The sequence below is a fragment of the Falco rusticolus genome, chromosome W (assembly GCF_015220075.1).
Source record: "Falco rusticolus isolate bFalRus1 chromosome W, bFalRus1.pri, whole genome shotgun sequence".
In the NCBI taxonomy this organism is placed as follows: domain Eukaryota; kingdom Metazoa; phylum Chordata; class Aves; order Falconiformes; family Falconidae; genus Falco; species Falco rusticolus.
The window spans coordinates 11,228,362-11,300,450 of NC_051209.1; the positions used below are offsets into that span (position 1 = coordinate 11,228,362).

Genomic DNA, 72,089 nt, shown 5'->3' on the forward strand with positions numbered 1-72,089 from the left:
ACGTTTCGTTCTCCTCCTTTCCTTCTTCCTCCTCTGCTCTTTTCCTCTGGTGAGTCAGCTCCAGCCACCGTGCTTTGCACACTTGGGCTTCGTCGCCAGGGAAGCGCACCAGCGGTGTGCTGGCAGCCCGCAGCAGGCCCCCCTCCTGGCTAACCCACCGGCCATCGGCTGCCCCCGCTTTCCCCTGCGGTGGGCGACCGCAGTGCGACCAACCCTCGCCACGGCTGCCTGCCTCTCACGCGGGCGCAGCCCCTCACACCTCGGCCCAGGCACCTCGGCGGGGGCCCAGCCTCAGGCCGCGGCCCCTCAGGCGACGCCCACTGGGGCCGGGGGGGCTCTGCCTGTGTGTGTCAGGGAAGGCACACCGCGGGGAGGTGCGACAGTCAGTGGGCGGGTGCGAGCCCGAGCTCGCCGCTCCCTCAGGCGGGGGGAGAGCAGCGGGTCGGGTCGGGGCCTGGCGGGCGCGGTTCTGCGCCGCGCGGGGGCGCTGGCGGGCGGTAACCGCTCTGCGCGGCGCTCGGCTGCTCCGGCGGCGGCGGAGGGAGGAAGTGACGCCGCGCAGCGGAGTCCCGTGGCCTTCGGTGACATTCTCTCTGGCGGCGGGGGCGCGGAGCAGCGGCGGGGGGGCGGTGGCGAGGCTGAGACAAAGCTCCTTCCGGTTGCCTGTGCTCCAGCTCCTGCTCCTTGGGGGGGAGGGAGGCCAGGAGGGGCCCTGCGTTGCCCAGGTGAGTGGGGCCGAGGCTGGCCCGCTGCGGTAGGGCCGGCCCGGGCAGCCGCGGGGGCGGCGGGAGTGTTGCCGTTAGCCGCCGCTGTTCGCGGGAGGGAGGGGTACCGGCCTCACCGCCCTTCTACTGGTCGTGCTGGGAGCGGGCGGCCCGGTGCTGCCCCGGTGCGGGCGAGCCCGGCCCGGTGGGGGTCTGGTCTCACCAGGGCCGGTGTGTGTGTGTGGGCAGGCCTGCCTGCCCGCCCGCCCCCGGTGGCTGAGGGGAGCGTCGGGTGGCTGGTGGGTGGCTGAGCGCTGCCCGGCTCGGCGTGGCGGCAGTGACCTCTACCACGGCCAGACAAGGTGCTCGGCAGGCGGGAGCCGCCGTTGTGTGTCCCCCGTCCCGTCCGTCCCCGTACCACCCCCCCCCCCCCCCCCCCGCCCGGGATCGGCGGAGGAATGCCTTGTTACAGCTCCTGGGGGCAACCTCGGACCCTTTTGGTGTTTTCTAACACTCCTGCAACGTGCTGTGGGATCGTATTTGCTGTTGGGAGAAAACCCCTTTGAAAAACGAGGCGTGTAACTCCTCCGGGTTTATGCTTCTCGAGGTTTTTTTGCCCGTTTACCTTGGATGATGTGCTAATACGTATTTGATGTCGAAAAAAAGTTCAAGTTGTTCGCTGCTTATCTAGCCTGAGTTCCCCTTGAGCTCCTAAAGGCTTGCAGATGTGGCTTTGAGCAGCACAGCCATCCGAGGAGAATATAAAATTGAACTGCGCTACTTGTTCTTTTTAAAAAGAAAAAAGGCAGCCTGAGCAGACTTGTAATGTTTTAACTATTTCCCCAATTCCTGTATTGTAACTTTCTTTGCACTGAGGTTATTGGACAACTACTAAGAGGCCACGTTTTGAAAGGCTTGCGTTGTGGATTTTTGTAGGTTTAGGTTGTGTGGCTGGTAGGGAGAGCTTCCACCCTTGTTAAGCAGCATCTGATTGTATTTATGTCTTAGTTTGTTAATAGTGGAACAAGGCAACTTGTCTTAAAGTTTGTAGGTACCTTTGTGAAACTATAACAGCACTTAGTAGAACAAGGTATTGGTTGTAACTAGTTATGCACTTTAAACCAGCACAAAGTACCCAACAGCACTTCAAAAGCTGAAAAAAAAAATATCTGATGTGTAGAGATGGTATGGTATAAGTCAATCCTGTTTCTTTTTTTTTTTTCTTGGGCAAGTAAGTTTAGCTTATAAAAAATGAATGAGCAGTAAATCTTGGAACCCTTTAGCATCTCTTTAAAAATGTAAAATTTCTCTTAATCCCCCCCCCAATTTTTATTTGGTTTTAAATCTTGTCTGGTACTTGCCAAGTATAAGACCAAATAATAGTTTTACTTATAGGCAAGTGCTGGCCTATTTCCAGTTTTCAAGCTAAAACTTTAAGAACAAACGGTAATAGCTCTCCCCTTAAAACAGCAAACAAATTTAAAATGTTTCTCTTAAAGTCTCTTATGTTGCTCAAGACCTTGAGGTGGAAAACTGGATATAGTGTGCCCTTTTGAGGTCTTCATCTTGTGGTTCTCCTGCCCTAGTTAACACCTGTAATTGCTGTTTCTGTGATATAAGAGCTGAAAGTTGGGCAGTTACAACAGTGCAGCTTCCCCTGTTGCCCTGGAGGAGGGAAATATCGCCTTTGGAGAGCAAATAGGTTTGTAACAAGCTCTAAGGAGGACAGCAGGTTGCTTGTCTCGTGTTTGCTAAACTCAAACACTCCCCACTCCCCCGTTATACATGTATGATACAAAAGCAGTGAGATGAAGTACAGAGGACTCGGCTGTTCAACAGCAATCATTTATAAGCATCATTTTCTGAGTATTTCTCACATCTAGTGATGTAGAGCAGTCTGGTGCTGGCAAAAGAAGCTCCAAAGGGGGTGGTTATGTATTTAAATTTGTGGTTGCTCATTCCAACTTGTTAATGTTTCCTCTTCACCTGTCTGGTCAGCATGAATAGAGCCTGTACAGTATAGCAATTTCTCCACAGATATGACTGACTTTCTGGAGTTCAGGCACACATTGATTACTCATTCAGGACTGAAAATGATGTGGCTCACTCACTGAGGTGTTGCCATTACACTGTTGCAGATGCATTACTGAATGTGCAGGGAGGTCAAGTAACATCCCTGTGGTCACGTGATGAGTCAGCTTTAGATTCAGAATGATCCAACCTAATATCCCTTTTTATTTAAGAAGGCATTTAGGGTTTTATATCAATTAGACCATGTAGTCTGTCTCTTGAATGCTCAGAAATTGATTGTAATAGCAGAATAGTGTACAGGCTTCAGCTGTATCACACCTTGCGATACTGGTCTCCAAGAAGACAGTTTTAAAGCTGTTAGGACTCAGTCTGACAGCTTTTTAATCATAAGCAGAACAGGTAAATGTAAGTATTTAAGACTCTGTCAAGCTAACATTTTTGTTTCAGTGTACATGGATTTGCCTTTATAGTGAGACTTCTGCAGCATCCTGCACAGAGCTTTTCTGCTCTGATGCTTCAGAATTTCCTGGAAATGAGCAGGAAGAGCCAGGCCATGACTGGATAACTGCTTGTCTTGCTAAGTTTCTGCTGTAGTGTCTTGCTTTGTTGTGCTTGGTCATCAGCCTTTCAAGACTTAGTTTAGAGAAGGCAGATTTCACTTCCATTCTTCCAAAACAGGTAGAGACTAAGTGACTCAGAGTAGCAGAGCTGGGAGTAGCTAAGATCCAGACTTCATAATACCAGTTGTCTATGGGATGGTGCAGTTATTTCAGCAATTTGTTTTCCATTAAGAATATTACATTTGCCTGATACCAGTTTGAGGTTAGTGCTGTATGCTCCAATAGCATTGTCAAACTTTCTGAAGTAAAAGAAACAACATGCTAGCCAGGTATGGTTAAGACAGTACTGTTCTCTTGTACCGTGGCTTTCTTGTTAGCTGGTAATCTCCTGACTCCTGCGCTTTTTTTTTTTCCTCCCAATTCTTGCTAGAGAAACAGTTCTAAATAATCTGGCAAAAGAAAAATTTTAGGGAAAAGGTTGGTAAAGAGTAGGTCAGGAAGCTGTCTGCTAGTTCCCTGTGCTTGTGGTTGGAAATACCATGTAAGATAGGGGGGAGGTTTAGAGGCTGGCTGCTAATGAAGTTGGATGAAATGCTGGTAGCCTCAGGCCTCATTGTGTTTAATAAGATGTCTTTTGGAAATGAAATTGTCATTGTGGGGAAAAATGGGCTTGCGGGTAGCAGTGCCCATGAGCTGCATTACCAATAAATACCATTTCAGTTGTCAGTAGCTATGGTTCCTCCAGAGCTTATATTTACCTTTTGATCTGCACTACACTGAATCTGTGAGGAGTTATAAAAATAAACATTTCATTGAGTATTGTTTTTTAAAGAGCCTTTAAGGTGAAGTTTTATTTTCCATGGTTCCAGTTACTCATATTAATAAGTCACTTTAAAAGCAATTCACAGGCTTTGGATCCACTCACTGTAATAAAGAAAATCCAGAAATTGTTGAATAATGTAAAACTAAGCTAGGGAAATTTAGTGAGTATCTTGCCAGAGTTAGCCAATTATTGAGGGCTTCTGAAGTTATAGAACTCACCCCAATTTAAAGTTAGTTTGATAACAGCCACTTGATCTCCCTTTTTTGTTTTACAAGATCAATATGTTTTTTCTGCTTTTTAACACCTGTAGTGCATTTCACTGTATGGAACTCGGCAAGGTACAGCAGTAATAAGACTGTGTTGAATTAACAGAATGGGATTGAATTAATGCTCCAGACTTGATGCTCTTTTTTTCTTCTATCTCCTCTTTTGCTGGGAAGTTGTATATATTGTTTGTCTCCTGTTGCTAACCATTAGCTTTATTCTTCAAAAAGCTCTGTCAGTTGAGCTTCTTTTTCTTAAATCAAGAACAGTAATGCAACAAATCATTTTGGATTAAATGGTGCTTTTATTTAAAAGGTGGTTTTTTTGGTGTGTTTTTTTGTTTAATTCCTGTCAGGACTTACTTGCATGGTACTGATGAATACTACCTTTTAATTTTCTTTTGTTCCTTTTATAGCTGGTAACTTGGTATCTTCTTACATGCTGTTACTTAATTTCTGTAGTCAAATATATGCAAAGTCTCCTGTACATTGTGAGAAAGAAATGTGTTTCCTGGTCTGTCTGTTATCCTCTGAAAGTAGAGGTCAAATTTCTTCACCTCTGCCAACTGGGAGTAAATACTGTAGGAAGTATCCGATAGTAAAGCCCATGTTAGAGGCATTATTCATAGCGCAGATATAACTGGCTTTTGACCCAGTCAGTTCTGGTTTTTGAAATACCCAAAGTAGCTTTTACTCATTTGCAGAACCAACCTGTGCTTACTTCATACTGTTTTTTTCTTCTGTTCTTTGTCAAAAGTTTATTCTAAATTAACCCTCTCCTGCACTGTTCTTTTTCCTTACCACCCTTCATTCTCCTTCCATAACAGACCATGTCACAGTCCCTCTAATTCTGCCAGTGCCCACAGATGTTTGTCTATGGCTGGTGGCATCCTACAAGGATTTAACTTTTGTTGCATTAGTTTCTTGGGAAAGCTCAACTAAGGATTTGTAAAGATACAGACTCAGAGGTTAGCTGCCTTGAGTTAACTGTGCTCTTGAGTATGGTTCAGTGGCATGGGTGAGCTTTCTTGATGAGAGGGTAGTGGGCTGTTTCCAGTGAAGCTGTACCTGCTGCTTACTGAGTCCTAATTAGGTTATGACAGACCAGTGTCACGAGTGCTTTCTTCTTTAAGAGCACTTTGGACATGTGAAGACTATGGTATTGATTGTTAGCAATCTGGTGGATGCAGAAATCAATTGGTACCTCTTATTACTGGTCTAAAAACCATCAAGGGTTTGGTGTCAAGAACAGCACAAGAGCAGCTAGTATCCTACTGCTAGTAAAATTTCCATAATGTGAATGTGATGTGGCTTTGCCTTTAGTGTATTGATACAGTTTTTCAGGAATATACCTACTGCAAATTCATGTTGCAATATTTAGATTTTATACTACTAGCTTAATAATTAAAGAAACAAATGAATAATTTTAGTGGGTTGTGTATGAGAAAATGACTTGATCAGGGTTTGGTTGGCTTACAGCTTCTTTCCAGCCTTTCTGTAGAATTTGGGGATATAGCCTGATCTCTTTTCTTCACTTGGCCAGACCATAAAATGGGCATGTTACTGACCTATGCTGGGAAGATACTGACCTAAAACCAACTCTTCAAATGCCTTGACAGCAGTACTGCATCTTTGCTCTATTTCCTGTAGGAAAGATGTGTAAAAAGATCTGATCATAAAATACTTACAGACTGTAGAGACACTTAATATCTCTTGACTCATCTTTGTTAAATGGCTGTCATAAACCTGTACCACTTGTGGTGGTACGCTCAGTGTACCAGGAGGTACTCCACTCAGTGACTTGAGCTCTTCGATAGCTGTAAGAGATGGGGAGATGCTGGTGAGTTGCTGCGTGGGCTACCGAAGTACCCTCAAGAACAGCCCAGGCGGTTGTGGCATCGGTTAGGTAGGCAGCACTGTTACTGGAAAGGAATGTTACACAGAACTTGACAAAACAGCTCTTATATCTGCTGAGAGTATCTCTCCTCCTGATTTCAAAGGTTGTGCAATTTTGGAGTGGTGTTTTGCAAGATCGGATGAGTCGTCCAATGCTCTCCCTTGCTTCAGGCCTGTTGCTGCTGTCTGTTGTGTAAGATGCTCGCCTTGCTGTTATTCTGGACCCTGACTCTCATCTCATTCAGCTTAGTAGCCTGATGGTAAGGTGCACAGCTTTCCTCTGGGAAGTTAATTACAAAAGGACTTGATGGGTGCTATCTGGCCAAGCCAGTAGGCACTTCTGCCTCTTTACAATGGCAGTGGGTTGCGGGGTGGACTTCAGGGCTCCTGGAACTGTGACCCCTGTCCCATGGCACACACTGCTGCTTCAAGATTTCCAAAACATGACAATAGCAAGGTATGTTTGTGCCTGTCCATGCTGGACTGGCTCTGATTTTTGCAGGTGACGGCACAAGCCCTTCTCAAATTAATACTGCAGTGCTGAGATAACTTTACTACTTCAAAGCTATGTTGCAGTTGTCCTGATCTGCCAGTTCTAGCTATTAGCGAGTAACACAATGATTGATTACTTTCAGGATATTTCAGATAAATGGCCTTAATAGGAAGAAAATCAGTGCTCTGAAAATCATGATTAATTTGTTATGGTTATGCTCTAGCAATTTAAAGTGATGTGAGCATTACTTTATTGACCATGGTAGAACAACAGACCAATGCTGCTTGAGAAGAGGCTGTCTGTTTATATAGAATGGCATGAACCAGCAGAGGAAGCACAAAATAAAATTCCTTTGACTAACAGAAATAGATAGGTAAAGTGAGAAATTTTTTTAAACTCAAAATCTTAGAAAAAGATGGTACATCTGTGTGACTGCCCTCAGTAGGGTGATCTTCTGAAAGCTAATATATGGCAGAGAGAAAAAGAAATGAAGCATGGCTATCCTAGCATTGATTTCTGTCACTAGTTTTGTTGAAAGAATAATGAAAAATCTTAGAGCAAGTTCCTTTAATTTTTAGGAACAGATAGTAATAAAAATATGCCCCCTCTAATTTTTAGAGTAGAGAGCATTGTAGTCTTTAAATCACTGCATGCTTGAGAAAAATGGTTTCACTGTGAGAAAGAAATGAGAATTTTAGAAGGCTAAGTGCAGCCAACCCTGTGTGCCTTTATTTGTATGCTAATGATTTAAAGAATCAGTCACCAATATTTGAGTGAGCGGAGGTTATCTTTATTCAGAGGTTATCTTTATTTGGCAGCACTGGGTGCACGGGGGATCGCTCCACCAAAGTCATGCACACCAAGGGAACCTTTCAGCCCCCTCTTTATACAAGTCACTCGTGTCTATTCATTAACTTTCCGGGAACTTATTAACATATCTCGCACCTGGACAACTAGCACACTCCCATTCAAGGATTTAGTATATCTTCAAGTTAATAATAAGGGTCTCCTCAGATAAACATGAGCACACTGTTCTTTAAATCATATATGGCCCCTTATTCATTCCCCCCTTTTCTAACAACTATTGTAATTTTTTACAACTATAAAAAATCACTATGCCCTATGATCATTCTTTGACAGCACCAAACAAAACATTGAAGTAATGCACATATTAATACTCATTGTAATAGTTTTAGGAATACTATAACAAAAGCATGGTTTAACAGTTACAGGTTAGGTAACCACAAAGTTAATTTGTCCCATATAGCCTTAAAATTCCATGATAAATCATCTTTAGTAATTTCATGTAAAATCTGAAACCTGTTCCATATCTTCTGGAAATCTCTTTCAATTTGATTACTTTGGTCTACATATACATCCAGTAATCATTCCATCCATCAGATTGGGAACAAGTGTTTTGCCCTGGGTTGCCAGGACATGCTCCCCCTGTCTTGCTTCGAGCTTTCCAACGACAGTTATTATCACTTTTCGTAAATATTGTGGTGGTTAGGCTTAATATTTGTAAATCAAATCTGGAACCCAACTCATATGTTTTATTATCAAATAGGCAATATCCTCCACCATTGTCTGACTTGTTCCAAAAGTCTGGCCAGGTAGGCCATTTGTCATCAAGATATTTCCAGTTTTGAGAGGCCACACCATACAGGGGTGTTACCAAGCCTCCTTTAGGAAGAGAGGTACATATCCAGCATTCCTTAGCTTTCATAGCATTAACAATTATTTGCAATGTTTGAAGACTGGTATTGTCTACCCATGCTTCAGTTCCTAAAATCCTTACAACTGTTACAATCAAGATCAGAGTAACTTTACACAAATATCCCTTGATCCTTTTGACAGTCCATTGTGTCTCCAGAGATTTCTTTACCCGTCAATATCAGGTTCCTCCTTTATCTTAATTGGAGTAAAGATGACCAACAATACTCAATAGGGTCCATTCAACTTCTCTTGTAGAGGATCACCCTATTATAATTAGGGTCTAAAGAACTGTAGTCCCATGGGTCCTGCCAGGGTGATGGCCCATGATTTCTCAGGAGCCTTCTTTATCCTAGAGTAGTGAATCTAGGCTGGTTGTTCTCTTAACAGCAGTGAAGGTTGTCAGCAGCACCTGATAGGGTCCTTCCCACTTCTCTTTTAAAGGTTTCCCTGAAAAAGTCTTTATATATGCATAGTCACCAGATTTAAAGGAGTGGATTGGTTGATCTAATCCTCTGGCCCTTGTTCCCAATACTTGCTTATTTATAATTTTTAATTGTCCCTGGAGGGCCTTTGTCGCGACGGAGGGAAGACACAGTCGCTCAATATGAGTGATCAGCAGACTTCATTTATTGTCTCTTACAGTCACCTTTTATGCCTTCTTATAATTAGCTCATACATATTACAAAAGTTAAGCTCATTATTGGTTAGTTGCCTAAACACCAAGCCCGCCCCTTGTTTCTCTTCTGTAGTTATCTGTTCCCACCTGCAACATTCTTTTCCCACCAAAATCTTCCTGTTATTGTGTAACAAGGACAGCCAAAGACAGTGTATTTTGCTTTACTTCAGATAAGCTGAGAGCGATGTGTATTTTTGTCCAGCCAGCTGGACTATGTCTATGTGACCTTTTTCAGCTAGCCAGTTATCCACAATTCCCCTGTTTTTATTTTGGGCGACATAGGCCTGGTTGACCATTTTCAATAACAGCGTGTTAACACAGGAAAATACACAGCCAACTTATAAAATCTCAGTTCAGAAGTATAATTCCTGAAATACTTGAAAAATAAAGTTAGCTTGAAGCTTTAATTTAGATGCTCTTTCTGTTCCAGTGATATAAAAAGTTTAAAAAATTCAAAGGTAATTTTAAAGTTCTGAACATGGACTAATGCAAGCTCAAACCCGAAAAAGAAACCAAACTGATGTTTGACTAGGAATATTTGCAAATATTTTAGTGGAAAATCCCTGACCATTAACAATTTTCTGTCCAAATAACAACTGCCCTTATGCAACCAACCAGTCCATACATTTTCTGAAGAATACCTCATTGATATCAAAGAATTAACAAAGGGAAAAAATTAGTTCTAAGCTATATACATTCATAAGGGGATTTTTCAATAGTTACATACAGATTTACACACTAAGCCATGATGGCTTGTAGGTGATACACACAAGAAGAGTACGTTGCTTATCTGTCTGAATGTCTATGCTAAATTTGACAACTATGCCACAAGCCAAGCCTACATGGGTGCTGTGTGTTATGCACGTTCCTTAACAAACAGAAGTATAATAGACAAATTCCCAAGATCTAGTCCCCAACCTAATTATATTATTTTGTAGCCAATTAAGGAAAATAACACAAATGTGCATATCTACATGTGCACACACCTTTTAGTTCAGAACCAATCTGTGATAAAAGGCCTTAGCTTTATGGCATCATCGAATCTTAACGAGTACAGTAATTAAAAATGCAGTCTTACTGTAAGTGCGATTTATGCTGACATTCCCTCAAATGCTACACGTGAGTATTTCTCACTCAACTGCCTCAAGTTAAAATAGTAGTATTCGTTAATATGTATTAAAAAATCATTAATTCTCTACAATAGCAGTTGACTTCCATAACACTATGTAAGCAAAAGAGGCCTAAGATGGGTTTTCTGAATACTAACAATTTATTTTAGACTGTCTAAACTCAGGTCTTGAAAGATTTCACTCTGCCAGACATAGAAACACTGTTGCACTCCAGTTGTGATATCCCTTTCCCAAGTTGTCACATGCACATCTCGCTCAAGCAACATTATTGTTAAAGTTTCTCTCTGCTACATAAAAGCATGTTGCACTTGTAGATATAAAAGACAGCACCCTTACTTAGATTATTACCTTATTACCTCATAACTCTTAGTATACCTTGTATCTCTGATTTCATCACTTCAAAAATTCACCAGAAGCAGATAAAACCACAGCCTCAGATTAAACTACACCTTAACTGCTGATTCAAATAAAGGCATTCTCTTCCACATATGCCTAATGCTTACAAATAGTGTTGGCTGGTTTTGATCAAGAAACTATTATTACAATAACGATCAAAAATAATAATCCCGTTTGCAAAATGCCTTTAAGCCAGCCTCCTAGTCCCAACCAATTTCCACATTCAGAATACAGCATAAATACAGAATACAGAATAAATTATCTCCATCAAGGCAAAAAGGCTTCTCTTTAAGCACAGAGATGTTTGCTAGTTCAAGGCAGAAACCCATTTCTTGTAGGGGACATCTGAAGCACTTTTTTTTGGTGGGTTTGCACTCAATTCCGTATTTTTCCTTCAGAAGCTTAAGCTGTTCCTCTTGTTTCAGGAGTGTTTCCAACTCTGATTTGTCGAATAGGTCCGTATTTCCCAAAAATATCCTACATTTCCTCCGCTGTGATTTTATACGGCAGGTTCCGAATATAAAGGGTCCGATTGACCTCTGGGGGCAGCCAGATGTCAGCTCGCTTGGCCGCTTGCATCGCCATGGCGCCGATCGGAGCGGGGGGGGCGGGTGGAGGGGGGGGGGTGCAGCCTCGGAGAGAAACCGCGGCCGGGAAGGGGCCTGCCGGGCCGCGCCGCCGCTCGCCGCTGCCGCGGGGGTCCCGGATGCTATCCCATACGCTAATAACCCGGGTAATGCCTTGTTACAATCTATGTCCCGAACGCTCCGCTTTTCTAAAAAGCATATGAGCGAATCGTACGTCGCTTGTCTCTCCATACCTTCGTCAGCGCTGTTGCAGCCTTTGCGAGACTTCGGCGACGCGTGGCCGGCGGGACCCTCTGTAGGTGCTCCCGGGCGCGGGGACTGTGCCCTTCCGCCTCCTGCGCTGCTTTCAGGACCGGTACCCGAATCTCCGTCGAACCGTGGCTCGCAGGTTCAGCCCTCTCTAGGGTCCCTGTTCGGGCGCCATTTGTCGCGACGGAGGGAAGACACAGTCGCTCAATATGAGTGATCAGCAGACTTCGTTTATTGTCTCTTACAGTCACCTTTTATGCCTTCTTATAATTAGCTCATACATATTACAAAAGTTAAGCTCATTATTGGTTAGTTGCCTAAACACCAAGCCCGCCCCTTGTTTCTCTTCTGTAGTTATCTGTTCCCACCTGCAACATTCTTTTCCCACCAAAATCTTCCTGTTATTGTGTAACAAGGACAGCCAAAGACAGTGTATTTTGCTTTACTTCAGATAAGCTGAGAGCGATGTGTATTTTTGTCCAGCCAGCTGGACTATGTCTATGTGACCTTTTTCAGATAGCCAGTTATCCACAGGCCTTCACACATTCACACAAATATCCCTCCCCTAACTGCCTTAAATCTTCTCCAGCAAATTGTAACTGGTGCGGTCTCCTGTATAATATTTCAAAAGGGCTCAAATTCTCCTTTGTTCTCGGTTTAGTTTGTATTCTTAATAATGCCAAGGGAAGAGATTGGGCCAAGTTAGACTTGTCTCTTGTCCTATTTTTGCTATCTGTTGTTTAATTAAATGGTTCATTTTTTTCACTTGCCCACTTGCTTGAGGCCTATAAGGAGTGTGTAATTGCCAGTCTATTCCTAATACTGTACTCGCTTGTATTATTTTGGCACAAAAGTGTGAACCTCTATCAGAAGAGATTGTTGCCGGAACCCCAAAGCAGGGGATAATTTCATTTAACAATCCCTTCGTTACCTCTCTTGCTTTATTTGTTTGACAAGGGAAAGTTTCTGGCCAACCTGAAAATGTATCAGTCATAACTAATAAATATCGGTACACACACCACACCCCCCCCCTTTTCTTGGGATTTTGGAAAAATCAACTTGCCACTGTTGTCCTGGATAATTTCCTCTACTAATGTTCCCTAGTTTTATTCTATTTGCTACATTGGGATTATTACGCTGTTTTATTACAGTATATAAGTTTTGCCCTATCAATTTCTGATTTAGACTTTTATATAACTTATCAGCTCCCCATTGAGTCTTATTATGTTCTGTTAGGGCTGTGGTCCATATTAAATTGGATGGTACCACTATACGGCCATCTGCCAAATAAGCCCACTTATTTAATTTTATTTTACCATTCATGTCCTGAATTAGCTTTAGGTCTTCTTTAGAATAGTTTGGCTCCTGATCTGTACTTACAGTTTGGATTTTATCGTCTGGCATTAAGGATAATTCCTCCTTTCCTACCTCCTCTGCTACTCGTCTGGCCTCATGGTTGGCCAGGCGGTTTCCAATTTCCAAATCAGTGCCCCAGTGTGTCATCTTATGTTCTTCCTTCCTGGATGACCCTCTTATAACAGAGGGGCCATTCCTCACATCAAGGTCTGGCATGGCATTTGTTCCCACTGCTCAACGCCTACTGGGTTGCAGCCAACAGCTCAAGATTCTTCTTGGTGGCAAACACAGAGGCCAACCCAGTCTTGCCCTTGACTATGGTAGGAGGCACCTGACCAACCTTATTCCTTGTACTTCGTTGTCAATGCAGAGTTTCATCTGCACATCCCATAACAAGTCACTGTCATGGCAAAACACAGATTTACATTAGTAGATCTACTACAGAGTGTATTTTATTTCACTTTTTCTGCCAATATCCCCACAGCCTTGCTGACCAAGGGATATTGTTTTACCTGAACTAGGCAGGCCTCCCCCTTATCATTTTTACTGTAACAGGTAAAGCATTTTTCGCCTTTCCTGGAATTTATTCCCAGATATACCTGGTTAAAGATTTCTTCAGGGAGGTCCTCTTTTCCTCTTTTCTGTTTAATTAAATATAAGCTCAGTATTTCAATTAATTGATTATTTTTGACTTTTGGTTTCATTTCCCCTTCTTTAAACATCTAGGTGTTCTAATAAATCTCATGCCAACAAAGATTTTGGTGATCTTGGCATTCTTATTTGTTTTCTTAGTTTGTACTTTAAAGGTTTCAGGATGTTTTCCTGGTGGCCCGCAGCTCCCACAACTGTAACAAATTATTTTTTTTTTTACTGAAGTTTAACACCAAATAAGTTGGTTTTGTATTCACTAAAATTCCACCTCATTTTTCCTAGTCCCTAGTTCACCAGAACCCCTTGCTGGTTCTTTAGCTTAGGGCAATCTCGCTTCCAGTGCCCACTTCCCCTACAATATGCGCAGTGATCCGATCCCATAGGAGAGGGATTCACTCTTTCACTTCTGCCTGACATTCCTCCTGTCTCTGCCTCATCTCCTCTACCAGTTTAGCACGACCCAGCTCTTCTTCTCTTACCTTCTGTACACGTTCCCTGTTCCTTCTATCAACTTTTCTGTATCATGCTTACCTAGTAACTCGAACCTTTATCTAGTCCTATTAGATCATCCTGACAAGTCTTTCATAACCAACTTTCAAACATCTAAATTTCCCATCAAAGATTCACCTTTATTCTCCTCAGACCCATTGCCTGCCCTAAAGGGGCCGTTACCGGTCCTGTTGTACTGCAAATGCTGCAGCAATCGGGGTGACATTGTCAGGTCCTTCTGCTCAATTGTCAGCAACAGCAACCCCCTCCTCCTCCCCAGCAGAAGGGTTCGGGGCAGGAGATGCTCTTCCTGCTCTGCAGGTTACACAAGCCTGCCTCTGCAACAGCACTTCTGTTTTGACTCTTTCTTACCCTGAATGCAAATCTGCTCCTTGTTGCTTTAAGTCTGTGTTCTTACATATCATGCCTTTGCAGGCAAACAGCAAACACCCTGACATGTGTCCAGCATGACTCAGTTGCACCTTCGAGGGGGTACGGGGGTTTGTACAAACTCACCCCAATACTTTAACACTTTCACAAGGTCTTTGATTCTCCACCCCCACCCACCCCTGCCGCCTCAGGTTTTACATACATCAGTACAAATTTTTATCTTACGACGTGTTTCATTCTGGTTGCTCCACAGAAGGAACCACAACCTGAGCTTTTTAACACAAAAATTTCAACAAGATCATCCTTCTAGTTTAGGTCTCAGTTTTTTTTTCCCTATCCTTTTCTAGAGCCATAATCAAAGATCAGGTGATGTTAATCCCGCACTCTTTCTGCCACACAAACATATCTGCACACATGCACACATTATTTCATCCCACTTTTGTTTTCTATGAAGAAACAACATAAGCTGTAAAATTGTGTTGTAATATAAGACTTCCTTCAGGTGGCCATCTTTCACCATCACCTAATGTATACAAAGGCCACCAATTCTGACTATTTTAAAAATGTCGTCTTTGTTCAAATTTCCTCCGGGAATTCTGCCAAATTCTTTCCAATGCTTCAAAATACATCCCAGGGGTATTTTGGTATTTATTTCTTGGCTCGGTTTGCCCCCCATCTTCCTAATAAGTCTGATATATTTGCCTACAATGTATTAGTTATTTAGCCTTATTTCTTGGTCTCTTTTTTTTTTTTTTCTTTTGAAAGGAGATAATATATTTTAGACACTTGCCACCCTTTGTTCGAGTATACAGACAGCACCTATGACACTAAGGGCAGAGGTTAATTCGTGCTTTTTCCACATGATGTTAGCTCTAATGTTTTGCCCACAGCCTCCCGCTCTAATTCTAATTACGCATTCCAACACTTCATAAATTGATTTTTCAATCGCTCCGTCCCTCTCTGGCCGGCCCCTCGTGGGGAACACGGACACACAGATCGGGACTCCCCACTCGCTTCGCAGTGACACTCACACACTTCACACTCTCCGGGCAGCCCTCAGTCACACAGGCAGTATGTTACAAGGTACCGTGCGCTTACATACAGCTCTAGTAACGCTGACAGTTCGCGTTATCACACAAAGTATGCATTTCAATGAACAATTGCCAAAAAAACAGATTCTAATTTTTTTCTGGCCTTAAGCAGAGTGTTAAGTTTTCAGTTATTTGCCTAGAATTACCAGAATATTTTTTTTCAACATACATTTCATAACTCCAAGTTTGAACATGTAACAAGACAACACATAGAACAAACAAGACACAGAGCGCTATTTCAGTTGTTACATTCTAGGAATTCCCCAATTCGTAAGACAACCTAAAGGAAGTTTTTAGCTTTCCAGGTCTTTATGAAGTATTTAAGGTTTTGTTACTCCCATGGTTTCCTTTTTTTTTTTTTTTTTTTTTTTCCGACCTTTTGCTATGAGGTTCCTCTTAACTTGTTACTGTGAGATTCCGCCTTACTTCGCGCCCCCCCCCCCCGCTTTCCGTCACGAGGCCTCCGGGCTTTTAGGATCTGGCAGTAACCTCGGGTTTGCTCGATCTGCCCTCAAGATCGCTAGCGGCCACCCCTTGGTCAGCAAACCCCCTCCCAAGGCACCTTTCCTCCTGGGGACTACGCTGCGCGCCGGACGTCTACGTGCGTCTCACCAGCCGCCCCGTTTCTAAACACACCGTTTTATCCGTGGATCCAGGGGTTTCTCTTCTGCTCCCGGGTGAACAGCTGAGAAGAGGAGGCTCCTCCGAGGAAATCTCCCGGGGCGCGCCTAGGAGCGTCCGCTCCGCAGCTGGTCCCTCGGCCGAGCAGAAATCCTCCTGGCTGGCTCGCCAAACTGACGTACGGAATTAAACTCTATAACTCGAAAGTTATAAAGTAGGTATGTTTATTGCGCGCAGATGCACGGGGATCGCTCCTCCACAAGCCTGCATGCCCGAAGTGATGAACCATCTCACATTTGTACAATAAAACAAATGAATATTCAATTAATGCCTATACATATTCGTTACCTAAACCTGCTTACTCTCGCTTTGTATGTTAATTAGCTTATCAGTCCTTTGCCTGCAATGTGGTGGTCTTGCAGGTTTGTAGGTGATTCATGTCCTTGTGACCATCTGATCTTCTCCAGCAAGACTTAGCACTCCCTTCCTCTAGATAACACTGGAATGTCTCTCATCCTTTTCTCATCCTTTTTATAAATAGCCCCTTTGTTAGAGGAAGAAGGGTAGGTCTCCTCAAAGCTGTGTGCCTATGTGACCAGACACCACACCCATGACCAGTCACCATACCCACATTACTTGAGCAGACATATACAATCTCGATCGATGTCCATTGTCCCCATTTCACACTATTTCTCCATATCATAGGAACGCTGACAGTTCTCGTTATCACACAAAGTACGCATTTCAATGAACAATTGCCAAAAAACAGATTCTAATTTTTTTCTGGCCTTAAGCAGAGTGTTAAGTTTTCAGCTATTTGCCTAGAATTTCCAGAATATTTTTTTTTTTAACATACGTTTCATAACTCCAATTTTGAACGTGTAACAAGACAACACATAGAACAAACAAGACACAGAGCGCTATTTCAGTTGTTATATTCTAGGAATTCTTCAAATCTTAAGACAACCTAAAGGAAGTTTTTAGCTTCCTAAATCTTAAGACAATTATATAGGGCTATTACCCTTTTCAGAAGGTGTCACTTCTCAACCCTGCGAGACGGCATCCCGTCTTTCGTCTTATGGGGTAAAATCAAATCTTAAGACAATCAAATATTCAAAACAAAGAATAAATATAAATACCTTTTATGTTGTGCAGAAGTCCTTGTTCACCTGTGTGAGAAGCCAAGGGGTAGGGGAGTCTTGCCGACAGAAGATGCAGTTGGGGGCCCTGAGGGTCCCCAAGGCCCCTGGATTCTAGCACTGGTGGAGAGTTCTCCTGGCTGGCTTGCCAAATTGATGCCAAAACAGCACAGAGTAACTGCTCAGAGATTAATTTTGTTTTTAAGCAGCAACCCCCACCATATACTCAATAATTCTTTATACTATATGCACTTTAAAACATATAGAGGTTTACACTCACCCCTCGGATGCTCAAGACAGTACTCACACACCGACATTCACACCTTATACAGAAATGTTCTTATATTTACAACATAAAGTACAACAATTAATATTAGTCCTATAATTATCAATCCTATGTATATGGATTGACTCCAAATCACTGAATGTTTTTAGTCTCCAGACTGATATTACCTTAATATTGAAACAAATAGTAAAACAGAATCAGAGTTCCAATATTACCTTAATATCGAAACAAATACCAGAACAGAATCAAATATCAATCCTATGTATATGGATTGACTCCAAATTACCCGACGTTTTAGTCTTCAGACTAAAACATAAATTACCAGATCAAAATCAGCTGTATGCCTGCGGTGCTAGCTACCCAGCATATGCCATCCTGCATAAGCACACAGAAATCTTATGACTTACGGATAGCTTTACAGATGGACCGGTCCCCAGAACCAGAAATATCCAGAACAAAACAGTACTGTTCTAAATATAAATAAATATAATATTTTAAATTAATATAATATTTGAATAAAGATAGTACCTTTGCTCCGCAAGATGGAGTCCTTGTCTGCTCCTGCGGTGATCCAGATGAGACGAGGAGCCCCTCCAGGAAAATCCCCGGGGGTACCCTAGGGACTCCCCACTCTCAATGGGTCCTGCAGCGGAGCAGAGGAGCTCCCATCTGCGTCGCCAAATTGATTTAAAGAATCAGTCACCAATATTGGAGTGAGCGGAGGTTATCTTTATTCAGCAGCGCTGGGTGCATGGGGGATCACTCCACCAAAGTCATGCACACCAAGGGAACCTTTCAGCCCCCTCTTTATACAAGTCACTCATGTCTATTCATTAACTTTCCGGGAACTTATTAACATATCTCGCACCTGGACAACTAGCACACTCCCATTCAAGGATTTAGTATATCTTCAAGTTAACAACATTAACATATCTTGTGCCTGGACAATTAGCACACTCCCTATGTCACCCATTCAAATATTTAGTACATCCTCAAGTCAACAATAAGGGTCTCCTCAGGTAAACATGAGCACATGTTCTTTAAATGAATCATATATGGCCCATTATTCACTAACGAATTTATTTTTATGAGGACTCTGATTTATTTTTTTTTTTTTGTGGGATTCCAGTGGAGCTGGTGAATGTTTCTGGAAGCCTGTGTGCAGGCTTGTTAGCTAACCCGTAGCTGGTAGTTATTTTTCATTTGAAAGAGGTGGAATATGTGCATTAATCATTACAACGAAAAAAACTGTATTTAAATGTAAAGTCTTGTTTCTTAGCTATGGTGAAGAACCCTTGCTTTTAAGGGTTGTAAAGGATGCTCTGCAAACCTTTGTTTTAACACTTGTAATTTTTATTCAGTCTTTGATAATTTGTATATCCAGCCTGTTGAGCACTCAGTAGGAGCAGCCTGTTTTTAACCTTTGCTTGTTTATGCAAAACCAGTTGAAACACAGCATTAGTTTAATCCTTTCTTTTGTTTTGCACCGAAATTATCTTACCATGTTGGTTGTGAAGGGTCCTATTCTTTAGGATTGCTACATTGCTACCGGGCCTGATTTATGAATCATCTGATAAAGAGCCAGCTCCACTCCCAGAAACGTGCCTTAGGTAGAACTGTATGCCAGTAGAGTCAGCTTTAGGGCAGCGTTTTCAAAGGAACACTATATAAATTGCATGGTATCTGTGTGTGGGTGGCTTAGTGTTATGAAAAATCTGCTCTAGAGCATCGTGCACACACATCCACACAGAGCTGAGTCAACCATCTTGAGTTAAATTGAGTGCTGGCCACACTTCTGTTGTTCTAAGTGCATGGATGTGTGTGACACTTACAGGAAAATAAAAAAGAATGTATGGTGTCTTGGGGAGGTGATGAGTCCAAAAGACAGCAGTTGGAAAGCCCAGAAAGCATCAGTACTTCTGTATTTGTCTGGGTGCAGAATAATCTTTTCTGATAGAGGTCTAATTATTTGGGTTGATAAGTTTTTAAGTTACTTAGACATTTTGCTCTTGGGCATATCTGTAAGTGTTATTCGTACTAGAATGCCACTGGTGTGTTTGCTGAATTAACTGTGTTGGCTTTTAATGGAAAGGAAGGCAATTTGAGTAGAAAAAAAGTGCAACCAACACGCAGATACAGCTACAAAGGGTTTTGGTGAAGCTTCAGAAGTGGACAATCATTGAGACTTCACATGCTCAGAGGTATGTGGCGCTCCATCAGAAGAGGGCATAACTTTGGTCTTTGCCAAAAGTTTCTCCTGTATTATGAAGTGGACTTGTGCATTATTATCAACTCTTCAGTATCTAGTTCATGTGCTGCTTCTGTCCTTTCCCAACCCACCATCCTTAGACACATAGTCTATCAAGTGTTTGAATCAGTGTTCTTGATGAGCTTTGCCTGAGGGTTTACATTTTTTAAAAAAATCAGTAGTTTTACCTAATTTTATTAGCCTCTCACACCTCTTGATTTATTCCATCTGTGCTCAGTTATGTTAGTAAATGTGAGATAATTTAATCCACTGGTGATGGAAATAATTGTTTATGTAAGTATGAGCCACTATAGTCTTTAGTTCTGTATAAATACGAAAACATTCAGATTTAGATGAAAATACTGACTTCTGTGATGCTGGAGCAGTAAGGTAGTAGATGCTCTGGAAGGATCTTGGGAGTTAGCTGTGTATTCTGAACAGCTAACTGCTGTGCAGCAGTGCAGTTTGACTTAATCTTTTCATTTTCATAGTCACAAAAGCTTAAGGAATGTACTTGATATTATTTTCTGAAGAGGGTCCCTCGTGGAGAGTCGGCCAAGTCACGACAATCACACCAATATGGCTACATGCCATGCTCACTTTATTAAACAAACAGGTCATATTTATAACTTAAACCGACCGCTCACACGACTTTACACACAGGTGATTGGATAAAAGTCTCTGGCCACGTGGGCGTCCGTGTCGCTGATTGGTGAGCATGCTGCAGGCGCCTGATCAGAGTGTGCCGATGAGAGTGTGCTGATTTCGCAATTCTCAGGACTTGCTCTGCACCTGGCTTCTTGTTTGTGCATAGCTTGTCTTCCTTCTCCCACTGCTTGTTCCCAGGACAATTTGAAGTTGCTCTGCAGTTTCAACTAACAGGCCTGGGTTGTCCAACCCGGACAATGGTAACATATGTCCTCAGTTCTTTTAAAAATCCCTCTACAATTTTCTGCAAAAATGTAGGTGCCACTTCTCTCTCTTATTTTTTTTTTTTTTTTTTTAGTTACAGCTTGTGAATGAATGGCTAGTGATGTGTGGAAGTAGGTGGTTCAAAATTTTCTTTCAGCGCTAGCTAAAATGGCATTGTAAGTTCTGCTAGATAATTTTTTTCATTTAAACAGTTGCTAGAACTGGCATAAGAATGTGTTACAGTTGAAAGCAAGGAAAAAAGTGGTCTCTCGGACTCTGAATAAGAGGAAATGTGTCAGTAATAAACTAAAGTAACTTTTAACAGCAAGCTGCTGTGAAAAAGTTAGCACTTCTGAAGTAAGAATCTGTCATATCCACAGCTGCTGAAAAGAGCAACTGGTTTGCTTCATATAAGCTAGGCATTCTTTATCATTAATCAGTTCAATAACACCTAAAAGGACAACATACAATTAAGGTTAGGGTGTCATGGTGTTTATTAAGTAATTCAGGCCTTTTCATGTGTTTGGGTGAAACTCATTTCCTTCTGACGTTGCAAAATATATGGGTATAAAGAAGAACATCTACGGAGAACAAACCAAACAAAAATATTATGAAGGATGAGGTATGAGGGGCCAGTTATTGACTGATAAAGAGCATGCATGCCACTTTTGATATAACTCTGTGCAGTAGTATATTAGTAGCATATGTTCTATGATAGTTGTTCTCTAGGAAACTGTTAACGCCTCTGCATTTAATTTTTTTTAGTAACTTTTTTATCTTCAAAAGTTTCTTCTCAGAGCAAACAGTGCTGTCAAAAGAAACACTCTGTACCCTCTCCTGTGGCTAGTCAGAGCCTGTGAGTTCAGGGTGTGATAAGACCAAACAGCAGGTAGTTTTTAATCAGATTTGGTTTTTTTTCTAAAGAGATGGTTTGCGCTTGCCCTCCTTTTCCTCCTTCCTGCCAGCACTGGCAGAAAATTTTACTTTTTTTCTGGTTTTTTTTTCTGCTGGCTTAGTGAAGTAAATCTACCCAAGAAAGGATGAGCCAGTTTTGGTGCAAAGGAGGGAATATGATTGTGCACTCACCATTAGGTGGTAAAAAAGTAGGGGGTAAACCCCATTCCTGTTAGTGGCAGCAAACTCTTAGACTGGCTGGGCTGCCTATGCTAATCTGACCTTCAAAAGCCTTCTGGATTTCTTCACTAAAGCGTGGGTTTCATAGTGTGCAAATTCTGTGCCTTTACAAATGAGTCCACAATTTGAAAATATTTTCCAGGTAATGGTACAGTTAGATATTTAATAGCTTCTGCATACTGGTGTATTCTGTGTGTGACTGGAAAATAAAATAATTTCTGTTGAAAAAATCTAGCACAGAAGTTTTTACAGAACTTCCTTTTAAAATCATCAGTGCAGTATCTGTGCTTCAGAAAAAGGAGAATGATGTTTCTGAGCAATGTCTAATTAAGTATCCATCTGTGTCTTGTAAGCATCACAACTTATTTTTCAGTACCATGTTATCATTTAAGTAAAAAACTAGTCTTTCTATAGCATCACCTTGAGAGTGCCTTTTCTAGTATTGTTACTAGAAAAATGAGTGGCAAGAGAGGAATGGGAGTTTTTCAGCACAGTCTCTTCTTCCCTCTGATGTATACTATACATTTCTCAAGTAAAACTGAATAAGTAAATTTTTTCTTTCTTTGAGACAAGGCTTTCCTGATGTCGATATTTCCCCCTGAACTGTTTGTGTTCTTCCCTGCAGTGAAGTCTGAGTAACAATAAACTTTTTTTTCCACTGAGATAAATATGAAGTTTTTTTAATATACATACTAATACTGGAATTGTTGACATTTAAATAGCCAGTTCAAGGGACCTGGAGAGTACAAACCTTTCAGAGCAATTATTTTTTCCACACACGCAGAAACACATTTCAACGTTGACCAGATCACTTCTGTGAAGTTACTAGTCCCTGTGCTGCCTTCTCACTGCAAATACAATTCACTGATCACTGTGTGGGAGATCAAACCAGCATGGTTTGAGTAGTAAAAGTAAGATCCTACTTAATAATAAAAAAAATAATCTTAAGTCATTGTAATTAGACTGTTAGCAAGGTGGCAACATGTAGATGAAACATTTTTTTCTGGATGATAGACTAGGGCAGGGGTCCTCAAACTTTTTAACCAGGGGGCCGGCGCGCGGATGCAGTGGCAGGCAGTCATCTGCAGCTGCTTGGTTTCTCCCCCCAACCCCCGGCGGGGGGGGTCTGTAAATACCGGGGGCCAGATTGAGGACCCTGGGGGGCCGTATCCGGCCCGCGAGCTGTAGTTTGAGGACCCCTGGACTAGAGGGATGGAAAGGTAAAGTACAGGTGTTCTTAATCCCTTTGGAAGCTGTGAAGTAGATGATGTTCCCAAGTAGAATGTTTGTGGGAAAAAAAATAATAATCCCTAGTTCACTTTGGCAGCCCTTTAGCTTTGTTTTGAGCTGTGTTCTTTGTGTTCCCCAGGCTAAAATGATGAATAGTGCAGAAGCTGTTCTGCAGTTATTAGTGTGAATACTTAAATACATTTCTTCCGGCCCAGCTAATGTTCTTTTGGTATGTGAGCGGCCAAATATTTTCTTGCATGTACATTTCAAAACTCTTAGAAAATTTATTTTTCTTTTCAAAGTGCGTGACCCAAGTGAAGCTGGGAGCTGCATTAGCAGGTACAATACATATCCCACTGTGTAAAACTCTTGGCCAGTCATTCAGTAGTCAAAGCTGTGTTTTACTTACCTGTGTAATAGGAGAGTTATTTGATACTGTAAATTTGCAGATGAAATATGTAGAAATACTGATTTTATTACAGTATTGAGATGCATTTATGTCTCAGAACTTGTGTATTCATCTAGGTTTGATGCTGTGCTATGGCCTTGGAAAAAAATTGGTTCTTACATGTTATTTATTGCCTACATTAAATTGCCATCTCCAGAAATTCTTCTTTTAAGTTACTTTCAAGAGGGTTTTACCCAGTATTGGCAAACATTTTTCTTTATATGTTCCTGTATTTTTCAATATGTATCTTATTCTTTCTTTCTTTTTTTTTTTTTTTTGGAAGTAAAATACTAGGCTTATTGCTTTGGGGTTTGGGGTTTTGATTTGGTGTGGGGTTTTTTTTCATGTTTAGCAGACCTAGAGTTGTCATCTCAGTCTTTCTTGTGTTGTCTGGTACTAACTAAGCTTTTTTCCTTAACTGGTGTTTCTCTCCCATAAATATTTGTACCTTGTACCATACAGCATTTCATTCATTAGCCTGAAAGAAGCATGAACTCTATTTTAGTATTCTTTAAAAATGAAGTTTCAAAGTGGGTTAGGGCAGACAGAACAACACTGAGCCTTTCACAGCACTTTTTAGAAGGAGGGAGGTAACCTTCTGTGCTGTAGCTGGAGCTGGGGGAAGCAGCATATGATTACATATATATAATTACAGGCAGATTGGGGGTGGTTCAGGAGACTGAGGAAGGTTTATCAGAGTACAGAAAAATCTTTGAACCATCTTTGCTTTCTCGTGCTGCTCAAGTACTAATTGCCCTTGTCTGCAGAAATGCATTTTTTTAAACAGTAGATTAAATCTCACTACTGCTTCTTGTTTACGCTTTTTTTGAAGTGCCATAAATTTGTTTACAATACTTCTCAACCCATAAACTATTTGTTCCATATCATTCACCTATAAGCGACTGTGGTAATGAAAGATCTTTATTCTATGTGGAATTTGAGGTGAAAATTGAGATGGAAGGCAAAGTGTGAATAATGAAGATAAAATGATAAATATTGATCTCAAACAAAATTTCCCTGAAGTTCATTCTGGTAGTTCTGGGTTGATAACGTACAAGTTATCAATCAGATAAATAGCTTGGGTTTTGTATTTGCACTGAAGCAATGCAATTTATTAAATTATAACTTGAAGTAAAATGTAGGATACTGGTGTGGGTGGATACTGTTTCTTGCTTGCAGCCCATACTATTTGGTGCTGTTTTCCTGGCAGATTTGAGAGAAACTAGGTCAGCCTGTAGGTTCTCATGTAACCAGGACTTGTATGGGAGACACTCGGGGAGCACTTGAATGGTGAATTAGATGCTCCTAAAAAGACTTTACATGACTCACCAGCATAGTGGTTCTCTGCTGAGAACAAATCTGTGTTACATGTAGCTAATGCATCTAAAGACATTGCCCATAGATGTCGTAAACCCCCTCTCTACAACAATTTAGTATTGCTTCATGGCATTTCTTGTAAATACGTCTTTGGTACATAAAAGCTACTGGCAGAGGTGTTCCACTGGCAAAGGAAGGTATGTGTAGTCTTGCTCTATAATGTTCAGCAGCTGCTCGGTGTCTGCTCAAAGTGACTGTATTTCTCCTGTGTCATGTTGGTACTGTGAGTCTGCAAATACCATAAATCCATTGTAATTTTATAAGGTTGAGGTCCTGTTCAACTGAAAGTAGATTTCTCATAGATATGGAAACTGAACTATATTCTGGTCTGTTCAGGTGGATGACTACGAAGTCTGGGAATTTTCAGGCTGGCATTGTTCATGCAGACTACAATTCTCCATTAAAATAGGTTTTAAAGTTCTAGGTAAAGAAGTGTAGCGTATGTTGCTTAAATGTATTGATTTACATTTTATAAAGTAAGAGTTTAGAAAGATTTTTCTTATTTTCTGATCTGGTTTGATTATTCTAGTGAGGTGAACCATGTTTAACGTGATTCCAGTACTGTCTTTCATGGGTGTGTAAAAGGAAGAGTAGTTTGGTGTAACTGGATGAGTTCACCAGGAAAAAGTAAATGAAGAAAACCAGTATGATACTGAACCATACTGTCTGTAATTGAAAGCAGTGAGTTGTTTAGGTAATACTGTGAAGAACAGGATTGAGTTATCTGGGTAAATTATTCTTGCTGTTTTGTTCTCGTGCAGGCTGCTGTATTGTTGAAGTCCATATCTGTTTCACCCGGTCTTCCAGACCACGTGCTCCATGCTTTGAGACCAGGAGGACTTTAGTGTTCTGAAATGAAGATGGAGGCAGTGGGAAAAGCAGAAGAACTTGTTGATTCAGAAGTTCCACCAAAGACTTCTGAAAAGCAAGAGACTGCTCCTGATGAAGATGGACTTATAGAACTGGAGACGCAAACTCAGAAAGATAACGTGCCCACTGCAGCAGACTCTGCAGTGCTCTCTTCGATGCCTTGCTTACTGATGGAACTGAGGCGAGACTCCTCTGAGTCTCAGCTAGCATCTACGGAGAGTGATAAGCCACCGGGTGGTCGAGTTTACGAGAGTGACTCTTCTAATCATTGTATGCTTTCCCCTTCTTCCAGTGGGCATTTGGCTGACTCAGATACATTGTCTTCCACAGAAGACAATGAGCCCTGTCACGCTGAAGCTGCTGTAGAGGGAGACTCTTCTGCGGTGTCTGGGGCTGCAGCTGGGAGGAAATCCAGGCGATCCAGGTCCGAAAGTGAAACTTCAACAATGGCTGCCAAGAAAAACCGACAGTCTAGTGATAAGCAGAATGGTCGAGTTACCAAGGCAAAAGGTCATCGAAGCCAAAAGCACAAAGAAAGAATCCGGCTCTTAAGACAGAAACGGGAAGCAGCTGCTCGCAAGAAGTACAACCTGCTGCAGGACAGCAGTACCAGTGATAGTGACCTGACGTGTGACTCAAGCACGAGTTCCTCAGATGATGATGAAGAGGTTTCAGGGAGCAGCAAGACAATCACTGCAGAGATACCAGGTAGAGGATGTTTTTTAAACTGAACTGTAACGCATCTGACATCGTTTCTCAGCTGTCATGCTAAATTAGATGAGTGACGCTTGAGAAAAACCAGGAGAACTGCAGCTCTGTGTAAATTTGAAGACTGCAGTATATTAACAAGACATGGGCAAATTTAAAAATCAGTTCTGTGGTTTCAGTGCACTTTTGCACACCAACAAAACATAGAAATGGTAAATTGGAGGAAGGACCATCTTTGAATTCTGGAATTTTCAGATCTTTTCCTTTGTAAGCCTATATTAACTCCTATCAGTGCTGTCAAATCCCATTAGATGGTGATGATTCTTAAGATAAGTGGCCATCTTTGCTTTAATATATTAAGACCACAGCTTGGCAGCTGTGTTGGAAATAACGTGGCATACCTCTTGCCTGTGTTACAGTAAGGCCCTGTTCATTATTGCACTTCTGCTGTGCTTTCAGCTCTCTGTTTCAGTGCATGACAAACCTACTTAGCCTTATTGTAAATCCTTGCAGATTGCAGCTGGTTACCTATTTTAGGACATAAATATGAATTTGTTTACACAGGTGCCCTGGCTATATCCACGCCTAAATTTTCAGCATTTCAGACAAAGCTGTTACCATTTTCTTATGTCGTAAGGATCTATAATTTCTATATTTTTAATTTTCTGACACATCCATGTTAAGATTGGAGGCAGCAAATTATAGGGGTCTTGTCATGATTCTATTAGCAAAAGAAAGACGAATTCTTCAAGTTCTTTGTCTGCTGAGTCTTTGTTACTTTATCAGCCCAAGTGCCGCGGACAGGATTTTGTGTGAATTATTTTTGCAGCATATTATACCATAGAACCATCATCATATGGCAATCAAAAATAAACTCGCATCAAAATAAAGGTTTTGGCTTGCCAATTTTTACTGGGTTACATGCCTTTTTGCCTCCTGTGCTAGAAGTCTTTTTGAGGATTTTTTTTGATAAATCTCAGTTTACACAGGGCAAGAACATTTAAAGGAAAACTGCAATAATTAGTCTGAAGTTGCTGAACTAATGTTTGCTTGATGAATTATTTAAAATATTTGCAGCAGATTTTACAAATAACTGTTTTAACTGACTTGATTATGGTGAATGATTCTGTCACCATGAGAACTGGCTTTTTTCCCCCCACATATTGCCAGGAAGCAGGTTGCACAAAGGAAGTTTATGTTTATTATTGGAAGGTCTGGGAAAGGTATAGTTCTCCTATAATTATTGTGTATTAAACTTTTAATAGAGATCTAAAATTATTTTTACCCATTTTGTAGTTAGTCAAACTTCTAGCTTTCATAAATTTGTGCCTTTTTATTTACTATATTTACACTTTGCTGGGCAATTAAAGCCTGGTTTAGAGCCTGTCAAAGAAGGCTGTTTCATTGAGTTTTGGGACAGGTTCCTCCCCACCCCCCAAAAAAACCCAAAACACACATAATCAATCCCCCAGGTTATATTCTTTTTTTAAGTCATAAAAGTACCTTGTGACCCAGAAAGGCACCACAGGGTATTTTCAGATCTGCTTAGATTTCTGACTTCCATTGCAGAGACCTGAAACCGCTCTAGGGTACTTTTTCTGTGTCACTAGACTCTTCTGCATTTGAGCTCTCTGTCTTAACTGTGAGATGCCTGCAGTGAAAACATCCCATTGCAGTGCACAAAATAACTTGATTATTTAGTGATGATCACACCAAGGCCAAATTTTACCTGCAATGCAAGATATGGGAGTGCAAAAACCGTTCTGAGGAACAATGACTTTTATTCTTATTTCATAGCTCGTGTATCATCTGCTTGATACTAAATTACATTTAAGACATTAAAAATTCTTATCTGTCCTTTTGGAATTAGATGCAATGCGTACCTGCCACATTGCGGTTTTCCTTTAAATAGAAACAACTTGGTTTGTGGGAAATGGTCTTCAAGTACAAGAGAAAAATATTCTCTAGAGAGGTAAGGACGAGGTTGGCCAAAAATGTATCCTGTGCTACTTGTGGGTTAATGAAGAAGCATTGTGGTCTTAACAGATGCAGCGGATCTGTGAGTCTGAGCAGGACTCCCAGCTCTCCATCACAGCAGTAGGTTCACATGCCATCTGCAATCCCTCTTCTTGGAACTGGCAAAGTACTTAGTTTATTTTTTTGGACTAGAAAGCCATTTTAGTGCACTTAGCATTACACTGTGAATATCCTAAAAACTTAGGGAACATGTGGGTAGCAAGTAATACAGGGTATCAAAAAGCATTACTGGAAACTCAGGCTGTGAGTGTCCTCTGTGCACGGTTAAAAGCTAAGAGGCTTAACTTGAATGTGAACATCAAGAAACTACAGTGCATCTGTCAGGAAGACAAAAGCATGAAAAAAACCTCTTGCCTTTACTTTTGAAAAGAGTCTGTACACATTGATGCAGAAGAATTTTACAGGTAGCCTGTAGTTCCCCCTGGTCTTACTGTATTTGGGCGCTTCAACTGTGTTGTTGGTAAACTGTCTCAACGCCGCCTATTATTGGGACTGATTTTCAAATGTCTGTTGCCTGAAAAGTAGCTTTGCCAACAGAGATACTCTAAAATTTTTAGTGACAAGTTAATGTGGCTTTCATGTATGAAGGTTATACCTAGTCTGGCCCTTAACCTTCTGTCGACGTGTGCAGCGTTACAGGAGGCAGTTCACTTGCACATGGTCTGCAAATTGAGGTGCCACGTTTGAGAACACAGTAGTTTTTCATGTTGTGTAACTAAACCTTTTCCATTTTAATAGTGCAGTTACTTTTTTTAAAGCATCCACATCACTGGCTCTGAAATGTTTGGCTAAATTAGTAAGGTAAGGAAAATCTTCAGTGAAATACATAATGCCATGAAGTTGGGAACTGAGCAGTTGTGCAGTAGTCAGGTCTCTCTGCTGAACACAAATGTAATGTGGATTAAAATACTGGCAGGCTTGTTTTTCTTCTCAAGGAATATTGAAGAGCAAAGAATTGAGGTCTTACAGGTGATACTTCAATACAAATATTGTGAGCTTAGTAGGAGCTAAGCACAATATGTGTTAAGTTATTCTGAATGTATTATATGGTGTTAATTTACACCTGAAAATACAGGTTCAGTCTAAACTTCATGGGTGCTACTGAGAATCTTTTCAATGACCTAAGCAGCCATAATCTTGGGCTCCTTAATTCAGGGAATGCCATGATTTTTTAAATTATTGCAGATGAAGACCAATTTCTTATCTTTTAATGATTGAGCCTCTCTGTTGGCATTTAGGATTTTACCATTCTTAAACACCAGGTAGCATTCATGGCATAAGAGGATGGTCTTTGAGTCCTGAAATAGGTTCTACTAGACCTGCTGCTGTTGAAAGTTTTTCCTTTATAAACAATCTGAAATTTGACCATGCAAATTACTCTGAATGAAACTGGCATGAGAGCAAGGCTGGAAATCAATATTTATTTCTGTCTAAACACTTCCTTGTAAGGAAGAGTTTTTACAAATTCAAATATAATATGAAAATACTGGCATTTCACTGCCATTGTGCTTTCTGCAACTCAGAAAAATCTGAATTGAAATAGGGGGTTTTAGACTTTCCAAAAATCTGTTTAAAAATTTGAGTACTGATGTTGAAAAGGTGTTGTAGCACACTTTGTTAAAAGAAAAAAATAAATGTTAATATGCAGAAATCCAAAGAGTGTGTGTGAGGGACTCTCAGCCAGGTTACTTCCTCCGAAGAATTATGCATAGATCTTGGATGAAGCATCTTGCAAGGAATTAATTTACTTGAAATAATTCAGGATGACAATAATACAGGGGTCCTCAAACTTTTTAAACAGGGGGCTGGCGCGGATGAAGTGGCAGGAATTCATCTGTGGCTGCTTGGTTTCCGCCCCCAACCCCTGGCAGGGGGGGCGGGGGAGTCTGTAAATACTGGGGCTGGATTGAGGACCCTGGGGGGCCGTATCCGGCCCGCGGGCCATAGCTTGAGGACCCCTGCAATAATATAACGGGGTGGGGGGAAATACTAGGAGCAATTTGCAGAAAGATACTAATTTGGAAATGACATAACTCAGAGGACTCCACCGTTGCTAATTAGAATGTAGATACACCGTATTGTCTTAAATTGTTAAGCTGTCAGACTTCCTAAATCAAATAACTTTGGATTTGGTTATTATTTAGATACTACTTAATAGTTCCCATGAAGAGATGGTGTTGGAGCACTTCTTAGGTGCTGTTTTGCAGGAGGTATTGTCTTGAAAATAAGTCTTGGATTTTGATGCCTTTGTGATTGCAAATTTTTTTACTTTTTAACTTGGTGTAACTTCAAAAACTATAGAGCTGTAAGCTTACAGATAGCAAAGGGGCCAATCAGATAAATGATAGCATTTTGAATATAATAAAAATGTGGGTTTAGGCTTGTTGTTCTTTAACCCTGAAGGCCACCAGTAAAGAAAAGATTGAGTAAGGCTTATTTTAAGGACTGCGAGGGAAGCACTTGAAACATTGATTTGCTGCAACTGTAAATTGTACTTATACTATGAATGATGCCTTTTAAAAATAGTGTTTCAGGGTAATATATGTTTCAATAAATAGTTTCTTCAGTTTACAAAACAATTTTGTCAGCTTTCACCATGCTAGTTCATTCTTGACTTTCAAAGCCTAATTAGGTTGTCTCGTGTATCACCATCGATAGTTTTTATTTAGATTGCAATTAAAACTTACTCAACATGTCTTAAAGCTGTCTAGGCTGTGGAAATCAGAAAGACTGCCATTTAGTGACTTGAACTTAGGATAAGATCCCTGACTAAAGACAAATAAACAGTATCATACTGGATGTTCAACATCAGGAGTATATGAACAGAAGAAATATTTTTTTCAGGGAGGAAAAAGATTGACTATACAAAAGGAACCACATTTTAGGAAAAAGGTATCATTTTACTTAATTACTTTTAGTTAAAGTGCAGTTGGAGGGATGTAAATTTGTTGCTGTAAAGGAATTTATTTTTGAGCAGAGGACCTGAATGCTGAATTTCCAGTCTGTCTGATAGGTAAAGAGATGGGAGAGAAGACTTTAAAAAGTAGAGGTTTATAGAACATTTTTGACCCCTGATGGGTAGTATTGCTACTGCACAGAAATAAGAGAATAATCCTGGGCTTTGTTTAGCTGTCACTGAAGGATTTATGTATACCTCATTTAAATATCTCCTAAAAAGAACGTAGTGTTCAAGTAATACTGTAATTTCATGTACCCAGTGAAATCCCAATACAGATTTAGTGCCTTATGTTTTTGTTAGTAAATATTTGCTTAGGTTGTGCAATGATTTCACTTATTCTTAGGATATTTTCTATTATTCTTAAGCTAGAGGATGCCACAGGTTTCACATTTACATATTGTAAGGTTCTGTAGCTGTTTTGTGTAGTTTAATGTGTTGCTTGTCTTGTTTTGGAATTACCTTAGGTAACCTTTATGTGTTTGGACAGCAATGCACATATTGTTTATTATTCCTCAAACGGGTATGGTGCCTCATTTTCTTGGGGTTTTATTGCTTCCTAGAGGATTCCTGAGTGAACTCTAAACTTAAAAATATAGATATCACTGCCTTTTCTTATTGATATGTAGAGTAAGATAATGAGGATGGCCTTCTCTTGCTGCTAAAGTTCTTCCTGATAATCCCAAAGCTAGTCATTTTAACCACCTTTTTGATGGATAGAAGGAAAGAGAAAATTTCCTTCCAATTTACACCCTATTTTCTGCCTTGCCTAGAATTAATGCTAGAAATACTGCCCAGCCGGTGGATCACGCGATGAAGGGCAGGCTTCTAGTTGGTGTGAGGTTGATCATTCCTGCATGTCCTGTGGATGACCATTGTGATGTAGCTGTGTCTGTCAGACCCAACAGAGGTTGCTTTCGCCCCCTGTATTAGCATAGCAGTCACCTATCTCTTCCCACGTTTGCGTGTCTGTGATGAGTATTCTCTTCATTGGTGTTCAGTGTATTTTCCAAAATTAGACAAAGAGCTTTGGGCTTGGCTACTTTAAATGCTGCAGTCACTGTATTAGCCTTTATCTCTGTTACCTTGTGTACAATTTTGTGTTTAACAGTCCATTATAAAAGGGTTCAAGTTTGTAAAATAACGCATAATTATTCAGGTTTATCAGTTAATAGTATTCTGAATCGCAGCTTAACAGAACTAAACATGTTATTGTATAATGTTTTGACACCTTCAATTGAATTTGAAACAAATTACAAGGGAACTGGTCTAATTTGGTTTATTTATCAAAAAAAGACCTATGTGACAGAACTGTTCTGAGAATTCTAGAATAAAAATAATTTTGAAGCCAAAATTTCTACTATAACCTCCAGCAAGTGTAAAATGTTTTGGTTGTTGTTGTTTTTTTGATGGTAATACTGTTGATTAATATTTGCTAATTACTCCCCCATTGTCATATCCAAAAGACACAATTAGAAAAGTTGTTTTCCTGAGTTAACATGCCTTAATAAACAGTGTTATGTGCTTACTTAATGATGTCTTATCAAATGGCCTCAATGTCTTTAAAGCTGGCTTCAGTCGTGCTGGGGGATCTGGAGGAGCGACCAGGGAAATTCCAGGATTGCTTGACAGGGGCACCGTGTGGGATAGGAACTACATAGGCAATATCCTGGAAGAGGCCATGAACTGCTTTGCTGAGATGCAGAGGCAGACAGAGGAGAAATTTCGCATGTGGATAGAAAAGCTAACCCGTCTTGACACGGATGAAGAAAGCAAGCAACAACTGGAGCCCAGGGAACCTAAAATTCAACTACTTGGCCAAAGAATCCCCCCTACCACACAGTCAGGGGCTTTCATACAGATGCCTGATAGCCAAATACTTTCACAGCAGTCGTTTAATTCTTACGTGGGCTATCAAAATATCGATGCTACGCTAGAGTTTCCAGCGACTTTTAATAACAATTTTCCACCTATCTTTCCAGAGAATGGGAATATTGCAGAACCTGATCTGAATCAATCATAAAGAAATCCATTCTTTGCAATCTTGATGTTACTTTGGATTATGCTAAAAACAAGGTTTGCTTTTCTCTTCGTATATGTTTGTTTTGTTATCTTCTTTTGGGTTTTATTACCATGGTATCATTTTTTTTTTAAATTTATAGAGAATATATATGTAGTTTAAAAAACCCCACAGTATACCCACATGCATGTGCCAGCACACACATACAAACACCTTTAAAGGTGCAGGGGGAAAGCACCCTAAGCTTTCATCACCAAACTTTGGAAAATATAACTTAGAATCCTTGTTTAGCTACCCCAAAATCAGTAGAGCTATGTTTGTTACAATAGGAGCATTCAGAGTATTCATCCAAATGCTCTTTTTGCATGTTAAAACATTTATATAAGGAAGTAAGTTTTTTATTTAAACATGTAAAGTACCCTAGAGAACCAGTCTAAATACAGAGCCGTAACATTTCCTTAACTATCTGTTTACTCCCAAGTTTTGCAGCTTGAATGTGTCGCACATTAGTTTTTTCTTCTTCCTTTTCAGGCAGAAGTAATAAATAAGCTTACCCTAAAGATTTATCTATATGTAACAAATGTGCACAGCTGATTATTTTGTCTCCCATTTAATAGTTCATTTCTGTCCCGAGTTTTTATTAATGTCACTGCTGTGTTGCACATGGCATATTTATGGAAGCATCTGTCTTACACTGTGTGCTCAAATACGCCCATGTATACATATATATGTGTTGGGTTTGGGTGGAAGTCATCTCCTCTAATTTTAGGTGTCTAGTTTGCTGTTGTGTGGGCCTCCTCTGAGTCAAATGGAAAGAGATAAGCACCTACAGAGGGTACCTCCTGGGCAATGTCTTTCTCTTCCATTAGTTGTCTAAACCTCCCTTATATACAGTTTAGAATAGCCAGATTTTGGCTGAAGTTAGGTGAGATGAAGCACACCCAACTGCGTGTGCATGCATGACCTGCGCACACAAAGCACTGCTGCTTCCTTTTCTGTATATACAATCCAACTGCATCCTTCGTGCTGGAATAAAAATAGTTGTGTCAGTCCTAAGATAAGCAGCTGTCAGCAGATGGACGGAGCCTTGGCACAGGAATTAAAAGGAAGGCTTGACAGTCAGATTACTAAACACTGGGGTGGTCTGAGGGTGTGGGTTTCTGGTCTGGGTCAGACAGCAAGAGCTTCTTCTGAACCGTGTTTGAATACCACTGAAATCGTTATTGTGGGGGGGAATGCCAGTACATTAATTTCATTTAAATAATACAATAACTTGCTATTGTGTGGATTTGTTTATACTGATAGCTATCCTGAATAGGCAGGCTTGAAACTGTGATGTTTAAAGTAGGATTAATTTAAACTATATATTAGAAATCTCTATTTAATTCTTACTATTATTACTACACACAGGGATTTTTTGGTCACCTTTCCATTAAGGCCTTTCTTCATGTGAAGTAACTTCTCTGTAGCTACCAAAAATGTATATTTATCATCAGTTAGAACTTACTAAAAGTTTCTAATGTAAATGAAATCAGAATTCTAATGATGGAAATTGGAAATCTGCATAGACATAGTTTAAGTAAAGAGAACACTATAGGTCTCCTTTAGTGCTGTTATTTTGCTTTTTAAACCACAGTCCCTTTTTTTCCAATTATTTTAATGTAATTCCTTTTCTTCCTGTTGGAGGTAACCACTGTATCTTCTGTAGGTCTGATGTTTTTTTGGGTTTTTTTCTTCTCCCTGACGTCAGTGGGAGTTTTTCCATCAATTTACATGGCAGTTTGGATCAAACCTGTAACAGGAACTCAAGAAATGCTTTTTGTTATCAGTATAATACTAACACTTGTGTGCTAACGTTATTCTTGGCCCAGTCCTACTTTTTTTTTTTAAAGTACGTGATGCCTTCATTTAAAAAATTAGGTTAGAGAGCTGTGTTATTTTCAGAGTAACTGTTTGAAAGACTATGCAGGAGATAATTTTTAAGTACTGGAATTAATTCTTTACAGATCACCTTCATGCATAATTTTTATACAAAGTTTTTGATATGAACTTTTAAGAAAACTCCCTCGTCTGAATTTGTGTGCATTTCAGGTAAAAATGCAATGAGTTACTTTGTTTGATTGCAGTTTAATAAACTTCTTTATTAAATCTAAGATCCTTCAGGGAAGATTATTTGCTGATATAAAAAAGATCTGATCCTTCTGGTGTTCATAGATTTGATATATATATCCACACACACCTTTATGGCAATGATAGAGCAGCATATTTTAAAGCATGACAACGTTACAAGTCTTCCCATGCATGCAGAAGCGGCATTTTTCTGTGACTGGTTTCTTTTAATGTGTTGAGTCACTTAACTCAGTATGTCTGTAAGCATGCCCTTAACCTTTTTTATAAAATAGTATATATGGAGCAATTAGTTATTTTGAAACAAATTGTGCAAGGAGATCAGTTGAACTTATTTCTCTCTCAGGCTTAAACACATTTATGTATGGATCTTGTAAATGGATACTAGCTTTAAGAATGTAGTCAGTAAAATTTCTGCCAATCTTCAATGTCTTGGTTAGGTAATATTTAAAAAATATTTTAAAATACTGAAATCATTCAATGTATTAATGGATAAAAATTTGGATTTGGTTACTACAGGCAAAAATTAAAAACTTTCAAACATTTTTATCCATTATTGTTAACTGTTATTTTCAATGCAAGCAGCTGTGAAAGAACAAGCAGAGGGTTACAGCAGTTGAGAGCATACAGAGTTTAAAGCTGTACTCTTTCTAGGATAAAATTATTCCAAGGCACCCAGAAGACTGAGGGGGAATAGTTCATATTAGATATAATTTTAACTTAAATTCCCCATAAAAGCTACCTAGTGTTAAGAACACCTGTGCAAGACCAATGGTTGTAAATGGTTTTGTAAATGGTAAACTTTTATTTTCTTTGGTTGCTTTTTTCACTTGCCTCAGCTGGAACCAGATCTTCAGCTGTCATGGATCAGCTGCTTTAAAATGAATAGCATTTGTTGATTTACACAGTTGAATACCTGGGTCCACTAGCTTGTTTTCCATGTGAAGTAGTATCTTTCTCCTTCTAGGAACTGAGAGGGGAATCCCACCTTTCTGTTGTTCAGGTGTAGTATAACCTACCTGATGAAGGATTTTGCAGGCTGTGCAATTAAACAGGAACATCTCTCTTCCTGCTTTGTATTGTGAATTTGAAAGATGCAGAGCACTGAAGAAATCAACCTTCAGACACTGATAATGGTAATGTGTCTGTATTTCAAACTGGTGTGCAGCAGCCTTTAGCATCTCTTTGAGAAAACAGATTCCCAGTATATAATTTCAGATTTATTTTAATTTTTTTTTTCCTCCTGGAAATATTTTTGCTATATTATGTAGCTGCATTGAAGTTTGTTGTGATTTCCATTATAAGCTCTTATTTTCAAAGGGCTTTGACTAGAAACTTTTCAGGGAGTTAAAATTTCTTCAGCTGAAATTTTAACAAAAATTTTAATCTCATGCATTCCGTATTTCATTTAAGCAGTCTGGCCTTATGTAAGACTATTTTAAGATTATCAGAAGGAAACCCTTCTACTTTCCAACCCGAAGATACATTTTTGAATGTACATTTATGCTCACATCTCAACAAATTACTTCAAAAGCACCAAAATTAACAAGTAGAGGAGAGATCAATAGTTTTGCACAGACATGGAGAATCACAGATGATAAAGTTTCTCTAATTGCCCTAGGTCTTATACTTCAGAATGAAGTAAATAAGTGTTCTAGTTTCTTTAAAGAATTTTACATTATGCTTTGAAAGATTAAATGTATGAAGTCTAATCAGCTGATGTAGACTGGTGTAATTCCAGGGAAGATGGTGCCAGTTGAAACCCAACTGGCCTGTTCAAAATTTCCTATATTGCCATTTTTAATATTGAATTATATGTTTTTAATGTGGCAGCTGTTTCTGCACGGGAGTAATTGAACACCCATATGACTGCAGAATTGGGATTTAGTAGCAGGTGAAACACAGCTACTTTGTAAGCATTTTCCATGCCAGTGCAAAAGAAATAAGTCTTTATACAAAGGCTGAATTTAAATGTCACTAAATGTCAAACTGACAGTTCAGTAAATGAAAAATTAAAGGATCTGCTCTTCGAATTTGACCCTATGTAGCAGTCCTTGGAAGTCCAGGGGCTTCAGTGTGCGGTGTTTTTGCAAACCTGGCTGCAGGTTCTTCCCCAGGCATTTGTGCTGCTTCCCTCCCTCAAGTGGGCTTTGGAGAGAAAGGTCTTTAGGAAATCCCACCCTTTGCACATTTTATCCGAGGGTTTGGGGGTTTGCTTCACGTGCTTCTGATACATTTGAATTTTCAAGTTTTATTTAGAAAAAAAAAATTAAGGTAACATACAGCATAAATCAAATTCAAGTAAAGGTAGTGAAACTTTATTCAGTGTTTCTACTGCAAAACAAACCTGAGCAGGGATTAAAAAAAAGAATGAATCATAAACCTTTCAGATATACTGCTCTTCAGTGTTATTTTTAACAGTATTAGGACAAAATAATTCAGGCAGAAATATACATATCTATTTTTTTAAGTTCACAGTGTCTTTTAGTATTTTTGCTGGTTTGCTAGGTTATTTTATCTGAGCTGCTAGGGTTAAGGCTGGAGGACCAATCTTAACTTCAATGAAATAGAATTATATTTGGTGGTTGTTTTACAAATTGAAAGGTATTTATTATCACTGATTTCTCTCATTAATATATTTTTGTCTCTTCCTATGTCCACATACTGTAAATCTTTTAAGTAATATTTCAAGGGCATTAAGAAATTAAATCTAGCCCTGTTAAAACCAGTAGAAAATTTCTGCTAATCTCAATGGAGCTACCATTTCACCTGATTTGAAATTGAACTTATTCTGCAGTTTTTAGTCAGAGGATCCTTCAGCTGACCTTAAGGAGAGTCTTTGTCTGATGAGTGTGTGTAAATCAGGCGAGTTGAGTAGACGTTTTTAAAATAATCGGGGTCTGCACTGTGACCGCTGCAGTTACATTTGGAAGCATTAGAACAAATGCGCTGTGTAATTTGTACTGTAGAAGCTAAAATATTCAGGCTGACTGAGAGAGATGGACAACATTACCTTGCAAAACATGAAGCCAGAAATCAGTCTTTCTCACAAATTTTATTAGTCTCGTAGTGTTAGGTCAGCAAAATGAAGGCACATGGAAAATGGGCTGATTAAATTAGAAGCGATTTTAAGCGCTCTGTTAAATCTCGCAGGCTGATTGAGCCAGGGGTCTGGTCTGGGTCTGGACCATCAAAAGTTCTGCATCAATGCTGTATCACTCCTCCCATGGGAAGATGCAGTTTGTACTTGCAAAAATGTGATGTTTTCTGGAGGGGTGCATATGGGGTGTGTGTTTGCCTGCCTTTTCCTAATGTAAGTTGTATTTATGTCAAGATCTTTTCTTCTTTTAACTGTCATAGCTATTATGTAAGAGTTGGGTGTGATGGTTTCCAAAGCCCTCCTGATATGCTTTTGCAAGTAAAACTGGCGGAGAGATCTGGCTAATATATCTGCTTCCATAATCAATGAATCATTAGGTGGCATCAGGGAAGATAAATCCTATCTGAGATACAAAGTGCATGCTGCTTCCTGATGTTTTCAGTACACAGCCACGATCCATGTGCCTTTGCTTAACGCACAATGAAAAAGACTTTATTTAGTTCTTTTATATAATTTGGTAAAACAAATCCAAGATATTTTCCATCTAGTCATCAAAAAGCCTGAAAGAATGAATGTTGATCAGCAAGACTTGAATTTTTGAGATCTTTTTGATGCGATATATTAAAAATGATCCAGTCTGAGAACTAATTTGATGATGTTGTTTTGATTGTATTATTTTATTATGGTAAAACAAACAAACACAAAAGCTTTACTGTGTGAAATGAAGGAAAATGTGAGGAAAGTGGATTCATTGATAACATTTTGTTCACTTTATGGGTTTAGAGAGAATGTTGTTACACTACTATTGTGGGGTTTTTTTTATTGTATTTACAATGTATTCTTTGCCTAACCCTGTAAATTTTGAAATCTAACTACTGTAACCTGGAATAAATAAATATAAATAGTAATTGTTTCATGTTGCTAAACAACATAAAAAAGCACAGATCTTCTGCCCCCCATCCTTCTTTGGGAATTGTTTTAGGGTTCAGCTAGTTTACACCATTTTGAACTGCACATACTTTATGAAACCACATCTCTGGATCATGTATTAAATAATACCAGGTTTGTATGGTTTATCTAAAAAAACCCCAAAGTGTTGCTTCAGCCTGTAGTCTTGTATGTGAAGCCTTTCTGTTTGGATCAAAGTTACTGACGAGTCTACTGTAAAAATATTTTGGAAAGTCACTTAAGATGAACATTCTAGTTTTTGGCACACAAAGTAAGATTATTTCAATGACTGTAATGACGTGCTGCTCTTAAAATTTATATGGGTATTGAAGTCTGTTCTGTGTTTTGCTTGAAGTAAATGGGAGTTATCTCTTAAATTTAAGTGTCAAGTGTAAATGAGGGCATTCTTTGATCTTTTATTATTTTTAAATGTCTCTGTATTCTCTTGTACTGGGACTGAGAGAAAGCAGTGCCTGCATTCACAGTAGAGGTGTCAAGGTGAGGCTGGAAGAAGCCGTGTCTCCTTGGGCTTGCAATTACCTGGGAGCCTCTGTGTGTTGCCTTTTTAGTTTTTGCACGTTTCACAAAAGTATTCCTAAACACTATTTATAAATTTATTAATAATTTACTACTTATATATGGCTTAGTAATTTGAGGGGAGTGTGTTGGGTTTCTGTTTTGGGTGTGGGGTTTTTTTTGGTTTTTTTTTAGCAAAGCAGAGCTCCTCTGCTTGTTAGCTTTGAGCCATCTGCAAATCTCTGCTTGCCTCAGTTTCCCCCGTAGGCAAAAGGGAGGTTAATGACCACCTGAGAGCACTTGGAGATCCACTAATGGAAAGCTTTTTGTAAGAATAAAGCACTGTAATTATTATTGCTATTATTATTATTGTACCTGTTCTGTGTGTTTTAAAGCTTAGGGTGACTAACACCTAAATAAGGCTGTGTCTCCTCATTGCAAAGACACTGATGACTCCAGAGGGCAATTCAGACCACCAAAATTAGGCTTTTAATTTTGAAATTATTTCAGTCAGGATAGTTCTCTGGAGATTACAGTCTTTTTCCACTACTTGGAGAGAAAATATAGTGAAGTTTAAATCCTATCCTTGAGGCTAGAATTCATCTTACTGAACTTCAGCAGTGTCAAAGTTAGGTGCCTTGGCTAAGGTAGTTGTCGAAGGCCTTTGTTTCGTGGGGAAGGAGGGGAGATAATGATGCTCCAGTCTGAGATTACATGACCCTGAAGTTCCCCTCTCTGGCTACAGTGGGAGGGAGTTTAGGTGATGAGTTTGGCACTACATGCCTGGATTTAAGAAAGCTAAAGAGAAATAATTACTTTAAAGGACTAAATTCCCATTCAGGTTCTGCTATATAATATTTTTTGTATTTCCTATGATAAAGTACTACTGTGTGTTTATACACGGCTGTTGCAGTGTAAAGGTATGGTGCTTCTTACAGGATTATTGCTTTTAACCTACAGCTGAAATTTTACAGTTGATTCCCCCTTTTTGCTTATCTTGCCATTATAATGAATTAAGGGATAATAGGAGCGTGGATCTTACAGCACAGTTTAGACCGCTGAATGTTGAGATGTGGCTCTATGAAAAGCATGGGAGCGACATTATTGAATTTTCTACTACACTGCAAGCTTCAAATGAAAGTTGATATGTGTGGACATGGATTTTTGTGCATGTGGTTTCTGTTCTCCTGAGGTCTCCTGAACTCAGGAGAATTCAGTTCTGAGCGGAATTAGTTTTGCTGAGCTGTGTAAATTAAGGGAGAATTGGACACTTGGAAGTGCTGTCCCCATGATGACCTCTGCCTCTGAATTCTTTTCTTAAAAAAAAAAAAAAAAAAAAAAAAAAAGGCAGTCTTTCCCTCCCCTTGTTAACATTAAATGTGGACAGCTGTATTTTGCTGCTGGTACTTATTAACTTTCAGCCTTGTCTTTTTCAAGCATTTATTGCTTTAGAAATGAATTAAAGCTTATCACCAGGGAAATGTAAGTCTTCCAGCTACCTTGCCTTCTCAAAAGATGCAATTTTTCTTGAATAGATTGTTTAAATTACTGACCAGGGAACCTCCTAATTGTCCTACATTAAATTTTGATTCTGGCATGGTTTGTTTTGATGTCTGTTTTTCTATCTGTTGAAATCCTGTTACAGTCAGTAATTAGGAGTGGTTCTATTGTAATTTATCATCTTTTCTTTACAACTATGGTTGTAGTTAATCCTTTTAATTTTTCAACCTGAAAGCATTTTTTTCACTTATTCCCTAGCTGAAGCCAGTTGTCTTTATTTCTTGGTACTACGCATTCACTTTGCATCACATCATTGGATGATCATGTCGTTGGCTAGGGAAGTAGTATTATATCCAAATTTAACCCCTCCAGTCCCATCCTCCTAGCACTGAAAAGGAAACAGGCTTTTGGGAATGGGGGATTTGTTAATATGTCTTTGCTGCAACTGTCATCTACTTGTAGTTGTTTACAATTTATTTATTGGTTTATTTATTGTTTGATATTTTTATTTAACACACACAGGCATTTATTGCTTATTTCTTGTATACAAGCTGGGCATCCTAGAATTTGTTACAGTGTCATGGCTGTTGTTTTGGCCTCGTTGGTCATTTACTGGTGATAGGTATGGGTGACCCTGGTGTCAGGGGCCTTTAATTTCCAAATCTGATCCTGAAAGGCAAGGCTGAGAAAAGGAAAAATAGATCTCTGCCGTTATTGCTTTGTAAATAGGCAGCTTTTTTTTTTCCAGATTGTTAAATTGGTGGCTATTACACTGAGAAATATAATTACAGTATGTTAACTATATTGAAAATATTTTTGTCTGATGTATACTAAATTTAAGCTAAGTTATAAGGTGTGCTGTTTGGAAGTGTGGAAGATACAAGAGTGGAGCTACAGATAACAAGTTTATGCTTGTATTTCCTACTGATGAAGACTTTCACACAAGTTATTTCTATGGGTAGGTGATGAGAATATCACTCTGCATGTATATACAATTATTATCCATTTTGCATGATTATACATGTAGGAGTGGTACAATTTTGACTTGAGACTTGGTACCTTTTGTCCTAATACAATTTTATTTGTGTAGACACGTCTAAAATCAAAAATTGCTTCTGCTTTTGGAGATCTTAGTAAAAAGCGAGAGAAACAAAGAGCTGAAGGAACAGCACATAGCTCCTGAAATTTTAGATAACACTGAAAAAATGGTCAAATAGTCAATATTGTACTTGACCCTCGTATCTTCTGCACTCGACTGTTTATTTTTATAGATCACATTATATGTGTTCATGCTGAACTCTGATGATAAGACTGAAAGAAAATATACCTCTCCTGATTCAGTCCAGTTGTAACCTCTGCATGTAATTTAATCATCGGCTTTCACAGATAATTAACTGAACATCAGCCAGCTTAATTTTGAATTGGTTTTCCATTATTTTGTAATCACCTTTTACAAAGACAAAGATTGCCTTTCAGTTAATTATCAGGACTTCTTTTCCAGTCACAATCATCATTCCATGTTGTGAACAGTTTGGTCTTTAATACATTGGCATTTAACTACCCATTTATTTTTGTCAGGTCTGTTTTAAGTTTGTAATATAACATTGTTTTATGAAATTGTTGTTTTGGAAGCAGGTCTGATCAGAAATATTTTGTGAATTTCTTCATACCTTGTTGCAAACCTGCTCTTTAGTATGACTTAAGCAATATGGTCATGCTTTAATAAAGTGTGTTGCTAATCACAGAATAGGTGTTTCTTAAAATAGTGGGTTGAATTATGTATCAGAGACCAAGTGAAAAAAAATATCCCAAACCCACCCTAAAAACCTCAGTATAAACAGCTTTTCAGAGAACTAAATTTGAAACTTCTAGTTCATCATGTTATTTTTCTTTAACACTCCTAAAAGAAACCTGTCTTTCCTGAAAAGGCTTTTCATTTTTTTCTTTGTGACTTTTAAAGGTTTCTTTAGTCATTTTGTAACTCTGAAGGTCCTATCTTCCTAAACATAATATTAGTTTATGATTTATTTTATATTATCCCATACAAATTACACCCTCTATGTATCATATCCCTAACAGAAAAGTCCTGTGACCACTCACCTGCCAGAACTTCCTTGGAGTTAAAGAATAAAGCTGCTGAGCTTTGGCCCAACTTTTTCTATTTCGTGTTTGTTTTTGTGGATGAAGTCTTGGCCCAAAGAAAGTTTTGATTTTCTCATTTGGGAAGTGGGAACTCCAGCCACTTTGATCCACTCTGAGTCAATAAGCTGTGGCTGAGAGGAGGCACTTGAGTTAAAATGTGCATCCTTTCAGAATTGCAATATTTACCCGTTCTCTCTGCTTCTACATTAATCTTTGTCTTGAATTTGATTTTTTTTCTGAGCCTCTTCTGTTTCTAGCATGATTTCCAATCATTCCTCACAAAGAAAATAGTCTGTTCTAACAAAATAGACCAAAAATAGCTTTTTCTTATTCCTCAAGAACAGATACCAGAATCTTGTAAGCAACTTTCTTTCCCTCTTCCCCCCCCTTTGCTTTGGTGGCCAAAAATGCATATGGTAATCATAGTGAATTAGAAGTATATTTATCACTGGACATTATAGTTTTGTTTCTTGTTGATTATAAAAAAGAAAAAAAACAAACCAAAAACATTGCTATTTTGAAAATCTCCCCTGCCCTTGACAGTTAAATGTTATGAAAGGAAAGTTGCCTAATGTTAAATTTATTGTCATTGGATCATTTATATAAAAAAGTTAGTTTTAATCATTCAACCCTAAAGTAATGTAAGCTGCCACTTGACTTTTGTAAAATTCTCTAGATAAGTATCTTGTCTTGCCAAATTTAATGTCCTGTAATGTTTTTTATTTTATTTTAAACTGAAGGCTTTATCCTTTTAAGATTGTAAATGTAATGTTGTCAGATATGGAGATGTTTGTGTTAATGTAAAAGATAATACACGAATAACTGATACTTTGATAAATGTGTTTTTCTTACATTTGTGTTTTCTGTGTATGCAAAGGTTAAAATGTCTCTGTAATCTCAGACTTTGTTCGTTAACTGAAGTTTAATCATATAATTTATAGTTCTTTAAGAGAGATTGCATTAACCCTTAAACAAATTAGTTGTACTTTTAAGTCTCTTTCACAGTATGTTGACTTTTAATCCACATTGCTTTTCTCTCCTGCAGATGGACCTCCAGTTGTAGCTCATTATGATATATCAGACACAAATTCAGACCCAGAGGTGGTAAACGTCGACAATCTGTTGGCGGCTGCAGTAGTTCAAGAGCACAGTAATTCTTTAGGAAATCAAGATTTGGGATCTACCTGGAGAACCAGAGGGCTGCTAGATGAACTGAGTGCTGATACAGGTTTGTTTAAATTCTCTTCCTCTGACATTTGTTCCAGCGTCTCAGTTGGTGTCTCTCCCTTTCTTGCTTTCAGTATTTTTGTAGTTTATACAGCTTTAAAAGCTCCCTGTGTAGATTTTGCAATAAAACAGTACAGGTGCGTATTAAAAAGGTCTGACATTTATTCCAAAAGATGACTGATAAAAATTGACAAAGATTCCTGCAGTATATTTCTGACACTAATTTTCTTAATTATTTTTCTTCTTCCTTTTCCTTTAATTGTTACTCAGAACTTAGGTCTGGAGTTTTGGTGGTAGTGTTCTTAAAAATAAAATGAGCTAAGCTTGTTACTGAATGGTTGATTATGATGACCTGTGCCACCAGCTAGTAAACTGATTGTAATCGCATTTCAGTAATTGTAATTGTATGTGCATGTCTTTTTTTGTTTGTCTCTTTATTTCTTTAAAATACAAGTATTAATTATTCCTGTACTCTTATCTACATTTCTAACATACTTTAGAAAATTGGACAGACCAGCATCAGATAAAGATGAAGGGTGAAAAGGTGCTGGTAAGTGGGCTTAGCATCAAGGTACAACAAAGAGATTTCCTTCAAGGAAGCAGGAGCAGGAATACTTGGAAGAATTTAGAGAGGATCACGTAGATCATAAAAATTGTTCAGCTTCACTAAGTGCTTGCAAGTCTTCGCTAACGGAAGAGTTAAACAAAATGTGAAATGCTACTGTGTTTTGGATACAGAGAGCTAACAGAATATTTTCTATTTTCTTCATCCCATAGCCTTATATGCTAACATATTGCCTTCCTTTCCACTCATTTCTTTAATACCCATGTTAAGACTTTTAGCTGCGTAAGACACAAGAGCCTTGCCTGCAGTGGTGGAACACAGCAGTTTTTTGTTTTGTGCTGTTTCCTAAACATAAGCCTGCCAAAGGGCACCTACGTTGGAAGTATCCAGGTCACTCTGAGCTACTTTTCAGTGTCTATAAGGCTTAAAGAAACACAAGTATGTGGCTGATTTTGAAACAGGTGTTCCATTATTACAGAGTGGACAAGTCCGTTATTTCAATATGAGAATCTCTGTTGCATTATTTGCACTGTGCTCTCTGGCTGGCTGATGTTCCAGCCTTTTTGCAGCTAGCCAGTGTTTTCCAAGCTCACTGGTATTGCTTGCAGGATAGCAGCTGGCTCATAGCTATTTGACCCCTAACAAGCCCACTCCTTTATTAAGTGATTTATTGAACGATTAGAATAGCTGAAATTATCTTTATTATATAGCACTAATGGATTGACACTTCAAAGGAGTGTAAGGAGACAAAAAGTAATAATTCAAGCTTTCTTCTACTCTTCGTTTATGGAAATGCTGCAGTGCAGGCAGAAATTTGTCCTCCTCCACCTATATCCAAGGGGACTTGCAAGGAAGAGATTGCCAGGTAAAAGAAAACTAGAAAACTTCAGGAAACTTCTTCATCTCTGACCCTATGGGAATGTGTCCATATGCATCTGCTCCTGGTGCTGCAGCCACGTCAGTGCTAAAAAGATGAATCTTTTTCACTTCATACATACACCTTGCCCCAGAGCCCTGTAGCCTCAGTACACTTCTGACTGCGCATTTGTCAGTACTGGCTTCTCCTTACCATGTCTAGGATTGCACATTTGGAAAGCTGAATTTTCACATCTTGCGCCGTGTTCACAAATGTAATCTTCAGCCAGTATCTAGTTTAACAGATGTTAAATGATGTGTTCCCGTGGGAAAACAGCACCATAAGCTTTATCTAAATGAAAAATCTTATTAGAACACACTATCACATCTTTGTGCATGGGCAAATATTTTGGGCTGTTTTGCAAACCCTGATGTTGTAGGGCAAACAAAACATTTTCTTTGGGAGTCATCCTAGTGTTTGTGCAAAGAAATTAGCAGCATAGGCATGTTATTAGGCATTAAATTTGTATGGCCCGAGGCTGTAAATCTATCTGTATGCTATAATCCTGATTTACACTCAGCTACTCTTGCAATATTTACTCTGCTGATCATGGTTTCTTTACTTCTTTTTTTTTGGTCTAAACTTAAAGCTGTGGTAATACAGAGTAGCTCTTTTGGGGCTCCCATTTATACCTCTAGGGGTTCATTTTGGGGCTGTTTAAGAGCTGGGCTGCTTTACCTCTCTGCCAGATGTTACCCTGTGTAGCAAAGGGTGCAGAATAATGGTATGTCATGAATACATTAATACAACATACTAAGGCAGGTTGATGTGCATACCAGTTTGCGTGAATCGATAACCGAGGATTGTGTTACTCTTCCCCTGCCTGTGCCGTAGCAGCAGCGATGGTCAGGAGCGGGGCGATGCAAATCACAGGGGTGGTGATCATGTAAAGCTCCCAGTTTGCATCACCAGCACATGAACCGAAGCCCCTGGGCACTTCAATTTCATGTTTCACAGTGTGCCCAGCCACTTCTATTAAGAAATATGCATGACCCATTTTGGGACTTTCTGGCAGTCAGTGATATTTGCCAAGATATGTTCAGCTGAACTGTAACGTTAGGAAAAGTCTAACTGGGCTGTTAATTCGTTTTAAGTCCAGCTGACAAATCTTTTTTGTCTTGTGAGGTGGAAACCTCTCCTTCGGGTACATGTCAGCACACAGATTTCCTTCCTTTGCTGACTCTGATCAGATGTTGCACCAAGGGTCTTCACTTTCCAAAAGCTGAATGTACAGTATGGTCTCTTGTCCCTCCATTTGCTTGCATCTTTTCCAAGTCCTTTAAGCAGTTATGAGAAGGTTTCCCTGGTGCTTGTTGATTTCATCTCTCTGTGTCCTCTTGATCCACCTGGAGGTATAATCAATTCTGCATGTTCAAACACCTTTGAAATTCTATGGATTGTTATTGCATCCTCCTCCTCCTCTCATCTTTGAAGAGGTGTCCAGTCAAACTAGATATGCATAATATATTCAACTAATCTCAATTTTCCTGCTCAACAAGTGGTTCTTCCCCTGTGTAACAGAGCTGAGTGAGTGGTTTCCAAGAAGTAGGTAGTGTCATCTGCTTCAGGGCTGCCCCGTGTCCCCCACATTACTGCTAAAGAGAGACGCTAGAGTGAATTATTTTTTTTTAAAGGAAAAAAAGAAGTTACCTCTTTTTATTGAAGTCTTATTTTTAATTTTTTTAAAATTTATTTTCTGTAAAACAAATAATAATTTTGGCTGGTTTGTGTTTTCCATGCAAGTATTATTTAGTATGTCACAACACAGCTTCACTAATTGTGGGGAAGAACCTTCTTATCTGTACTTGACAGAAAAGACAAAACCTGCCACGCTCATTGTGAGTGTTTAGAGAGGACTTGTTTGACAGACTGAGGAACTGGATAGCATTGAGGAACAGTAATAAAAAAACATCTCTGCTGTAGATGGAATTTATGAAAAACAGGGTTGTTCTCCCCCCCCCCCCCCCCCCCAAGTATTTGTAATAATGTTAGAACAGATGTTTGAAGCAGCATGACCAGAAACTGATGGGTTTGTTGGTTTTTTTTTTTATTTACCAGCTTCACCTATTTAAAAAACAAAAAAAGAAAGGAAAATTAATTTTCCTTGGTGCGTGTGATGTTTCTGTCCAGCCTATAGGTTTTGTTTGCCACAGTATCGTTGAGTTTGATTTATTGACAATAGATTATCTTGTTTCTTTATTTTGAAGAGGTTTGGGCACAGTCTTAACTTGTAGCATTGCCATAAAATAACAGCTGGAAAGCCTAATTACATAGTGTTCTTGATGCAGTAGTTGGGCTTTGTTCACATTTGTGTAGGAACACCATCCCTAGAGCTGTTGAGACTGGATAAATCCAGTGGTCATCCAGTATCAAGTGATGAACTGAAAGTTGGGTAACTTAATCTAATAAGATTTTCCACTCTCAGTGTTTTGTTCTTTTTTTTTTTATTAGCTTGGGAAATTCCTTTTCCAGCTGATTTCTGAGTTGTGTGAGCTGTTAAACATCAGCTGTGTTTGCATCTTCCCCACCTGTAGGTCATTTGGATCGAGGCTTCCTTGCAAGTGACAAAACCTCTTCTGGTAATGTCCAGATCAATGAAGAAATTAATATCGCCTCTTCTGATAGCGAAGTAGAGATTGTTGGAGTTCAGGAACATGTCAGGTATGAATTCCTTTTTTCTTGCTCTAATATTTCATTGATTTTTATCAGAATATCTCTATTGCCAAAATCAATAAGAAAAAACCTGCTGACTTCCACTTCTGTAGTTATCCATCCATGACTGATGCCCAAAAGGTATCTGATGCCTGATGCCATACCATGACTGATGCCCAAGGTTGCACTTGTTTTCTCTATTCCGCTGATTATGATGCTGTCTCGATGTGTTTTTCTTTAGAATGTTATCAAATTGATAAGTATCTGGCTTGAGCTTGTGTTTTGATATCAAACATTAACAGTCTAAACATACGTAGTATTAAAACACCCAATATTGAGATACCAGATTCATATACATCAGGGATTTGGATTTTAAAGGCATAGTGTTAATATGCAAATCTATAAATGAAAATATTTATGTGGTTTCTTGTTTCCTTTCAATGTTTCACATTAAAGACCCCAGTAAATTCTTGTCATCGCTTTGTTATACAATAAAATTAGTGTATCTTTCGTGGGTTTTTTCTAATTATTATTATTATTCAGTTGTTACATATCTATTATGAATATAATAGGTAAAAATAGTGTGCAAATAAATAGATGCGTACCTCACTTCAGCAAGGCACTTGTTTGTGTGCTTATCTTTAAATATATGATTTGGTCTCATCGACTATAATCACTGAAAGCTTAAATGTTTTGCTGAAGTGGGGCTGTACTGTTAGCAGTGAGCATTTCCCAGCGTGTTTGTAGTTTTTAGTTAAGACCACCAAAGAAAAATCAAATGTAATGGCGGTAATAATGTAATTACATCTCTTTTGTAAGTATTGTAATGAAAGTATCATTATGTCCTTACTTTAACATGGTTTCAATCTCATGTAGAAAGATAGCTTTTCTCTTTGTCTCATCAAGCCTTACTTAAAATTTTTCTCTTTTTAAAAGTCCAGTGGGTAAAACTGCTAGTAGGAAACTACAGTTCTGAATAATGTGTGGTACTACACGTGATGGGGCAGACCTCTTCAGGATCCTTGGGACCCATGCACATATTTTGTAAGGAATATCACTTTACACCCACTGGCAGAATTCAGTTCTTAAAAATAATTTAATCACCACCACCCCCTCCCAAGTTTAAGTTTAGTCTCAGCTTTGTTTACATATTTAAATGGACTTAGATGTCATATTAAGATGTCATGGACTCTACAAATGGAAAATCCACAAGGACATTTTGGAGAGAGTCATGTTAACAAGATGCTAAGTGATAAAACACTGCAGCTGAGAATCTTGTGTGTGAATTCAATAGTAGCTTTAATCCTTTGTGGTTTTTGCCTTGCTACAGGTGTGTGCATCCCAGGGGAGGCGTGATTCAGAGTGTGTCTTCCTGGAAGCATGGCTCAGGCTCACAGTACATAAACACTCAGCAAACACAGTCATGGACAGCTGTGACTCCCCAGCAGAATTGGTCTTCACCCCCAGAAGTAGTAGACCTCACTTTGGATGAGGATACCAGACACAAATATCTACTGTAATGCAGTGTCACTGTGTTTCTGTCCCCACCCCTTCTCCCCTTTGTGGCACAGAAGTTCATTGTTAAAGCTTCAGCAGCCCTGTTCCTGGCATTATAAAATTCAAAGTCGTGAAGCTTTTCATTTCTGTAAGAATGTAGTATAATTTCAGGATCATTTAAAACGGTATTGCCTTCTCGAAGGGGGATTCCTCCCAGAATTCAAACCCAATAGCACCCAATTTAAAACACATCTACAGTTACTAACCTGTGTGTGGTCATCTGAAGAAATAACTGTGTGCAAACTTACATCCTCCCACGCTTTCCCACCTCCAGCTTCAGAACATTTTTAATTTATTGGTATATTGAGTTTGTTAGTAAAGTTAGTGTTTGCTGTGTGAGCATCAATGATTTTGAGAAATGCTGTGTCCTCACTGATTTCAGTGGAACTGGGGGTATTGAACACTTCCGAAAATTGGGCCAAGAGTATTTATACCCAAGCTGATTTGGTTATGTTACCAGCAGGAGGGACTGTCTTTAATACAAACGGCCCATAACATGCACTGAACAGCTTTAAATTAAAGGATTTTTATTTTCAATGTAATATATAGTTTACACTCTTTTCAGTGCTGAGTCTTCTGTCTACTTGACTACTGCTGTGTTTCACTGATCATTTCCCACAGCTTGTTACGGTTTAACATAGGAATAGTAGTGACTTAGTAGCAGCTGATTATTGCAAAAGCACAGGGAAAAGAAAAGTAATAAAAAGGCCCAGCATCCCTCCCCTTCTTAAATATAGCTGAATTTTTTTACCTATATCAGAGTCTTGCCTGGAGTAGGAGAGTAATGGAACATTTTGTAGTCCTCATTTCTACTATTGCTTATTTGCTTTGGTGACCATCTAAAAAAAACCCCCAAAACCCCAACAACAACAAAAAAAACCCACAAAAAAAACCCAATTTCCAAAGCTCCAGTCTGGCAAAGCACTTTAGTAGCTGCCTGGTGTTTAGCTTGGCCAGTTTGCTGAAATTTGTGGGGCCATTCGAGTGCTTAAAGCTCTGTCCTAAAAGATGTTGCAGGATCAGGTCTTAAGGTTGTGATTTTTTTCCTTTTTAAAACTGGATCTGCACAGTTTTCCTGGCTTTAGGACATATCCTTTATCCTGGTTTTAGAAGTGGTTTTAGGGTATGATCCAGGAAACACTTTCTACCAGAATATTCACCAAAATCCATGGAACTACTTTAGCAGGCTGTAGTTTCTGTAGCGTATATGGAAATTCCTGCTCCTCATCTCTCATTTTGAGCCTTTCTCAAGGCAAAAAACAAAGATTAGACTTTAACAAGATGATATTCACTTTAAAATCTATTGTGCAATTAAAATGTTCCTTTGTATTCCAATTGTTTCTAGTGGGAATTTTGTACAACAGTATTGTCAGATGTTTTTTGCCGTGTAAGGCTGAACAGGCAGTAGTCAGGACATGGGAAGTTCTGTTTTCTTTTTGCATTGGCTGGTTTCTAAATTTATTTGGCTTCCAATAATTTTATCTGCAGGGGAAAAAAAAATACTTATCTTGTCATATAACTTAAAGAAAAAAAAAACAAACCAAAAACCACAACAACCCAGCAGTGTTAACAAACAGCTTTTTCTTTAATAAGCAGAATGGTTCTAACTGCACTTTAGAGAACAGCTAGGTAAAGGATTGATACTCCAGTTTCAGGCTTTCTAAAACATTGAACTTAAGTGTGTTTTATGGCCAGAAAAATGTATGTGGTGCTTCTAGTGACCGATTTCTTTCTCTGGGGGTGGGAGGGAGGGAGCAAAGTGTGGATGGAGCCCATTTGCATTGTGGTAGGGAAAAGCCCTGTACTGTTGGGGTACTCTATCAGTAGTGGCTGTCCATCTTTTTCTCCTTGTATTTTAGTCATGCGACTCGGCCGTCATTTTAGTGGGCTAGCACACATGCTGTGTAAAGGTAACTTTGGAACAGTGACTTCATGTGGCTGCTTTTTCCTGTTTCACAGTCTTTAAAATATCAGTTTTGAAGAAAGATGCAGGGACCCATTTGTAGTTCTTCCATGAAAAATGCAAACTCAGTCTCTTGTTTTTCAGTTTGTATATGATGTGACTTCCATGTATATATAAAAATGACTGCGTCCTAACCAAACTTCTTCCAATTGTGCACTGTGTTTGTTTAAACAATTCATGTATTATAGTCTGATGCAGGTTTTTATTTAAAACACTACATGTTTTCTCTTATTCCTAACAAATTTGAAAGGGTAGTGATCTCAAAACCACAATCACTGGATAGTTAGGAAGCGGTTATGTTTTGGGGTTGGGTTTTTTTTGTTTGTTTTTTAAGAGAGCAAAAGGTGCCTGGATGGTTTTGCTCTTCTCAGCAGGAAAGAGAAACATTAGCCCGTTGTATGGCTAAGAACCAATGCACTTGAGGCCTGATCCAGAACCCATTGGAGTTGGTGCGGGGCTTTCCGTCGACTTTAGTGTGCATTGGCTCAAGCCCTTCATGGTTTAGCAGTTACTGAATTGCTGAAACTTGGAATCTTCTGTAGTGAAGACAAATCATTGCTTAGAATATAAATGTTTAAAACGTGCGACTCTAGTTAAAAAATTTGATTCTTCTCGACACTCATTATTTAGTTCTCATTTTCCATCTAGTATTTAATGGTCTTTGGAGAAAATAATAATAATAAAACAGAGTGTTATATATATATAAATATATATATTTTTGGTGCAAGATGAGACCTTCTGTTTTTTGAAACAAGTCTGTAGCATAAAGGTTAAACTATTTTAAGATAAAATAAAATAGAATGCATTATTTAAGCAATATAAATTTGTTTGGGATTTCTTTTCCACTTTCATTAATTGTGCTGCTGTTTGTCACATTTCCAAAGTAAAACCTTAAGCTCTGTGAATGAGATACAGTTGCCTGAATTCAGCAGTTTTCCCTGCTGTAACGTGTTTCATTTTGAACATCCAGAATGTAAACGTGATTTCCTGACTGCAAAAGCTTGCTTTTATCTCCTGGACCAGGGCAGGACCACTTCTGCTACCTGCTGCTGGTGGGGGATGCCAGGGGATGCACAGGTAGCAGTAATGATGAGGTGCTGCCCGTCGTGCTCCACAGAATCCCTTCTAGGGATGCAGTTTCTGCACAGCTTCCATCTCCCTAACACGCCACTGTCCTTTAGGTGTCTGAGCAACCTTCATACCAGTATTTCTCCAACTGACATCCTCACAGCTGTCTTCTGCTGGTCAGTGAGGCCAGTGTTATACTCAGATGTTCTCACACAGATGGAAAAAAGCTGACAAGCTCATATTTGCTGCTGTTTGAGATGGTCTGCACATCAGACCACCTATGAAGTAATGGGCAGGTCCTCGTAGAGCACGAGAGATGGTGCCAGGCTGAACAGCGTTCAAAGAACCACTAAAGTCTGCTGGGGAATTGGCAGCCGCAAGGCAAGAGAGGGATGGTGAGCGTAAGTACGCACTGTGCTAAACTTAGGGACCCACTGCCAGTCTTCTCCATAGCCAATATGAAAATAGGAATAATCATAAAATCCTTTACATTTCCAGCCAAATATAAGGGAGTTGGCTTTAGTTCTGATGGTTTTTATCACGTGAGAAGGCTCTCAGTGGTGCGAATAAGGAGAGCTATTTATCAGTGTAATTTAAATGTCAGGATGGATACCAAGAGTGAAGTGAGTCTGTTCTTCAGCCCCACTGAGTTCTTGGCTTTTGTGAAGCTTGAAAATACAAATTCTGGGTCTGGTGGTGGCTGTGGAAGTGGACTCTAGACTCGGATTTTTTCATGTATTATCTACCAGCTGAGGGAGAACAGTGCTGTGGAATTTGGTGTAGGTGTAGGAAGAGGAGAGCTGAGGTATGCCCTGAATCTTTTTTTTCCCCTCCCTTCCATCAGCAAGAGATGCCCAGAGTCTTTAGACTTTAGGATACACCACATGGAAAGTCTGAAATTCCTTCTGCAGCACTCGGCACATCCCTCATGGCTCGGGATGCTTTGCTTTTATGTAGGAGCCACTTGGCTTTGTGGGAATTGTCATTTCCGGGGTGATACATGAACTGACAAGAAGTAGCCAAACAGGTTAGATTTTGTATTGCTTTCCCCAGTGAATTTGTTGCAACGCAGAGTAATTTTGTGGCTGAAAATTTAGTTTGTCTGCCTTGAAATGAGGAATGCAAGGGTTTTGCTAAGTGGATTAGTTCCCCGGTTCCCTGGAGAATCTGTAAGTGGTGTCCTTCACTGAGTGTATCACCTCCATTTGCTGAAATACTACTTGTTTTTCCCTCTCCTTTTTAGGGCCATCATCTGTGCACGTCAACTGCTGTGGCTTTCTCTCCAGAGCATCACAGGGATACAGTTTCCCTTCTGTCTGCAGAGGAAAGGAGAAGCACGCCTGCAAAAGGCAAACTCCCAACAGACAAACCCTGCATTTATTTTTGTCTTTGGTGCAAGTAAGGTGAGCATCCTCCTTTTACTGAAACTGAACAGCCGATGAGGATCCAACCGCCCCCGCCAACAGGTCTTTATCTTGATACCAGGGAATTTATGAAAAATAAATGTGTTTCTGAAAGTCCTTACACCTACTGATTCATAAATGCCCCTTAAAAGTTTTCTCCTGGAGCTGGTTAGTCATCTGGATTTGCAATTCAGTTTAAAATTAGAATTGAGTGCCAACTACTGAGAAGGAAGGATCTTTCAGACAGTAAATCTTGGGGCAAAGCTGGAGTGGGCAGGGGAAAACTCTCTGAAAGTTTAATTTCAGATAATTTTCTACATTTACTAGCTGCATCAGCAGTTTGGGGTGAATCCAGGGCAACCACTTCAGAGCTGGAAAAAGAAGCAAGAGTCCCCTGTCAAATCCAGTTTTCATTGTTGTAGGTGATGCAAATTGGTTGCAGAACTCCTGGAGCCTGACTTGCTTTTCCAGGGGGGTTCCTAAGTGTGTGTGCCTCTGACAAAATGCCACCTCGCACAGCTGAGGATCGCATTTGCTTTGTCCATGGTTTCATAGCATTGACAGCTTTTGGCTGGCCCGTGACCAAGGACATCCAAACCCTTCCCGTTTTCTTTCTGCCAGGCCCTTGTGTGTCTACCTTAAACTTGACATTGCTGAACTCCAATGTCACATCCATCACTCTGGCTCATCTGACCTCATCCACGCCTTCCAGTATTGACAGTGCTGCTGCACAACTCTGTGATCAGCAGGTTTTAGTCAAAATCTCCAACCTGACATGTCAAAGTCACTCATAAAAATGACTGTCCGTTGCTTCCTTGGAAATGCATTTTTTCTAATGTTTCCACCAGCAGATTTAATTATCTGCATCCTAAAATACACTTGTTTTTTCCTCCATCGTTACGATAGCCCTCTGGATGCCTCAGCGTTTGGCAGCGTGGACCTCCAGGGGAGGCTGTCATTTTGAAGCAGGGCATGTTCAAATCCCCCGCTCTGGGGTTGTAGATGCATAGGAGATGTTTATCTGTGGTGTTATGAGCTGGCAGTGGTCCTGTAAACCCAAAGAGGAGCTTTCAAGTCAGAGATGGTTGGGCTGAAGTGATTCTTTTAAGATTCTAATGGGAAACGTGTCACTCATGTTATGTGTTCTCACTCAAAGCTCATCTCACCTGACACAGGATATGACAGAGATTCACGAAAGAGTAATTTTCTTGCTTTCCCCCATGGTTATGCTTCCCATTTGGGTCCATTTATTCACACTCTGCCTGGACTGTGTGTGACAAAACCACCAAATAAAAATACCCCTCACAAGAGCTCTGCCAGTTGCTGGCCAAGCACCTCAGATCTATTTTCTGACATCTCACTAACATCTCCCTTCTGCTAACGTTTTACAGCTCTAATGGGATCCATCATCTGCACGAAGAGCCAAGGCGAAGCTCTCTGCGACGTGGCAACATGCTGGAAACCACCTCTTGGCTGGGCTTCCCTTCTCCTGGTCAGCAGCACATTCCCGAGAGGAGGATACCCCTACGCATCTCTCTTGCTCAGAGCAGCAAGAGGGAAGGACACCCTAAGGAAGTCATTTTGCACTTAAATAAAGTGGTGATGTGGGTTAATGAATAGATTTGAGCAAAGCAGTGGTTTTTTCTGAGCATTTGGGGTTAACTCTTGCAGGGGAGGGACTGCACTTGCTCAGCTTCCCATCTCCGTTGCATGGGAGTGGGGAATGATGGAGGCATCCTCACAACATGGGGTACCAACAAGGATGGGACCCATGGGAGTGGGATGTCATCAATGGCGGCGGGTGGGTGACTCCTGAACTGCTCCTCCAGCTTTGCCTCTTGCTTCTGCAGGAGATCCCCAACCCCTGGGCAGGAGGGTCAGCACGGTAAAGTGATGTGGCCAAAACCTTGGCTTGTAAACCCATCCCTGGTAGGGATAGTCTCTGATTTCCTCAGCAAAGGTGGGAGATGGGTCCTACCTGTCTGAGATGCATCCCAAGGAGGAAAAAACGCAGGTTTTGGGTATTTTGTCAACTCATTTTTGTTTTTAATGGTTCTTTATGCGTGCTGGGTCTTTTCTTGGATTGTTAGTGTCATGTTTCCAATCCCATGCTGGACAGGCAGTGACGGGAGCTCACCCCCGGTCTGTGGAAGGACCAGAGCTCATCAGAGAACTGAGTTTAGCTCCTGACAGGTAAGAGAGATTATCTGGACAAAATCCTGGTGGACAAACAGATGTGGGAGCAGCAGCTTGCAGAAACACCCTCATTTCTGTGCTTGGCCCAACCAGCCACCCTAATACTTCTCATTAAAAAAATGTTCCTGAAACAATGAAAAATCCAATCATTGGGAGTTGCTGTGTGTCCACAGAGCAGGTCTGGCCTAGGAAAAGCCAGACGTGGGAGCCAGGAGCATGTCAGGGTGGCGGTGTACGTACAGTGCAACCTTCCCCAGGGACTCGGGTCCAGGTGGAGGTTTGCACCAACAACCCCAGGATGTACTAACCAGACACTCAACCCGTCCCTCAACACTTTACACAATCTTGGGGCTTTTTGGTGTCTGTCGGCTGCAGGGGAGGTGAGAAGCTGCTGAAATGACCATGCATTACTTAGGCTGGAGCAAGTAAGCAGATGCCTTCCCTTGAATAATTGAAGACTCGGTGTTTACCTGTGCTAATGTACTCACCATGGGTGTGTTGTAGATGTATTCTTGACAGCAAGCATCAGACAGCACCAATACAGCCCTTGGACTCCTCTTGTGCACCCAAGCCCATGCCACCACCTCAGACCCTGACATACGATGCTTGGGACATGAGTAAGAGACCAGAGAGCAGCATGCTGCCCTTCTGCTGCCGCAGGGACATACAGAACTGGTCTCAATATTATTCTTCATTCAGTTAGGGTTTTTTTTTTTCCATCTTATTTCCATCAGTCAGGGTGGGTTCCCCCATGGTTTGAAGACCACTGTCCCCTGCAGAGGTGGGGAGATGGGTGCAGGTAGCCTTGGAGGTAACCCAGGGCAGACTCAAGCCATTCAGTCAACAGCAGGAAGGTGAAGAGCAGGCTGGAGGATTAAGACACCCGCAGCAGAAGACAAAAGGGTGAGTAAATCCTAATGAAAAGAGGGATAACTTCAAAAGGCAGCTCACAGCATGCCTCAACATGCCTTGGCGAGTTGAAAAATTCTTAATTCAACTCCTCCATTGCAAAAAGAGGATGAGCCCCTGGTGCACACCTGACAGTCCTTCCACACCACCTGAGAGCATGTGAGGACCTCTTCTGTGGCTGGGATACTACTAAAACATAGTCTCAGGCCATTAAAAACCCCAACCCACTTGGAGCTGCAGAACCACTGGCTCCTTCTGTGATATCTCCTTCCTCCAGCTGCTTGATAAGAGGAAGAATTAGGGCAATTTTTAAAGCAGTCCCACCTGGGCATGGCAAAAGGTAGGGAGCATGCTTTCCAGGATGGTATGAGCTCTCTGCCAGCCAAAGAAGTGGTGTTGCAATGCTTTTTATAGCCTGGTAACCAGCAGCATTGCATGCTACAGCTGAGTTTTTGGAGGGGCGATGCTGAGCTCCCCCATCTTTTGATGGCCAGTGTGAGGTATTGCCCTGGACCAGCACTCTCAGCTTGTGCAGGGTATAGCAAAACTCAAAAATGCTCAGAAAAGTTATCCAAAATACTTCAAAATTAGCTTTACACTCTCATCTTCCCCTTCCTCGTGTCCCAGGGAAGAATCTCATTGATTCCTGATGCTCCAGGCTCGGCCTGACCTGCCCCTACCCCCATGGATAGGCTTGCAGGGGGGCTGTGTGGGTGGAGGTGAGGGCTTTCAGCAGCATCCAGTCTGCAAAAGAGATAATATTAATGATTTTTAAGGCAATTCCCGACATTTTAGCTCAGAAAGGCTGGGCTGGAAGCAGCCCGTGGGAAGGCACTAGATGGCACCAAAGCCGGAGGATACAGGCTCCGGGCTGCCATCGCATCCTCCCCTGTGTCCCCCAGAACGGGGGAAAGTGCCCCCCAAAACAGGCAAAAAGGCTTGTGGATGTGAAAAGACCGATCTTTTTTGTTTTCCTAAGCATGCCAGACTCGGTCGACTTGCCCAGACCCTGCCCACGCAGCCAGCATCCATCCCATGGCAGGGAAACGGGCCCTGGGAAGAGTAAAAGAAATCAAATCATCTGGACGTAATGCTGAAATTAAATTGCCCAGCTGTGATTTCAAGGTAATTAACTACTGATGAGTCTGACTGAGGGTTGTTTCTCCAGGTGTTGAGCCTTGGAGCTGGGAATGTGGACAGGGACTGTCGACCTTGCCTTATTTTCGGTTAGTGCAAAGCCACCTTGAGAGCAAGGAGTGGATTTCATAAATAAAATATTGCAAAATCCTTGATTAGTGACAGAAATTGGGTTTGGCAGCAAGGCTGCTGCTGAGCATGTTGCCAGAAGGGGGCTTTCCTTCCACCCTGACTCTTATACCGGCCAGGGTTGCATCCCAAAGCCACTGCTGTGGGGAGCTGACGGGATGCCGGGATGGCAAGAGCATCCGGGATCACCAAGGAAATTACACCAAAACCTCTGCTCCCCAAAAATATGGGTAGGACAGAAGAGAAAGGATAAATGTAGGGCCATTCTTGAAATAGGGTGATGTGAAATAGCCTAAAGCCCAATCTCTGCCCTCTCTGTAGGGGGTCAGAGGGTCGATGTCAAGGATGTGTGCTTAAAAGTGTAATTCGAAGGAAGTATTTCATCAGCCCCAATATCTTGCTCTGAACTCAGTGCAGCTCATGTTTTGCAACAACTATCACACGTCAGGAGAATGACTTTGTTTTGTAGGCTGCCATACCCCAGCAAATGGAGAATGAAATTCCTCAAAGCAAATTCTATTTTAACAAAATGATGAGACATAAATGGGGGCATCATAGAATCGTTTAGGTTGGAAAAGACCTTTAAGATAATAAAATCCAACTGTTAACCCAGCACTGCCAAGCCCACCACTAAACCATGTCCCTGAGCTTCGCATCTACACATCTTTTAAATCCCCCCAGGGCTGGTGCCTCCAGCCCCACCGGGCAGCCTGTGCCAGGCCTTGGCCACCCTTTCCGTGATGGGATTTTCCCTCATTCCCAACCAAAACCTCCCCCGGCACAATGTGAGGCCATTCCCTCTCATCCTGTCGCTTGTTCCCTGGGAGAAGAGCCCGACCCCCCTGGCTCCAGCCCCTCTCAGGGGGTTGTAGGGAGCCAGAAGGTCTCCCCTCAGCCCCCCCCCCCCCTCGGATAAAACAAGGTATTAGACAAAGGAGAAAGAGCAACCTGGTAACTGCACACAGCAAGAAGAAACCCACCTTCTTCCACCAAGCCATTCCTATCAAGTTGTCCCACCAGTTTGCATCTAACATGGATTTCCATTTCTGTACAGGGACGTGCTATTTTCCTTATTTCTTGGGCTATGTCCAGGACTGCCTCTCCGTTATCATCGATTTTTAGACAGCAATCTGATGTATTCCATTTTCCACATACTCCTCCTTCTTCAGCTAATAGATAATCCAGGGCTAATCTGTTTTGGTATACAGAGGCCCTGGTTTGTTTCTGTTGTTTAACGATCAATTCTAAAGCGGCTGAGGTTTTGTTAGTTATAACTTCTACTACAGCCTGTAGTCTGATAATCCGGTTCAACATATAATTAGGGGTTCGATATCCCCAACTTCCATCTTGTGCCCAAGTGGCTGGCCCATAGACCTGTATAATCATTTCAGGGGGCCATTCGTCTTCATCCCACCATTGGGTTCCCCCTATTTAATTTCTTTTTTATCGTCTCAGTTCATCATATACCGGGACTCCAAGTTCTTCCCCCTTTTTATCAGGTAGAAGAAAGAACCCAGGTTGTATTATTCCCAATGAACAACTACCCTTCCAATCAGGAGGCAATCCTGAATATGCCCTTTTTCCACATATCCAAAATAATCCTTCAGGAGCCTTCCAGAACTCCTGAGCTGTATTATTTAAGTTTTCCCAATATCAGGAGATCTCCGATACCCCTTTGTAGGGCCCTTCCTCTCCTGTGTAATTATACATTTTGGTGAGATTATTATATTCACATGAGTCACCTGTTTTATTCCAGTACCACATAGGCTTATCTGGGAACCACCATTCATGAATTCCATTATGGACCTTATATCTTGTGCAAGGTGAATCACCCACTCGTGTTTTCCACTGTTTTCCTTTTCGCCACAAACATTTATCCCCGATGGTCTCAGTGCTTAATATCCATCCTTCCGGTTTATCTCCCTTGTTTATTTTAGTATGATTCCAGAATAATAATACCTCGGGTCCTAAGAAACTCCCTTTCCATGGCCACTCCTCTGTTGTTAACGGCCCTCCACAAACCCAACATCTGGTTACATTCAGTTTCTGACTTATCTGCTCCCCTAAGTCTACAAATAAATTCTTTCCAAATTTTGGTAATTCTATTACATTCTCTAGTTGCTTCATGAGATTCTCATACAATTGCCCTGGCTGAAACTTTGATACTGGGGCAGGTTTCATTAGCATCTTAATTTTGTTCTGCACTAACTCCCTCTTTACCTGGTCTTGAAGCCCTCCTCCATCTGATATGTCCCAATGTCCAGCCTTGGAAAAACATATCCATTTCTTCCCTTTTGGGCATGTTAACCCATTTTTGTATCCTGATCTTCCCAAATTCTTAGCTACCCAATATTGCTGGTTCCCCACCGTACAGGTGTCGGCCTGATTCGACTTGTAACATACACCATTTACAAAGGTATGAGTCGCAAGAACCAGCTTGTCTTCTCCCACGGAGAAACACATCTTGCATGCATCGACTACATGAACTTTCTCCAAGCACAAGTATATTCGGGAGAAGAATCACTATTAGAAATTCAAAGCAAAACATAACTCCACTCACTTTCCCTGGCTTGTGAGGTTGCTTCTCACAGCCGGTATGCAGTATCTTCGTGGCGGCAAGTATAGCGATCGCTTAAATTTCTATTTTGCACTTGTTTCAGTCTTGCGGTCTCCAAGCAAAATGCTGGTGGCATTCGCTTATTACTGTGTTCCAGTTTTCCTCAGTCACCTCCCATAACTGAGGAACCAGCAATTCCCACCCACAGAGGAGAGTCTCTATTCTACACTCATCCCATCTCACTCCTCCTAGTTTGAGTCGGTGGTTAAAGCGCCAACACTTAGGGCAAAACCAACTTCTTTTGGTAGCATGGCAATACCAGCATTGACTACAATCTATACAGATACATCTTGTCCATGCCCAGCGTTTGGATGTAACAGGCAGGGTATAAAAGCAGGATGTGGAAAAGGGGCCAGTTCTTCCCGCAAATGAGGATACAGTGGGTGATGCACCTTATACAAGTCACAAGCAAGTGCAAACGTTTGATTTCCTACTGCATATAGTCCAGACCTCCCTGACTGTAAAGGTATCCTCCCCTCCCACAGGGAATGCCACAGCCTGGAAAGCTGTCCCACTTCTTTTTGAAACCAGTGGCAAATTCAAAACTCTTTTTCCTTAGGTTCGTCAATTCGTAAGTTTCCTGGATTGTTTTGATTCATCAATTGATCCTTCATTTGAGGGTCACCTTGGTGTCACCAGGCGGGGAAGTCACAACCCAATGATCGGGTGCAGCCATCAGTCCTTTTATCCGGCTAATGTGTGTCCATCCTTTTTCTCTTGTTCGCGCTGCAAATTCAGTGGTCAGTAGAACCTGGAAAGGACCCTCCCATTAAGGGGTTAATGAATGTTCTTTCCAAATTTTGACTAATACCTGTGGATAACTGGCTAGCTGAAAAGGGTCACATAGACATAGTCCAGCTGGCTGGACAAAAATGCACATCGCTCTCAGCTTATCTGAAGTAAAGCAAAATACACTGTCTTTGGCTGTTCTTGTTACACAGTAACAGGAAGATTTTGGTGGGAAAAGAATGTTGCAGGTGGGAACAGATAACTACAGAAGAGAAACTAGGGGCGGGCTTGGTGTTTAGGCAACTAACCAATAATGAGCTTAACTTTTGTAATATGTATGAGCTAATTATAACAAGGCATAAAAGGTGACTGTATAAGAGACAATAAACGAAGTCTGCTGATCACTCATATTGAGCGACTGTGTCTTCCCTCCGTCGCGACAAATGGCGCCCGAACAGGGACCCTAGAGAGGGCTGAACCTGCGAGCCACGGTTCGACGGAGATTCGGGTACCGGTGCTGAAAGCAGCGCAGGAGGCGGAAGGGCACAGTCCCCGCGCCCGGGAGCACCTACAGAGGGTCCCGCCGGCCACGCGTCACCGAAGTCTCGCAAAGGCTGCAACAGCGCTGACGAAGGTATGGAGAGACAAGCGACGTATGATTCGCTCATATGCTTTTTAGAAAAGCGGAGCGTTCGGGACATAGATTGTAACAAGGAATTACCCGGGTTATTAGCGTATGGGATAGCATCCGGGACCCCCGCGGCAGCGGCGAGCGGCGGCGCGCGGCCCGGCAGGCCCCTTCCCGGCCGCGGTTTCTCTCCGAGGCGGCACCCCCCCCTCCACCCCCCCTCGCTCCGATCGGCGCCATGGCGATGCAAGCGGCCAAGCGAGCTGACATCTGGCTGCCCCCAGAGGTCAATCGGATCCTTTATATTCGGAACCTGCCGTATGAAATCACAGCGGAGGAAATGTAGGATATCTTTGGGAAATACGGACCTATTCGACAAATCAGAGTTGGAAACTCTCCTGAAACAAGAGGAACAGCTTAAGCTTCTCAAGGAAAAATACGGAATTGATTACAAACCCACCACCCCCACCCCCCCCAAAAAAAAAAAAAAAAAAAAAAAAAGTGCTTCAGATGTCCCCTACAAGAAATGGGTTTCTGCTTTGAACTAGCAAACATCTCTGTGTTTAAAAAGAAGCCTTTTTGCCTTGATGGAGATAATTTATTCTGTATTCTGTATTTATGCTGTATTCTGAATGTGGAAATTGGTTGGGACTAGGAGGCTGGTTTAAAGGCATTTTGCAAACGGGATTATTATTTTTGATCGTTATTGTAATAATAGTTTCTTGATCAAAACCAGCCAACACTATTTGTAAGCATTAGGCATATCTGGAAGAGAATGCCTTTATTTGAATCAGCAGTTAAGGTGTAGTTTAGTCTGAGGCTGTGGTTTTATCTGCTTCTGGTGAATTTTTGAAGTGATGAAACCAGAGATACTAAGAGTTATGAGGTAATAAGGTAATAATCTAAGTAAGGGTGCTGTCTTTTATGTCTACAAGTGCAATATGCTTTTATGTAGCAGAGAGAAACTTTGACAATAATGTTGCTTGAGCGAGATGTGCATGTGACAACTTGGGAAAAGGGATATCACAACTGGAGTGCAACAGTGTTTCTACGTCTGGCAGAGTGAAATCTTTCAAGACCTGAGTTTAGACAGTCTAAAATAAATTGTTAGTATTCAGAAAACCCATCTTAAGCCTCTTTTGCTTACATAGTGTTATGGAAGTCAACTGCTATTGTAGAGAATTAATGATTTTTTAATACATATTAACAAATACTACTATTTTAACTTGAGGCAGTTGAGTGAGAAATACTCACGTGTAGCATTTGAGGGAATGTCAGCATAAATCGCACTTACATTAAGACTGCATTTTTAATTACTGTACTCGTTAAGATTCGATGATGCCATAAGGCTAAGGCCTTTTATCACAGATCGGTTCTGAACTAAAAGGTGTGTGCACATGTAGATATGCACATTTGTGTTATTTTCCTTAATTGGCTACAAAATAATATAATTAGGTTGGGGACTAGATCTTGGGAATTTGTCTATTATACTTCTGTTTGTTAAGGAACGTGCATAACACACAGCACCCATGTAGGCTTGGCTTGTGGCATAGTTGTCAAATTTAGCATAGACATTCAGACAGATAAGCAACGTACTCTTCTTGTGTGTATCACCTACAAGCCATCATGGCTTAGTGTGTAAATCTGTATGTAACTATTGAAAAATCCCCTTATGAATGTATATAGCTTAGAACTAATTTTTTCCCTTTGTTAATTCTTTGATATCAATGAGGTATTCTTCAGAAAATGTATGGACTGGTTGGTTGCATAAGGGCAGTTGTTATTTGGACAGAAAATTGTTAATGGTCAGGGATTTTCCACTAAAATATTTGCAAATATTTCTAGTCAAACATCAGTTTGGTTTCTTTTTGGGTTTTGAGCTTGCATTAGTCCATGTTCAGAACTTTAAAATTACCTTTGAATTTTTTAAACTTTTTATATCACTGGAACAGAAAGAGCATCTAAATTAAAGCTTCAAGCTAACTTTATTTTTCAAGTATTTCAGGAATTATACTTCTGAACTGACATTTTATAAGTTGGCTGTGTATTTTCCTGTGTTAAAACGCCGTTATTGAAAATGGTCAACCAAGCCTATGTCGCCCAAAATAAAAACGGGGGAATTGTGGATAACTGGCTAGCTGAAAAGGGTCACATAGACATAGTCCAGCTGGCTGGACAAAAATGCACATCGCTCTCAGCTTATCTGAAGTAAAGCAAAATACACTGTCTTTGGCTGTTCTTGTTACACAATAACAGGAAGATTGCAGTGGGAAAAGAATGTTGCAGGTGGGAACAGAAAACTACAGAAGAGAAACAAGGGGCGGGCTTGGTATTTAGGCAACTAACCAATAATGAGCTTAACTTTTGTAATATGTATGAGCTAATTATAAGAAGGCATAAAAGGTGACTGTAAGGTACAATAAACGAAGTCTGCTGATCACTCATATTGAGCGACTGTGTCTTCCCTCCGTCGCAACAAATACCTAGTCCCCCGAATTTATTTTGTGGATTTTAAAATCTAACGGCATGGATTGCGATATCAGCCCCTTTTCCCTCAAGTTTTCCAGACTCTTTGATATGCTTTCAATATATTTGTGAATTTCTAAACTTCCTCCTTCATAACTGGCCATCTCTTGCTGTGAGATCAGGAAGGGAAGCCCAAACATCATTTCATAAGGGGAGACCCCTATATCAGTCCTGGGTTGTGTTCTGACCCTCAACAAGGCCAAGGGTAAACATTTCACCCAAGACAGTTGTGTCTCCACCATTAATTTAGTGAGTGCTCGTTTTAATGTCTGGTTCATTCTCTCTACTCCTCCTGAACTTTGAGGATGCCATGGGGTGTGCAGTTCCCACTTGATGCCTAAGGCCTGAGTCACTTGTAATATTACCTTGGAAGTAAAGTGTGTTCCCCTATCTGAATCAATTCGTTGTATTATCTCATATCTAGGAACTATTTGCTCTAATAAAATCTTTGATACTGCATTTGCAGTAGCCCTTACACTTGGAACTGCTTCCACCCAATGGGTTAAATGGTCCACTATCACTAACAAATACCTCCACCTCTGGACTTGGGGAAGCTCAGTAAAATCTACTTGGATACTTTGAAAAGGACGTAATGCCAAACTTCTTCCCCCTGTTGGGGTTCTCCTCATGGCCTTCTTATTGATTTTCTGCCAGGTTATGCATCCTTCAGTTATTTGTTTGGCTATCATGGAAACCACTATACACCCAAAATGTCTTAGAAAGTGATCACATAAGGCTTGAGTTCCCCAGTGAGTTTGTTGCTGTAATTCCCTTATCATTTCTCGTGTTATTTCTTTGTTTAGTATCTGTCTTCCATTGGGAAGGAACCACTTTCCGCAGGGGTCCTTTGCTCCCCCAGTTTTTATCAATTCCTTTTCTTCCTCCCGTCCAAACCCAGGAATTCGGGTGAGTTGGGTAGGTTCATGGGTTACTGCAAGCACTTTGATGTTTCTGTGATTGGCAGCATCTCTAGCTCCCCGGTCAGCTAGATTATTCCCCTTTATCTCAGGAGTATTTCCCTTTTGGTAACCCTTAATATGGACTACTGAAGTTTTGGCAGGTAACTTTAGAGCTTCTAATACTTCTAAAATCAGGCTCTCATGTATCAACCCTTTTCCCTTTGCATTTAATAATCCTCATTCTTCCCAATTTTTCCCAAATGTGTGTACCACCCTGTAAGCATAGTGAGAATCAATATATATTGTTCCTATTTTCCCGGTCAAGAGCCTAAGTGCTCGGTTTAGAGCATAAAGTTCACAACACTGGGCGGACCAGGATCTGGGGAGCTTCCCTTTTTCCATTGTTCTCATCAATTTCCCGTCAATTACTGCATACCCCGATATCCTTTTTCCCTGGATACATCAAGAAGATCCATCTACATATATTTGCTCTCCCTCAGGGAGTGCATAATCTGCTAGGTCCTCTCGGACTCTAGTCTGATAGTTAATCAGTTCCATACAATCATGTATTAACTCCTCCTTTGGTTCCCCATATAAGAACTGAGCAGGGTTTAAAATCTTGCTGGTCGCTAATGTCAAATCCTCCTGATTGAGCAAGATGGCTTCATATTTTAACATCCTACTATTAGTAAGCCATTTCTCCACCTTTTGATTAAGTATATTTCTGATAGAATGCGGGGTATGTACCATCAATTTTCCCCCGAATGTGACTTTACTAAAACTGAGGTGGCAGCTACTGCTTGAATGTATGTTGGCCAACCTCTACTGATGGGATACATTTTGGATAAGAAGGCCACAGGTTTTTTAATCCCTCCCCAATCCTGAGCCAGCACCCCATGTGCCACACCACCTTCCATATTTACATATAAATAGAAAGGCTTATCCAAGGAAGGGAGGCTCAACACAGGTACTTGTGTCAATTTGGTCTTTAGTTGTTCCAAACTAGCCTTGTCTTCCTTTGTCCATGTGGGATTTTCCTCAATGAATTTGTCATACAAGAATCTTACTACCTGTGTGTATCCCTCAATCCACAATTTACAGTATCCCAATAGCCCCAAAAGCTTCCTTATCTCAGTCTTATTTCGGAGGGGGAGGGGGGGGGCAGGGAAAGTATGCCATTTATTCTTTCTGGGTTCAGTCTGCGGCTTCCCTGGCTAATGATGTGCCATAAATATTTGACCTCAGGTTCCACAAACTGAAGTTTCTGCTTGGATACTCTCAGTCCCTCCTGTCCTAAAAAGTTCAACAGTCGTATGGTCATTTCCCGTACTTTTTCCTCTTCCATCCCTGAGACTAATAGGTCATCCGCATATTGTATTATCTGTGTTCCTTCGGGGGTTTGGAATTGCTGGAGGACTTGCTCCAAAGCTTGTCCAAATAAGATCGGGGATTCGGTAAACCCCTGGGGTAATTTTGTCTATCTATATTGTTGTCTATATCCGTTGTAGGGATTTTCCCATTCAAAGGCAAAGACTTCTCTGCTCTGCTCATCCAGTGGGCAAGCCCAAAATGCATCCTTGAGATCATAAACCACTTCTGTTGGGGTGATACTTTGCTTAAAAGGGTATATGGGTTGGGTACTACAGGATATCGAGTTATGGTTCTTTTATTTACTTCTCAAAGGTCCTGGACCAGCCGATATGTCCCGTCAGATTTCTTAACAGAATGGGAGTATTGTGAGGAGACATACAGTGTTCTAGAGTGCCCTCTTTTACCAGAGCATCAATTATTGGTTGGAGCCCTTTTCGTCCTTCTAGTGATATGGGATATTGCCAAACCTGTATCGGACGCCTTTCATCCTGGATAGAAATGACGATGGGTTCCTCGGTTTCCATCCCCAGTCCACACTTTAGGGTCTATTCTCAACTCATCCTTCCAAGTCAACCTCAAAATTTTTACCACCATCCTTCCTTCATCAGGAACAACTCCTATCCCTAGTTGAACATGCAGGTCTCTTCCTAGTAAATTGCATCCTGCCCCTGGGACAAATAAAATGTCTCCTTTCCCCCTTCTGTTATTCCTTTTCATCTCTATTTGTCTAATTATTGGAGCTCTAAACCCCTCCCCTTTTACTCTGATTATTTTTATGGTATCTTTGCTTCACACCCTAGAGGCACTTGACACACACATGTTCGTTCTGCTCCAGTGTCCACTACAAATTCTAATGTTTCCTCCTGAGGTCCTACTTGCAGATTTATCAAGGGCTCTAGGTGGGATCCTTCCCCCAGAAGGAAGAGCCCCTGACACCCCTAATCCTCCACATTGTCTTCCTGTGTTATTTTAAAGACCTTAAGATCTTTATTTCATTTTGGACATTCTCTTTTAAAATGTCCTTCCTTCCCACAGTAAAAGCATTCACTCCTCTCTGCTCCCCCCTTTTTGGGAATCCCTCTATTTCTCTGAAGATCCCCATTCCTCATGGTGGCAATCATTATTTTTGCTTTAGCTTTAGCCTTTTCCTCATCCCGTCTCACATACACTTTTTGTGCTTCCCTTAGTAGTTCATTTAATCCCTTTTCTTGCCAGTCTTATAACTTTTCCAACTTCCTGCAGATGTCTGGCCAGGCATGGGTAACAAAGTATACCTTCAAAAGGGTCTGCCCCACTGTATCCTCGGGATCTACTCCCAAATATTGTTGCATGTTTTTCTGGAGCCTGGCTAACCATTCGGTGGGCGTTTCGTCCTTGTCCTGTCACCCATTGAAAGCCTTTGCGACGTTCTGTCCCTGGGGAGTAGCCTCCTTAATATCTTTAACAATCAGGCTACAGTAATCCAACATATTCTGTCAGCCATATTATTATGATCCCAGTTGAGATTTGTTAGGGGCATCTTCTGATCTCCAGGTGGTCCTTGTTGATTTTCCCTCTCCCAAACTCACATGCCTGCTACCCTAATCATTTGCCTTTCTTCTGGGGAAAAGATAATGCTCAGTATGGACTGCATTTCTTCCCACATGTAGATACTGGGCCCTAGAAACTGATCAAATTGTTTGGCAAGCCCCAGAGGATCCTCTAATAAGCCCTTGATCTCCTTTTTAAAGTTTCTCACTTTGGTAGAAGTCAAAGGAGCGTTCACAAACCAAATACCTTCCTGTGCCCCTCCCAATGGTACTTCTCCAAGTGGAAAAACTCCAACTGCCTGCTCTTCGCCTAGCGCTACTGCTTTAAAAGTTTGTCTCCGTCTTGTTCTGGGAGTCCTGTCGGGTCAGGGTATACTTCCTCTTTCATCAGGCCCTCCGGTGCTCTCACTCGGAGGGGCATTAGAAACTACCAGGTATGGAGAGGGCAAGGACTCAAGGGGGTCCCATTTACGAGGTGATTGCCTTGAAAACTCCCACTAAGCAAGGTCAAATTTCCCCTTTCCAACAAGCAGCGTATTCATTCTGTTCTGGATTAGGGGATTCTTGGGCATTCACATAGAGGTTTAATGCTTGACAAAGCCAACCCTCAAATAACCCATAACGGGACCGATGTAAAAGAAGAGACTCGAACTCTTATGGGTTACTCTAGGTTTGCATGTTTTAATCGGTCCAGCAGCGTTGGGTCACCTCTGCAGAGAGTGACAAGCTTACAAGATTTTCAGTCACATATTTATAGTATCTACCTAAACATTACATAATCTCTTGATTCCACAATAAATCTTCTATCAGTTCCTATCTTGACAGTCGGCTTCACAAGTTGTTCCGTATCTTGATCACCTTGCTATTTTGCTTCTTCTTTCAAGGATGATTGCTTCAGGTTCCGTACGTCCCAGTTCTGAGTAATCACAATAGACAATCTCCATAGTTTCAGCCTTCTAAAGGTCAGGGTCTCCTGTTCTAAAAAGCTCCTTTGAACTGTCAGGCATAATCTTATTAATATCAAACTTTTATTGTCTAGCATCTATCAGCTGACTGCGCTTGCAGTCCTGGTTTGGGCTATACAGGGGACAAAGCTGAGGTGTACAGCCTACAGTAGCACTGATCTGGCATTTTCCTCCAACACGGATACAAATGATCTGGTCTTATCTCTTCCTTGGTCCACTCTAACATACAATATTTTATCATTTTAATTTTATCTTTATTCTTAGTTTTCTCAGTTCTTTCCCAATTTGCTAACATCAACCCCAGTGGACTGTCTGGGGGTATTTCATTCGGTGTTCTCTGGCTCCCCTTTTCCCTGGGACTCGTTTTACTACTTTCCTGTCCCATATTTTCCCTAGGGCTGTCTCCCACATGGCTTTTCAATCGCTTCATCTCTTCACTGGCCAAGTCCCTCACGGGATATTGGAACCATGGTTTAGAAAGACTCCACAATCACTTACTGGAACGGGGCTACCCCATCAGGTCTCACTCAGTCATGCAGTCAAGCCCCCACTTCCCGCCCAACCGAGTAATACTTACAGTCCTTCTTACTTGGGTCTTTGTGCATGTGAATTACAGGCAACTGCGGCTTTACCTCCTGGGGAGCTCCAAGTAGTTTTTGCTCTAAGAGCCTCTCTCTCTCTCTCTCCCGGGTGTTTGGCCAACAGTCCCAGTAGTCAGAGGTGTGCCATCAGAGAGTTCACCGAAATCAGCGGGGCACACCTCCTATCTGACAGTTGCCAAAGATCCTGTGGCTGGGCGAGCTAGTATCCCAGATGAGCCCTCAAATTTATTATAAATACCCGACCCACAAAAGGCTGGTTCAGAAATCTTTATTGTGAGGCAAAGTCAAAGAGCAAAAACCACAGCGCTGGGTGCGTGACTCTAGTCAGAGGCGTGCCAAACAAGTTCAAATATGATCTATTTAAACCATCAAGGTTGCATCAGCCATATACATATTCATTATTTTCTCATAACTATTTACAATATTCCTTGAAGTGATTTAAATAACTCCACCCCTGTTGCGCTTGCACCTTTCGGTCGTTGGGGTCTTCTGGTGGTCGTTCAGGGATGAAGTCAGATGTCTTCCTCGCGGTGAACTTTTGACCCGAGGAGGACAGCTTGTTATCTGTCCAGCACAGCACTTAGCGAAAAGCCAATATCTATTCGTTCGTTTCTTACATGCCGATGCCCATGCATCGTGCCCACGTGCGTGCGCGTGCACCCGCACCTGCATGCCGACGCG

The 72,089-nt window shown here is 40.7% G+C and overlaps 1 protein-coding gene across 3 annotated transcripts; it reads left to right on the forward strand.

Annotated features, from left to right (window-relative positions):
• Window positions 1-546: 546 nt before the first annotated feature.
• LOC119140624 (uncharacterized protein C18orf25) lies at window positions 547-56,788 on the forward strand. Of its 3 annotated transcripts, none has more exons than XM_037372114.1 (6): window positions 548-725; window positions 25,658-26,474; window positions 44,866-45,048; window positions 49,063-49,189; window positions 55,012-55,171; window positions 56,563-56,788. In XM_037372114.1, exons 2-6 carry the CDS (start codon window positions 25,751-25,753, stop codon window positions 56,566-56,568), a joined length of 1,200 nt encoding a protein of 399 aa, XP_037228011.1. In that variant the 5' UTR covers window positions 548-725; window positions 25,658-25,750; the 3' UTR covers window positions 56,569-56,788. The 3 variants fall into 3 exon arrangements, with proteins under 3 accessions (XP_037228009.1, XP_037228011.1, XP_037228008.1); XM_037372111.1 differs by lacking the exons at window positions 55,012-55,171; window positions 56,563-56,788 and adding exons at window positions 6,382-6,537; window positions 50,511-52,227 and having other exon boundaries at window positions 549-725; XM_037372112.1 differs by having other exon boundaries at window positions 547-725; window positions 55,012-56,788.
• Window positions 56,789-72,089: the final 15,301 nt, after the last annotated feature.

Coding starts and splice junctions, on each gene's coding strand:
- LOC119140624 (XM_037372112.1), top strand. CDS start 25,751: ATGAAGATGGAGGCAGTGGGAAAAGCAGAAGAACTTGTTGATTCAGAA. Junction 26,475..44,865: donor AATCACTGCAGAGATACCAG/GTAGAGGATGTT, acceptor TCTCTCCTGCAG/ATGGACCTCCAGTTGTAGCT. Junction 45,049..49,062: donor TGAACTGAGTGCTGATACAG/GTTTGTTTAAAT, acceptor CCCCACCTGTAG/GTCATTTGGATCGAGGCTTC.